This window comes from Populus euphratica, unplaced genomic scaffold, assembly GCF_000495115.2.
Source record: "Populus euphratica unplaced genomic scaffold, PopEup_1.0 scaffold11.1, whole genome shotgun sequence".
Taxonomy (NCBI): Eukaryota; Viridiplantae; Streptophyta; class Magnoliopsida; order Malpighiales; family Salicaceae; genus Populus; species Populus euphratica.
The window spans coordinates 340,870-404,237 of NW_011499878.1; the positions used below are offsets into that span (position 1 = coordinate 340,870).

Here is a 63,368-nt window from a genome sequence, read left to right on the forward strand (position 1 = left end):
ACTATAATTAAAATAAAACACAATTTCAATTGCAATTCAGCAAATTATCAAACAAAATTTTTAGTTGATTTATTGGATTTGTTTCCCTTTTATATCAATATAAAATTTTATTTTTTTAAGTCTAGATTCAATTGGTCTTTTTGATAGAATAAACAATTTTACTAAGGATAAAACAACATTGGATTATGACTCGTATTTGAAAATAGATTAACAAATAAACAATGGTGATAATGGCATTTGAGGTCATTGCTATTGTGGAAGGAGGCTGAGAGGAAGATGGGAACATGGATTTCAAAATCAGCCCAAGAGTTGTGATGAATTCAACGGATGGGACCAAGCCACGTGGATCAACTTTGAGGATGTTTCTAGATTATTCCATTTCGGGTCCTGGATAGATTGGCAGAGGTGTTGCATGGATATTGACTGGGCTTGACTTCCCTTTTTGGGCTTAGTTTAGGCTTTATTCCCTTATACTCCTGGGCCGAGTTCTTTTTGTAACCAGGCCCCATACTGCAATCACAATTATATGGGTTTAGGCCTTCTGGAATGCTTCTAAAAATAAAAATAAAAAAACCTATAAATCCAGTTATCCTCATTTGTAAAGTAAATTTAGTGCCTCCACATAAGTGTCCCTAAGACTAAGATTTTTAGTTTAAATCTAAATGACTGCATTTCCCCTTCTTCTTTTTTTAAAATAATATTAATCTTAAATATTCTCTTCTCCCTGTAAGCTTCAAATTAAACATGCAATTTGCTTCAATTTTTATTAATTATGATATGGGACAAATGTCAACCACATACCAGATAAAGTTCTTGAGCTTTACTATAAAACTGGGCATCTGCCCATATAAAGATCAGGAGGGCTTGATGTCAACCTCACCTTTTCGCTTGTATTTTCCTAAAACATTGTGTTCTGCTTACCCTAAAAGATTCTCACACTAAATTCGTCGCAAGTAAACGGAGTGTCCCAAGCAACTAAGGTACACAATAAGATTTAAACAACGCTTTCCCAGTCTTTTATTAACTATAAACAAAGGTATATATACAAATCTGTATGTGTCTCTTATGCACAAAACTATCATCAAGCTTGCATGCCACACAACAAAAGCTTTCGAGCTTATTTATGGACAATTTTGTGAAAGTTACAAAACAAAGCTGTAATTCCTATATTTCTGGACATTTCACCATGTTCTCCAAGAACTTAATGGCCTTGTACAAGTGTTGGGTAGAATCTTTTATGTTCCTAAGCATTTGGTGACTACGAAGAGAATTTCAAGTTATGCCCCACATTTGACAACCCATCACTCGTGATCTGGACAGTCTGCAAATCACCGAAACTTCTCACTACACTATCGACACTTTCTCCCACAAACTGAATGTTTTATTGTCAACCCCTTATTGTGAGTTCTATTGAGTTTCATATAAGTAGAGATGAAGGAAAAAGGATACGATTCGAACGATCATGTCATTACAAAGTTTGTATTAAAAAAACACCTGAGATAAACTTTTTATATTGAAAAGAATCCATTAACATGTTTATCATATTTTCTCGTTGCTGGAAGCAGTGTAAATAATGATTTTTTTCTTTTATAAATTGATATGAATTAATATGTTATCACTTTATAGGATTTTAAAGGGTGTTTGGTCTCGTGTTTCAACTGAAATTTAAAAAATAAATAAATTTTTTTATTGCAAATTATTCTTTTAGTTTTTTAAATTATTTTACTGTGTTAATATTAAAAATAAATTTTTTAAAATAAAAAATATTATTTTTACCATTCCAAATATTCGGTTAATCTTCTTAGAGCATCTCCAATGGAGAAGCCAAATGGATAGCCAAAAATAAAAAATTAATATTTTGACTTTTCTTTGCTTGTTTTACATACACCAAAGGAGAAGCCAAACAAAATGCTAAAATGCTTTTTTTCTTCCACAAATGTTATTTCTACATATCTCTTTAAATAGCCAAAACCAACAAAGTGGGACCACTAAAAAAATAGACCAATTAAATGTAGACATGTGGAAAAAAAATAACATTAAATATATTAAGAAATAATAAAACACTTATTTTTTTCACTCCAATATAAATGGCTCTTCAAATGGCTTTTTTTCACTGGAATAGATATAATAAGATAAGCTATATTTATACTATTTAAAATGTTATTTTATTAATTTAGCTTTTTAAAATAACATTTTGGATTGTAAATATATCTTGTGATTGCAATGTTTGTGGCCTAAAAAAATCTTGCAATGTAAGGTATTATTAAAGAAAAAAACTGTGATGTAAAGAGATACTCATTTTTATTTTTTTTATGATTCTTTCAAAATTCAAATGTCAATTCGCATTCCGTATTTGCTGACTCTAAGAGAGAGACTAGACGACAAATTAACTTGATGACGATGATAATGCATTAAGCAAATAGGAAAGTGGGCCCTCTACCAGACCTTCGAATCGAAGGTCCATTTCGATTTCCTTGACCAAAAACCTCGGACTCTCTGTTTGTAGCAGAAGCAATGTCTTTATTTTGAGAAACTTCCAAGAAAGAGCGGCTTTGCATACCCTACTAACGCTAATATAAATCCCAGAATTAATTTAATACAATTGAACGAAGGTCAGAGGAGGAGAATGGAGAAAGAAAAAGACAGCAGAAGATATTTCTCGGCAAGTTCTCTGAATCCCTAATTGGAAACTCCAAAAAGACTCCATAAATTCTTTGTTTAATCCTCCTGTTTAATTATTACTAGCTAAGATTGCCTCGGGAGTGTGCATGTACTTAGCCATATCGCAGTAGCTTTTATAAATTAACAATGGGAGTGTGCATGCACTTCGCCATATCGCAGGAGCTCTTAAAAACAAATGGCTTACCCCAATTAAACCAAACCTGATCTTGTTGTCCCCACAAAAAAAAAAAGGCATAAAGTATGATTCTTTCAGGTTAAATATGAGTCAGCTGATCAATTGATAGCTTAAAAAACTATATCTGAACCAAGATTTTCAAAATCATACTCTTCCATTACATTTGACAAAAATAATGTTGCTATATATGGTTCTTAATTCTATTGCCTCATCTTTGTCTTTCCCATCCCTTTTCTCCTCTTCCTTGAAAAGCACTTTGTCCAAGAACTCTATTTTACAAACAAGCTTTGCAAGCTAAGTCGCAGACAGCTGGTCATTTGATAGATTAATTAATGTTTCAATAACTGCCAACGTGACTAATGAGTAATGTTGATATTTTCCTAATCCATTGCTAGGGCATTGAATTGACTATGTTGTTTAGAGCAAGTGGTTGTAAGGAGTCTGTCGTCACCATGGTGTCGACCTTTTTGGAAGTAATTCTTTGCCGACATATAGTGATGAAACTGGAAAAATTCGCGGCAGAAAGATTGGGGTGATTTTTATAGGCTAATAAAACTAAATCTGGGAGATTTGGTGGTCCGCGATCTGTAAGAAAAATACTGAAAGTTAATATAATGTTTGTTCAAGTGATAGAGAGTTGTAGAGAAATTTATTGTTTATGTATTTTCAATTATTCTTGTTCTATTTTGAATTGTTTCATGTGAGTGCATAAGTTAACTCAGGATTTTTAGATGCCTTTAAAGACTATTGACTTATTAGGGATTGAAGTTGTTTTTCATGTACTAAATCACTAGAGTAGATCGAATCTAGAATTAAAGTTGAGCACTAATTGTTATTTTGAAACTCAAAAAACGAGTTAAAGATAGAGTCCAAATCAAACCTAATATTCTTGTGACCCATACACTATCTCGATTTTTGACCCATATATCGAGTTACAAAGATCTAAAAGTTGCAAGATTAGTTTAGTTGGAAAAAAGATTTGATTTTTCACAATTTTTCTTGAAATACAAAAGTTTTAATTTGCATGTTTTATTCTCTAAATTTGACCCTCAATATTAGAAAGGGAAAGAATCCGAGACAAAGAAGGAGACTAACTTCCTATCCTTTGGAGAATAAAGCCATAATATATATACCTCTTTAGGTAATAGCTCACACCATAAATGATCGGAGACAGTACCAAAAAAAAGACGAATAGAACAAAACAGAAAAAGAAAAGGTACCAGTAGACTTCAAGATGTCCAACTTTTCTCATGTTATTCTCCAATCTTGAGTAATGTTCATTGTATCAAGTTGGTTTCTCATTAATTTAGCTATGGAGTAATTTTATATTCTGGGATTTTTTATGTAACCTAGTTATGAATATGTGAATAATTTCTTTGATTGAATTAATCCACTACTTGTTGAGTGTTTCATTTTATACTTAATGCTTGTGTACATTTGGCCAATATTTGCATGATTTGAGATTTAATTTAATACTGAAAAGTGATAACTGTCTCAGCTATTGTTTAAAATACCTTAAGACATCTATAAAATAAAGATATTTATGAAACTTATATAATTTTTATAGGTTTTATGATACTTAATAAATTTTGATAAGTTTGAAGTTTTTCATAGATATATATGAAGTTTGCTTGTTAAAATATTTCATTAATACTCAAGAAAGATTAGTGATTAAATTAATAAAACCTGATTATCAACAATAAAAGCAAATAATTCAATCAAGAAAATTCACATAGAAATAGTTAAGGTAAGTCAAAAATCTTAGGATCTATTAAAATTGAATTCAATACTACTTAATTAATTGATTTTTTTTTGTTTAGTGAACTATCTCATTTGATTTTCAAACAAATCACAATTTAAGAGATTTTGATAGTTATTAGTAATTTTTATAAATCTTCTTGAGATAATGCTCTATTCATCACTTTATTACTTGTTACAATTCGTGCACTTGCGATTTTGACCAATAGAAAGAATAAATATTCTTTAGAATTGAAGGTTTCTTAAGCCTTCTTTACATAAGTCTTGTATCAAACTTATGTCCTTTTAAACTTATATTATCTTGAGAGATGAGTTCTGACATACCTTGAATCTAGAAAGATAAAACTTTGTTTATATAGACTTTCACAAGATAAATATTTTAAGAAATATCTAAAGTATTTACTAAAAATATATCATAATATCTAAGTTATAAGATATTTATGGAGGTGTGTACTTTATATAAAATATATATATATAGTTTTTCAAGCAATCATCAACTAGAAGGATATGGTATATGGTGACATTTATTGATGATTTTTAAAGGTTTGTGTGGGTTTTTTTATGAAAGAAAAATCAAATACACTAAAAAAGTTTAAAAAGTTTAAACAATTAGTTGATGGAGAAGTAGAGAGAAAGATTCACTATTTAAGTGTTAGCAATTAGGAAAAATATAGTTCAGATGAATTTTCTTAGTACCTATAAGAATTTTATATATGTCATTAGTACACTTGTGCAAACACACCACAATAAAATAGAGTGGTTGAGGAGAAATGTTGACATCTTGTAGACATTTATCAGAGCATGTTATATGAAAAGAATGTACCAAAAATATTTTGGGCTGAAACAATGAGAATTGTTGCTTATATAATCAATAGACTCCTTTAAAAGAGGTTAGAGTTTATATTACCTTATCATAAAATGTGGAATATAAAGTCTATGGTTAGTTATTTTTTGGTATTTGTTATATATTTGTCTCTAACTATCTATGCAATAAATTTGACAATAAAGTTGTTAAATGTATATTTATGGGATATAATAGCCAAAGAAAAGGGTGGAAATATTGTTATTTTATGACAAGAAAGTGTTGCACATCACGAGATGCAATATTTCATGATGTCATCTTGATGGTCTTTAAATAAAAGCATGATTATATATTCTAAAGAGTTTGAAGAAAGGCTACAACAACATAATGATAAACAATCTATACAGGTTCAGTCAAGTTTATAAAAACCTAAAGGAGTATACATTGATGTTATTAAAAAGCAAATAGTTGATCAAAATACTTGGCAGATAAGTGTCTATCAATAAAAAGTAGATTGACCTTATACAATAAAAGACTCATCTCCACAAACAAATCTTAAAATATCAACAAGAGTTCATAAGTCAAACTTTAAGTATGTTATTATAGCCTTAATTAAAGAACCAAATGAAAAGGAGCTTGAAACATTTGAAAAAACATCACGTGACTCTGAATGGTTTAAAGCAATGAAAAAAGAGGTCAATGCTTGAGAAAAAAATCAAACATGGTATATCATGTCAAAACCAGTAAATATAAAACCGATATCTTATAAATGAGTTTACAAAATTAGGCGCCAAGAAGATAGATCGATTGAAAGGTATAAAGCTTGTTTGGTGGCTCGCGGGTTCTCATAATAGTTTGGTTTGGACTATTATAAAATATCTAGTCCAGTAGTAAAACTCACAATTGTGCCATTTGTACTTACACTTGCAGTAAACAAGAACTGAAAATTATGACAAATAAATGTAAATAATGCATTTCTTCATAAAAAGTTGGATCAAGAAGTTTACGTGAACCAGTAGGTTTTTGGAATAAAGATAATCATAAGCATGTGTGTAAATTGAGAAAGGCATTATACATATTAAAAAAGGCACCAAGAGTTTGGTATTGTAAGATTGTTGAATTCTTTATTCAATGAAGATATCTAGTAGCACTTATGAATTCTAGCTTGTTTGTAAAAGTCAATGAAGAAAAGGTAGCTATTATACTAATTTATGTGAATGGTTTGATCATAATTGATGACAATGAGTCAAAAATTCTCCAAACAAGGGAGAATTTGTTAATTTGTTTTCAAATGAAAGAATTTAGAGAACTTAAGCATTTTTTTTTGTTGGAAATTGATCTTACACAAAAAAAAAAAATTGTTTCCTAGTTGAATATTCAAGAAATTTTTTATGCTTGATTACAAGTCAGTTCTAACACAAATAAAACCAAACATTAAGATAAGTGTTCATCAAGAGGAAACTTAACAATTTTGCTTGATTCTATTAAAAACTCTTTTCTAGAATCTTGGTTAAAAAATATTATAATTTATAATTTTTTTAAACTTATTTTTTTCAAATTGTATTCAAAAAATCTATTACAATACCAAACACACACTAATAAGCCATATCCAATTGCAATTCTTGCAATAAATCTTTTTTTTTCTAGTTTAATTTATAGAGATATCTCCATCAATGTTAGAAGTGTAGAAATAATTCAGATAAAATAGAAAAATAAGGCTAAAATTCTCAATAATATATTTATTATGAGTGTTTAGGGTTAATTTAAATAAAAAAATTATATATAAGTTAAATTAAAAATACTATTATATTTTTAATAAATAAAATTAAATAAATATTATTTAACAAGAAAGATAAAAGAGGATTGTATAACTAGTGTTTTGACATGGAATATCTCCACATACCGGTCTTGCATATTAATTCTTTATAGTGGGGGTTCTTACAAGCGATTTGCAAGTGTGGTGGAAAATTGCCCCCTCCCCAGTCTCTTTTTTGAATCAGGACTGTGCAAATCCACGAGTTAAAGCCTAAATTTCCCTCTACTTTCCAAGGAAGTGCTCGAAATATTATCCCACCGCCCCTCATATAGTAATTAATATTGGTGGTGAGCAAATCTAGTAAACAAGATTGATATCCAACTTGGAATAGGATTGCGACCATTTGTATTTGTTTACTGCAAATTACTTCTAGAAATCAATTACTTTATATGCAGTCTACACATGCAACTCACTCATTCCTCCGTAGTGGATAAAGATTGAGTTGCCATTTGTGTTTCAACTCGCTTTAAATAATATATATTTTAACATAGTCAGCTCTTCTTCCTCCATTTGATTCGCCAATTATGCCAAATAATTGAAGATACATGCATGGACTTTGCTTAAAGTTAAATCGCACCAGAAGACTGAGAATAGTTAATGCTTCGACGGTTTGGCAAAAAATCAAGTTGCATATAAGTAGAGATGAAGGAAGCAAAACCAGTGAATCAACCAAACCTCCATTCCAAAGAAAATTATGCAAAATTCTCACACTTCTTTCACGTTATATTTGTGGGACATTTTTTTAAATGATGATTTGTTAAAGTATACGGGTTCATGCACCTCCCTCGAAAAAAAGCTCGCAATATATTCCCCTATGGCCCCATCACCAAACAAGTTGCAAGGAATCGACATTACCTCTCATCAAATGCTATTAGACCGATAGATAGTGAAATGGGACACAGAATCACACCTAATTTGTCTTACCCTTTGTGACCACCAAAAACTTTCCTCTTTTTCTGTGTTAACCAAGGGGGTGCATAAATGTATAGCAGATTTTGTAATTTGCTGGTATTCTCTCGGTTGCTATACGAAATTAGGGCACAAAAGATTAACAACTCAGTAGTAATTACACAGATATTTTGTTAATCTGGTTAGTAATTGTTAGACTAATTATGGACAATCTTTGTTTAAAAAAAAAATTAAAGGAGGAGGTTAAAAGCCTTAATAATATTGGTATGGTGGCATGGCTTCGAAAGAACTAGGGCTTATCATTGATATTGGCACCACAAGCAAGTTGTGTGTATTATATTTACAAGTTGTTGTCAATAGACAATAGAACACAAAATTCAAATAATTCTGGTGGTGGATCAAGAGTGACCGCACCATTCTGACGATATATATATATATATATATATATATAGAAACAATTCTACAAATTTAGCCAAGGATTGACGGTTGGTTGTGGTGCCGGCTCCTGACGACCGGCAATCTTGAATCGGACGAGAGTCGTCACAATAGCTCATTTATGCATTTCATGGTCATCAGTGAGGGCTTGAAAAAGAAATGGTGACAGCTGAAAAAAAAATAGATTTTATTGTAAGGGAAGTGACTATATACTATGAATCGTTAGGCACCAAAGATAAGTGAGTGCATGTCTTACAGCTTTGTCAATATACAAATGACTAATTGACTAGTCCAAAGATGTGCAATATAAGGACCACTTTATCACATTCGAGCTCCACGTGACCGTCTATCCCTCTCACGTGATAGGTTTTCCAGCTTTACCTCGTAAAAGGACAGCAACCATCCTATTTTTTTCAGAAGAAAAACATTGACCAATTACCTTGTAAAACCCAGATTTGTGGCGTCACAGCTGCCTAAAGCTAACAAAAATATACAGGTGAATATGTGCACGGAGAAAGCTGGACTTGAATGCCAAGCATGGTTTTCAAAACAAATGATTCTTAAGGGGTCAGAGTGAAAAAATAAATAACATTTAAGGACTAATAATATCGCTTATCTGAAAAAAGCTTAGGGTGCCATGGATGCTATGGCCCCCTCAGAGGTACATTACATGCCGCCCACGATGCCGACTGTAAGAGCTGCCATGATTATTTTAAGAACATTATTTAACTTTTATTTCTTAAAATCATTACCTGCTTTGTTTTTATATTGTATTATTAATTATGTAGTCACATGCTTAAAGTTGTTAATTAACTCGCGTACTTGGAATTAAAAAATAAACAGATAAATCATTGAATTAAAAAATAATTTGACAAAAATATAATTATTATATTTAATATTAATAAAATAATCTATAATTTAAGATATGAACTGAATCAAGTTTTTATTTTTTAAATCTTTTTATATTGATTTGATGGAACTGGGGTAGCATGTTAAACTAGACTCTATACATTAAGATTAAGAATTTTTAAAACAGTAAGTTAATATTATTTTAAATAAAAATTATAAATTTAATTTAATCATGTAACACGCGAATTTACTCGATAAATAAGTAACTTGAGCTTAACCCATATTATCAGTTCTCGAACATGTCTGACAATTAGATATCTCGAGAGGTGTTCATTATTTAATTTTAAAAAATATAGGGTTTTTTTGTTACACACTAAAAAAAAAAAGGTTTGGTATCATTATCGAGGCATGATAGAACGGTTGAAGAAAAAGGAGATTGTGCTTTTTCTGGATGATATTATTTATAATTCATTGATTATTAATACCAGTCCACCCGTTACTGTTATGTTTTAAATACAACAAATCATTTAGCTTTTACTCTTTTTTTGGTTGATCGATAAAATTGATTTATTCATCATAAATCATCAAATTTAATTTGTTCCGAATGATTATTGCATCATTGGGAGAGTTTTGTTCTTTTTTAAAATAAAATTGGGGCTTAACACCCTTGATCCAGCTCCCCATTATATCCCTCAACAGTCCTCCAGCGCCTACAATTCCATCGGATAAACTTCCATCCCACCACACCTTCACGTCTGCTTCTCTTGGCTGTTTTGTCCTCATATTCCGCCGCACGCTGAATTTTTTGGAGCATCCTTGTAGCTGGTCCGAGAGGGCTGGTGTTGTAGTCTTCAGTTCCACCGAACACTCGTTGATTTCTAGGTTTCCAGATATTCCGATTGGCTACACCAAATACCATGTCCCATGGCCATCCTTCCTCTAGATACATTCCCGCTAGACAAGTTATTGATGAGCCACATCATTGAGAGAGAGTTGGGTAAGTTTTGAATAGCTTTTAAAAGGATTTGATCAAATTATTTTGTAAGTAATTCTATTTGATCAAATGTAAAATATAGAGGCGCTGGAAATATGTTTGCTCCATTGGAATTACGAGTAAAGAGGACGACAGGGGTTATATATTTACTTGCGCTGGGTATTAAGGAATACATCGATATAAACGAGAGCTCAGGAAGAAAATATGAACAGGGACGAGACCAAAATCTACCCTCATTATGAACAACAAACTCTCGGTTCCAAGATTTCTGCATAAAAAAGAAGAGAAAAAAAAAATGAAGGAATTAATAACATTTATAGATGGTTCCCCACTTGCTAAATCAAGTAATAACGAGGAATAATTATCTAGTGATAGCCAAGTAACAAAAATTTAAGATTAGGAGGTTTGTTTTTTTTATAATCTCAAGTTCAAGTTTTTAATTGCTTATATGATAGTCACCGAAAACTTATATGGTTGTTAATTTTAGAGCCCGTGGGATTAGTTATGATGTGTACAAACTGACCCGATATTCACATTAATCTAAAAAATAAAAATAAAATAGTAACGAGAAATTAATTTTAACATTTTATATTATTCTCACTTGAACAGTGTATTGATAAGTTTCAGTTTTGTACATATGCTCAAATTAAACTCATAGGATTTTTTTTTCTAGATTTTTTTCTAGCTAGTTAGATTTTAGAATTTTATTTAATTCTAGTATTTTTATGTAAGTTTGTATTTGATTAATGGCCTTGAAGTTTTTTTTTAATCCGTAATTGATTATTCAAAACCTTTTAGCGGAAATTTTTTCCCATAATTTAAAAACTATCAAAGGTTGAAAACACTTTTTTTTTCTCTAGATTTAAAACTAAAACTATAAAAACTCTAACTTTCTGTTATTTATTATTTATCACTAAATTTTCTAGATAAATATATTTTTTAAAGTATTTTTTATATGGAAATATTTTTTATTTTTAAAATTTTCCTTTAATATACATCATGTGTAGTTTCAAAAAGATTTAAAAATTAAACATAATTTTTTAAAATTAAACCCTAAACATTTTCAGCAAAAAAATAAGGTGATGGTCGCCATCAACCCTGTAGCAACCCTTTCTTTTCGGAGGACTTTCAAAATTCAGGCATTTCCATGGAGATTTTTTGTCTTCTTGAAGACCTGGAACGGTTTCAAGCAATCCCACGACAGGGGGCCTGAATCTAGACAACGTTGCTGTCAAACAGCTTCATCTCTGTTAAATGTTTTATGGATTTGATATAATTGTCCCCTCTGCCAGGCTTTTCAAATCAAATTTGCCACAAGAAACCATGACTTTTATTTCTTTCATGTGCACATCATTACATTAAGTGATAACGATTAAAGGTGGAGGTTTGCCTAAAATTACCAGTTGATGTTAAACACGCAAGAACTTAATTTCACATGAATCCTCACCCGTATTAGGGTGACGAACTCTCTTATCACCATCCGTGATTAAGCGGTGCGTGGTTTTATTGATTAAAACTAGTGTGATTTAAATCTGATTATCCCCGAGTTAATTATGAAGGCTCAGAACTCCATTTTCTTCTACTTTTTTTCACTTTGTCTTGGACAGGGGACGAAAGTTGGTTCATGTGGCACCAAAAACCATCAAAAAAGTAGTGTATAATGATTTAGATGCTTTTAACATTCATTGGACAAGACTAAAAAGATGAGACTTCATAGCAAATATATCACTTAGTCGACATAAATATGTAAAAAAACTCCAGCTTTTATTAATTGGTCTTGAATTTGAAACCTTTAAGTTAAATAAATATTCTTCTCGTCACGAGTCAATCCCTTGTAACATCGTCATTTCTTTAAGATCAGTGACTTTGTTGAAAACTAACTAAAAACACACCCAATTTTAATTATTCTTCTCTTTTTCGTGTATTATTCAACTCACTTAAATTCAACATATAAAAATATTGAAAGATTACAGGTTTAGACCTATTATAATTCAATAAAGATTCTAATTAGCTAGTTGAATAAGTGTTCTAAACACCGATTAGTACTTTTTTCATCGACGATTTCTATTCAAACTACGATGTAAGCTAAAATCTAACAATTGTCTTGAATTTTGAACAAACAATCACTGCAGCTTTCAAAACATTACCCAGAACCATTTTCCTCGACTTCTTTTTTATTTTCTTATGCTTGAAATAATACAGAACAGATTAACGAGTTCTTTATACTGAAAATGAAACAGGACTTTGAACTTCTAACTTGGTGTCTACTATTTTGGAGAGAGTATATATCACCATCCAATCCAATGGCATTGCCTCTCGATTTGATCCAAGGTGCGAGGAGCTAGAAAACTACTATTGTTATATACATACTATCATCAGCGCCCAATGGTAAATTCTATTTTGTTATACCGTCCCACACTAGAAAACTAATTAAAAGGTTTTTGAGATTATGACGCATAATTTTCTCAAAAATAATTTTTATTTAAAAATATATTAAATAGATTTTATTTATTTATTTTTAATATCAACAGATTAAATCTATCATAAATCACTAAATAATTATCAGTTTAATGTTTTTCAAATCAAAAACACATATAAAATACACTTCAAAACTGTGTCAACTTGAAGCTCAAAATTCACTAGGCAGTTAAAAACATTTAACAGTAAATGCCAAGCAACACTGTCCAAACCTTCCAGTGACAATCAAAAGCTTGCCACTTTGTATTGAAGTATTGGTGCCACGTGTAAGACATGTGCCAACAAGGCAATGGTGACATCTGCAAGGCATAGACAATTGTGGGACCAATCCCGCCGCCGTACGTCACAAAACGCACGTGCCTTTAAAACAAATAGCCAAGCCTTCCCCATAACAAAGAACAAGAACGCAACCTCAAACCTAGCACAGCATTGCTTGCTTGTAATTAAATAATACCATAAACCTGAGGGCATCCCCTCTTATCGATATCTCTCTTTATCATCGACTGGTGCTCATTCAATCACTTCAATTTTTTAACCTTTTTTTTAATTATTTCTTGTTCAAAACCTTTCCTTCTTTTGGTGGTATATAAAGGGTTAGTTAGCTGATCAAATATTTTCAAGTCGCCACTTAAGAACAAGCAGAACCAAACCCACAGGTCAGAGACCAAAGGTTTGTTGTCCGCTCAAATATCCCAGATGGAACCTTCTTTGTTTTACCATAATCAATACCTAAATTCAGATCTCTCCCCTGAATCTTCTTTTGGTTCTTTAGATTCATTTTCATGGGATGATCTTCTTTTTCAGAGCAGTTCCCTTCCTTTTAACACCAGTGACACAGGGGAGATGGTACTGTTTAATGATTTAGGCGCCGATGGTGCCAAGGAGTCCTCGGAATCTAATTCCTCGAGTGGAATTAAGGAAGAGGAAGTGACTTCAAATGCCAAAGAAGAGGAGCCAAAGAAAGAGAAATCCTACAGAGGGGTTAGGAGGCGGCCATGGGGTAAATATGCTGCAGAGATAAGGGATTCTACAAGAAATGGCGTCCGGGTTTGGCTAGGAACCTTTGATAGTGCAGAGGCGGCTGCTTTGGCTTATGATCAAGCAGCATTTTCCATGCGGGGTTCGATGGCTGTACTAAATTTCTCTGTGGAGATGGTGAGAGAATCACTTGAAGACATGAAGTACAGATGTGAAGATGGGTGTTCGCCTGTGGTGGCACTTAAGAGGAGACACTCAGTGAGAAGAAAATCAACAAGTAGGAAAAGTAAAGTGAATCAAGTAGCTAATACTAGACAACAAAATGTGGTGGTTTTGGAGGATTTGGGAGCTGACTACCTTGAAGAGCTTCTGAATTCATGTGAGAGCTCTAGTTCCTGGTGAATTCAGACTGCTTTCATCTCCTTAATTCCTTTATTTATCCATTACTTTTTTTCTTTTTGCGGGCCTTCGATCTTGTTTTCTTTTTCCTTGTCATCCCTCGGATGAGGAGAGGGGTAATGTCGTAGCAAGAGTTTCTTTCCTTTCTTGTTGTCCATCCTGTTTCTACACTCTCTGTAAAGTTTCTTTTTCATTTATTAGAGGATAAATTGAGTCTTGTATCAACTACTTAATCTACTCGAGATTTCTAATGCGAGCAAGACCCTCTCTGTAAAGTGGAAATTGATGGAATGTTGAAAAACAAAAACAGCACAAGACAGTTGCTTTATCTTCTGTTCCTCGGTTTGCAGAAAAACGACTCCAAAATTAGCATATAAAAAATCCCATTCCTTTTTACGACCCATCTTGTTCCTTTCTAGATTTTAAGCTACAAGTGGATTCAAGCTAGCCATTTATCTAAAATGGACGGTTTACAGCAACTCTTTTCTCACTTGGTTGTTATTTAGCATAAAAAAATTAATTTTTTTAAAATATTTTTAAAATATAAAAATAAACATGCTATTAACTATCTGTCAAAATCAAAGATCTGATGTTGCATAAAATCAAAGATCTGATGTTGCATAAAATCAAAGATCTGATGTTGTATATATATAGAGGCTTGTCACTAAATTAGTAAAACTATGTAAAGGGTTTTCTTTTTTTGCACCCATTAATTGTTCACTTCCAGCACCTAAATGAAACAATGCGGCCTCCACCCTCCCTGTTTTGGTAGCCAGGTAAACAAGATATGGCGTCATATGCACAAGCAAGTAGTGTCTCTCTGTGTTGCTCTTGTTCTTTTCCCCCACCCCCTTTGGACTGAACGTTGCTTGTCTCTTTCATGTAATTTTTCTTTGCTTATAGCTTTGAATGTGGGAGTCGTTATACCCTGTTCGTCACAAGTGAAAATGAAAAACAAAATAATCTCGAACAATCGAACAAGTTAAGGACTGTTGCCTTATCTAGTCAGTACATTTCCAAAAAAAACCTTTCAAGTAAGAATATATATATAAAAACTTTTCAAGGTGGCCCGTATTTCTTTAAGCTAGTTTTTTTATGTAAAAAAACAATATTGAAATGCTGTAAATATATTTAAAAAAGGAAAAACATTCATGAATTGACAAAGAAATTTTTTGAGAAAAAAAATAATGGTTACAATTAGATTGATCAAATTAAAAAAAATAAATAAACAAAAATATTTTAAAAAATAGATAAATCTAAATAAAGTTGCTAGAATTCACAAGAAAGGAGGTTGTTTGCATTTATTTATAAAAATATCACTACTTACTTAGTCCATGTGTTATTTTTTATAATTATATTCAATTATTGATATCTTAAAAAAATTTTATTGAACTCTGATTAACTTAAAATTTTAATTTAAGATAGAATAATACATTAGGAGATCAGCATGATCTAATTACCATATTAAAAGATATGCTCAATAATGTAAAAGTGGATAATAAATAATTTAACACTAAAAATTTAAATTTTTATATATTATTTTATTTATTCAAATCATTAAGATTTTCAAACTAATTGATTAAAAACTTTAATACTAATCATAATTAAAAAAAAATCTCTTTTCAGATTTCCTCCCCTGATCATATATGAAACTTATACAAACATCAATATTATTTGAGTTTAAAGTCACACATTAATTTTTTTGGAGTTCCCTTCCATCTTTTCTCTAATTATTTCACTTTAAAATTATAAAAATCCTTCACTTCAAATAATTATTTTACATGATCAGAAAATTTGCATGATTTATTACTAATTAATATTTTACATACTGATTTTATTATTTTATTTCATCTAAAAATTTTATTTAAATTACTAAAAGCTTTTTTCCTCATCTATAACAATTTACATTAATAATTATTATTTTTTAATTGAAATATATTATTTTTAGCACTAATTTACTAGTTTTATACAAGAGGTTTATAATAATTTAGTTATTTTATTATGCAATAAAAATATGTCCCTTATAAATTTGTATCCTAAGAAAAAGATTGAATTACCTAAATATTTTTGTGAGGCAGGGGCGAAACAATAAATTAACTGTGCAAGTCAACAGTAAAATGTGGGTGTGATTTAACTTATCCCTTTAAACTTTTTTTTCTTTTATTTTTAATTTAATTATTTGCATAATTATTTTGATGGAGATTGGTATCTTATACCCTACAACAAGGAACCGCCGTCTGGCTAGTGTGGCCCCGGGGTCCGGTAAGGTGCCATTAATAAATTGACGAAGAAAATACGGGAAAAGTGATGACCCCAGGCTTCATCATATGTACGGACATGTATATTAAATATTAATTATTAGGAGAAATAAACAAATAAAATGTAGATATTGTATGTTGATTTTTCTTGTGTCGGGACATCAACCCCCGAGCATCGACCCCATCCTAAACAGTTGCCGAGCGTACTAATCACATGTTTCCGGGGCCCAAATTGTCTAGACGAGCAAACAAATAAATAATATGCTTATACGCTCCTATGTATATGGTAAATTAACTAGATGAAAGTTGATGTCCCTGCTATATATATATATATATATATATATATATAGAAGTGCATGCATGGAGCCATATGCCTCGAAGAAAAGCATTTGGTCCCCGAATAAGAAGACTAAAAACCATAAGAAAAAAGAAGTGCATGCATAGAGCCATATGCCTCGAAGAAAAGCATTTGGTCCCCGAATAAGAAGACTAAAAACCATAAGAAAAAAATTAGATAAATCTATTTCATCATCCAAGATCATTATTCGATTAATAAAACTTTGGTAAATTATTAAATTTGTCCAGTACTTTTTCGTTTGATAAGCACAACCATAATTATATAATAAAAAAAATAAGAAATAATGAAATTACTGATTTAATAATTTCTCTTAATCCGCTACTAGTTTTCACTATCATAATTAATAGTTCAAGTAATTAAAAAACTGTCTCCAACTAATGATTGGGTCCACATTACAATTGCAAAAGGCAATTTCAATCTGTATTTTTTTGTTTTTGTTGTTTTTCATTCTCTGAATGCAGACTCAATAATTTAATCTTTCTTTGTTGAGTGTTTATACATGGGCAGATATTATTCAGATGGTAGCAAGCCAAAATAGGTCAGCCTAGAAGAAATTGCAGTATCCTGCAACATATGAAGGATGGATCATTCTTTCTTCAACAATCCAAATCAAGAATTCTCAACATCACCTCCCTTCGGCCTTCTGGATCCATCATGGGATAAGCTTCCTTTTAACCTTCACGATTTCTCTCCATTCAACTCAGATGACTCTGAAGGGAATCAAGAGACTCTTCCGTCTGACGTTCCACTCACCGAAGCCAAAGCATCTACCCATAGTATTGCTTCGGATGTTCCACCAAACATAGCCAAAAATGATTTACCGCAGCTTAGTTCCTCGAAAGAGATCAGGGAACAGGAAGCCACTCCAAAAGCCAAAAAAAACATTCCGACAAGGAAAAAGACTTACCGAGGGGTCCGAAATCGGCCCTGGGGAACATATGCGGCAGAAATAAGAGATTCCACGAGGAACGGAGCGCGAGTTTGGCTTGGCACATTTGATACTGGTGAAGCAGCTGCTCTAGCTTATGACCAAGCAGCATTATCATTACAGGGCTCTAAGGCTGTCCTCAATTTTCCGATTGAGCAAGTGAGAAAATCACTCGAGGAGTTAAAGTGTGGTTTCACAGACTGGTGCTCACCGGCTGAGGCACTGAAGAAGACTCATTCCAAAAGAAAGCCAATGAGTGGTAAAAGGAAAGGGAAAGGGTTAGCAACAAAAGAAGTGTTGGTGTTGGAGGATCTAGGAGCTGATTATTTGGAAACACTTTTAAGCTCTTGTGAGAGAGGTATTCCCAAGTGAATTTGTATCTCCGTCAGCTAGCTCTAGCCCTCGCCACCGCTGTCTTTTCATTTCCGATTTGATTCTGTACATTTTGCCCTTTCGATGTGTCCCTTCTTTTTAATAAGAAAGAGAAGAAAATAGTGTGAAAAAACTGGCTGAATTTTATTATTATTATTATTTGCATGATTCTGCTTCTCAGAAATAAATCCAAAATAAAATTTAATTAATTTTTCTGCCCATATATTATATATTCATGTAGCAAAAGTATTTTTTTAAAAGGCAACTTATTAGATACGTAATTCCCTCTCCAAATACCGCATTAAGATTCCTTTTTCATTACATCCATGAACAACCGAGAAAAACTTCATGTTCTTCTGCCGCAATTAGAATATAAATAATATAAATAAAATAAAACGATAATCAAAGCATGAAGTTACCTCCAAACGCTATGCGAAAAATGGTTAGATAGAAAACGCAAGATTTGACAACAGATTTGCCTGTAAATTTGCACGAAAAAGAAGGTTAGAGATCAGTGGGAATGAGGTTGACAACATATTTACTAGTAAATTCTATCCAGATCAGAGCGACAACTCTCCACCGTCCAAATCCCAAGTGTATAAATTAATTAATCATATGATAGTGATGCTCACTTTATTGACATCTCAAATAATCTTTCATACTTACAAAAGAATAAAGTTGATACTAAAGGAAATTATTTTTAAATTAAAAATAAAAATGCTAAACATTAAGAAAAATAATAATAATGACTTAATAAAGATTATGATTGTGAGTCGTTGGATCGATAGTGTGAGATTAAATGGTGAATTTCATTATTTTAATAATTTATGTATATTCTTGAAGTCTTTTCTGATTATTTTTAACTAATATTTAGCACTATTCTCTTAGAAAACAGGATAATTAATAGAATTGTAAGAGATATCCCATATAAAATGAACCACGCGCATAGCCATATATTCTTAATTAGCCTGTAATGATAATTAAAAACTACGACCTCTTTGTGAATCATTGTTTAGACATTTAATTAACCACAATAAGAAGAAAAAAGAAATTACAAACTCCTCGTGGACAAGTCAAAGCACAACGCCGCTATCATTATTGCAGGAAAAGAAAAATAAATAAGGAAAAATATTAATATTCATCAAACCCTAGTCTCTCTCTGATCTCTAAACATCTACTCTCTAAAAATACATTTTTTGGATCCCGTCAGTAAAAATAAGACTAGTTTCCTGACCTCCCCTCTTTATTGTCATTTTTTTTTCTTTTTTAATAATTTCATATCTAGTTGCTAGATGTGATGTCTTCGGGAGCCCATATTAATCAATAATTATGAATCTATATTAATATGTTTTTAATTTCATAGTCTTGTTTGGTTTTTTTCCCGGAGTCAGTATTTTTTATATTTCAACCAGTAAAGCAAATTAAACGCTGATATAAATTAATTTTTCCCCCAAAAACCAACAATTCTCCAAGCTACCAGTAACAACATGAGAATTTGAGTGAAAAGAAGAGTTTCTTTTTTTAGATCTTAGCATAACAAAGAAAGAAAACAACAGAGTCCGAAAAATTCTTTAAAAATAAAATACTTTAAGGATGGTGTAAACCTGTCCGTGAGTTAAATTACAGAGGTTAATGTTATGGGAATTATGAATTTTGTTTATTTTCTCCGTTTTCTTTTTTTACTGTGTTAAACCGAGAAAGAAACTCTGAAAAGGGCGTAAAGTCCAATCATTGGTCAATATAACGGCAAACACCAACTTCAGGAGAAGTCAAAAGATTAATCATAGATTTCCGTACAATTGTCAGGAAAATTAAGAAGAAAAAAAGAGCTCATGGATACAAGGGAATCTTTTCTCCTCGATAATTCAAGCTTTATCGACGTCTGCAAATTTGGCTTTGAGTAGTCGCCATGGATTTGTCGTATAGTGTATCTCTCGACCACTGTTAGATAATATTTTCCAATCAATCACCTTCGCATTAATAAATCTTTGCTGCACAACTTCTTCGCAAGTGGATTCAATAAATTAAGAATTCCAGAACCCGAAATGGCAGATGATTATTAAAAAACAAAAACAAAATAGAGAGAGAAGGAAGCTTTTATCAGATATGTTGGTTCCATCGTTGTTCCTGTAGTACCCGTATATGAACCCTCTGTTAATTTCTACCACTGCAGACGCCGACGAAGAAATACAGAGCACTTTCACTTCCTCTCTTGTTTTCACAGCCAAAAATTAAAAATTACAAGATTGTAGAGTTTCACGCAGGGATGGTGATTTAATCAGAGCCTCTGATGGATATAGATACCAATTTTTTGAATACTTATTTTTTTCAATAAATAATAGATGTAATATAAATATTGTCAATACAAAACTAACTATAATATAACGTGATATATATATATATATATATATATATATTTTATTAAATAATATTAGATAATAGATACTCAAAATCCAATTAATAATTTATAAATTTTTTTACTTAGTAAGTAATAAATAGAGTATCAATATAAAAAGATTTGATTTAAGTATTCATGTCATTCCTAGTTTTAGTTCTATAAAGAATAATATAAATTAGTTTTCATAAACTTATCTAAAAATTTAAGTTTTTTTATTAAATTAATTTTTTAATATAATATTAAAGTTTTAATGATTATAAGTTCAAATCTTACTGTTTTCATTTATTTGATAAAAATAAAGTATAATATAATATAGGATTGTGTAAATTTTAAGGCTAATTTTTTTTATTTGAAAAAGTATATTAAAAAATAATATAAATTATATTTTAATATTTTATTTACCCGTTTAAATTATTGAGTTGAATTTTTTTTTTTCAATGAGTGTCATTAATGTTTGGATGATAGATGGGATTCAATGTCATTAATGTTTGGATGATAAATGGAATTGGTAAAACCTGGTAAGGAATTGAGTGAGTTTAACATGATACTTGAAAGGCAGCTTCAACTATTATCCATGTATTCCTTTGTATGGATGGTCAAACATGACCATTTTATAAAGGAGGTAGCAAATTCATGACCACTAAACGGGAGATCTTGAGATAAAAATACACGCACCATATAGAAAACTAAGATATAAAATATATAAGAATTCATATGTCATTGAATTTATAAAATCATAATTGTTTCAGTCAGTTATAATCAGTTACAAGCATATAAAAATTAATTTAAATAAAAATATATATGATACATTTATTAAATTTAGAACACTGGTGATGAGGAAAGCTATGATGGGAATCAAAACTTTATATTAATGCTACAATATCACTTGTTAGATATAAAGATTTATCATGGTATATATAACTAATAGTTTATAACATCATGATTTCTTTGGTCAATTACTTAATATATGAAGGTTGATTTACTTAATATATCAGTGGAAGTCAAGACAAGAGTTAAAAATATTTATCATGAAAAATTAAAGTTTTTATTTGATAATTAGAGAAAATCAAGAAACCAGAAGGTTAATATTGATTTCAGATATTCAAGTAAAAAATTAATTATATTTTAGTAAAAGATTACATCATTCTTGCAATATCCTTCCATACAAAATGTTGTATGTACTATGTGTGTTTCGTCTAGATTTTATATTTTTAATTGCTTTTAATTACTCCACTTGTTTTTATCCTATTGTTATAAGACATGGATATTGATCATTTTAAAAGGAAACTAGTAAGAAATAATGTTTATCCCTGGAAAATAAAAGTTATAAGAACATGTATTAGAACCATATAAATAATGGAAAAAAAAAGGTTTTTAACTTGTATTGATAATGCAAGTAGTGTTTTGGACCCAACTATTAGCTTCATGGGTTTTAAACTCTTAATAGAATTTGATACTTTTATTTTTATTTATTTTTTATATTATAATTTTTTAACCTATTTAATTTTTTCACTACATGAGAATATCACTATAAACAAATATTCATATTTTTACAATAAAAAAAATCAATACACATCAAATTTAAACACACGAGTAACAAAAATATTTATTTGGAGTTGGAAATTGACCTTCAGGTGGGAAAACACCAGTATTCCTGTGGGACCAGGTGGAGCGCATGAACAGACACGCAGGCCGGCTAATTGCTGGATTTGAAACGCGAGTGCATCTCACGCTCATCTCAAATAGAACCTGCAAAACAGAGATGAAAAGAAAATCAAAGCAGGAGCCTTTCTTCTTTTCTTCTAAGAGACCCGACATTGTCTTGATGTAGACTTTGAAGCTTCTATGTATCAGCCGCGTGTTGGTGATGACAACGACTGGAGGGAGGATAGAAACAACTACTTTCTATCGATTAGAATTTGTTGTGTTATTTTATTTTATTTTTATATGAAATGATAGAATAATATAAAAAATAAATAATTTTTATATATTTTTTAACCAATAAAAAACTAACATATAAAATGAAATATATAAAATATTTTGTTATAAATATACGATTCAATTAATAAAAACCAACAAATAAAATAAAGTTACATGGCATTAAGAAGAGATATGATAGTCTCAATCAATCCCTATAAATAAAAAGTCTTTCCCTTTATTAAAAAAATGAGGGAAATAATTCTTCGAGATAAAAGAAAATTTTCAACTCAAGCTCTTTGAATTTTTTTTTTTTAAATATCCCCACTGAAAATTAAAAAAAAAATCAACAAAGTTTCCCTTAAATCCAAAACATTTCAAGTTATCAACATCAATCTATATCACTTTAATCAAGATTTCCATCTTTTAATTTATATCTAAATAAATTATATCCCTAACAATATTTATTGAAAATATTCAAAGACAACATATTATTGATTCAATTCAATATAGTTCATCAAATCTAATGCACAAATACGATATAATATCAAATAAATTAAAAACAATGAAATTTAAGATTAAATTACTTAGCATCATCTAATGCATCAATCTAGTGCTTCACAAGGAAATTTTGATAAATTAAGTACAAGACACAAAATATGAAAATTTTATTTCTTACATTCATAATGCAAAAGGTGATAAATTACATATAAAATGTAAAGTCTTTCATTCCTACATAATCATAACACAAAAAGAAATAATACTAAGCTCCCTAATATTTGCATCTCAAAAAAGACCCTAAGAAACATATATATAGAACAACATGTATTCTTACATCAATATATCATTTATAGAAATATTAATATTATTTAAATAAAATTATAATAGCCAATTAATTAAATTCTCTGAACGTTTATTTAATCTAACCCCTTTTAATTAAGAGACTGATTTCTAAGACCATTCATTAGAGATTGTACCATTTTATGTTACTAACCATAATTCATCACCTAAATATTAATTTAACTCTAATAACATAATTAAACACAAACATCTAAATCAACACACTAATTCATCAAAACTAGTCATTTGCAAAATGTTTCATACCAAAATTACTCATCAATTCATCAAAATACACGCATTCAAACTTAAAACAACATAACTTACCACCTAAAATTCAAGAAAAATAAAAGTATTGAGATGGGTTTTCTCTTTTTCTTCCTCCTCCCTTATTTTTATCGCCCCTTAGTCCTTTCTTATCACCAACAAAAACCCAAATCTTAGCCTAGAACTCTTTTTACTCTCCCAGATCACTTCAATTTAACCCTTTTTAGTGTTTATTTTAATGGATTTTGGTAAGAATTTTCAGAAAACCCTTCCCTCTATCTTTATGTTTATGGCCTGCCACTTAAGAGAAAGAATGGCTTCTCCAACAAGCCTTCTTCTATTTATATCTTAATAAATTTTTAAAATTTTCACTATGTTTCTCAACAGTATTTTTTATATGTTTCTAAATAAAATTTCCAGATTCCAATACATATTTTTGACAAATTTTACATGGATTATTTCAAATTTTATTTAATTACACCCTGTTACTTTTAATTCTATATAAATCACTTTCATTAAATATTTATTTGTGTTATTGTATTTTTTTATTTTCAAGTATTCTTTTTGTTTATGATTCGTACATAACATTTCACTTCATGGTCTGAAGAGTATTATCACTCACATAATAGTCAGGAGTTTATATAAAAATATCATTACTCATTTGTTTTGTTTATTTATTTCGTTTTTATTTAAATTTTTTTCCCAAGTAAATTTTCATTAACTTCGAAATTCCATTCAATGGAGGCTGAATTGCTATTAATTAGACGAGAATTTGGGCAGTGTTGTGGTAGCCATGGATTTGGAGATGGCGGTTCCAATGGTGTTTTCTTCTTCTGGCGAATGAAAGGGTTGGAAGGCTGTTGGTGTGGCTGGGATATGGTATGGTGGTTTGTGAGGGAAGACTAGTGGTATTTTATAGGTGGCTGGTTTAATTAAAAGAGAATTATGGTGGCGGTTTTTTGGTCTTGGCAGTGTATGCTGAATGCCTCTGTTCTTGGTGGAGGGTCTCTGGTTTTTTTTTTTTTTTTTTCCTGTGTTGTTGTGCATTGATGGAGATCCAAGGCTCTGATTACGAGAATAGATATCGGAACTTAATTTAGGGAATTGATTGCAGATTTGGGCTCTAATTCAGAAGCCAAATTTGTGGGATTTGAGAGCTAGAATTGGAAGGTTGAAATTTGGTTTTAATTGCTGGGATTGTTGCTGTAATACATGATTTGAATGGGTTATGAAGACAAAGACAAATCTTTTTATGATTTTGAAGATGTGTTGACACACAAAAGTTAAATAAAAATAAAGAAAATAATAAAATGATTAAAATAGCTAAAATAATTGAAAAGATAATTTTTTTCCAATATTTATGATATTTTATTCAAAATAATAAGGATAAAATATTATATTACAACAATTTATATAAAAAAATCTAACATAATTCATTAGACTTATTAATAAACAAATTTTGTTTTTGTTGATCCCCCCCCACCCAAAATACATCGCATAAATAACTACTAAGATATCATTAATTACACAAAACATCAACGTTACATATATCAATTAAATGGGTTGGTGGGCCAATATTTCAATACGTTAGTGCACTAAGTACAGCTGAGGTATGAACTTGAATTATATATGTGGTGGTGGATTTGAATGAAGATCGGCCGTTCATTCAAGATGGAAAATCCTACGTCCATCATCCACGTGTGGTACTATGATTGCCTCTTATCCTCTAAGCATGTGAAGCTATCCTTATCGATCTGCCCACGGTATCCATGTATTAATTTATTTTTAAGAACAAATATCATAAATTACGTGTTCCTCTTTGCGGAATGCTAGCTGTTGCCGAACGTCAAGCTAGCCCCGTTAGCCTTGTATTTTATTAGTTTTAACAATTTCAATCCCTCATATTCCTAATATTTAATAACAATTAATGTATAACATCAACAATAATCAACAAGGGATTAAAATCTTAAAAAATATTATTAATATGTATTTTTTATAAGATCTTGAAACAATTAGAGTTTTATTTACTTATCTAAATTTATTAAATATTTTTTTTAAGAATGAGGCTTTCTCGAATTAAAAAAAACATTAATAATAATTAGATCTAGATGAAAAAATATTCCTTGATTTTAATTTAATAAAATATCTATAAATAAAAAAAATAAGAGAATAGATTAAATTAAGATAAGAGTATTTTCAGGTGTAGTCAAATATAGATTAATGATGCTGTTGTGGAAGCACTAACATATAGCAACACTACACGACCTAGCTCTTGAACTTCAAATTTGGTGCCTTTGTCCTTTTCAAAGCTACAACATTAGCCAGCCTAAACGGACCCATACGAAATCCATCCACAAATCCATTGGGCTGATGATGTTTTCAAACAGCTTTTGTTACTTTCTGAAAACCATTTTTGTGGTGCTTATTATTTGCTTAATTTGATTCTCAAAAGGAGAGAAACAGTGGAGGTGGTGAGAAAGTTAGTGGAGGTGGTGAGAAAGTTGACAGAGAAAGAGGTAGATTTTTGTGCAGTTTATTGTTCTTTAGACACCTTGATCACGACACTAACACACAAGTAATCATCGAGTCTTCACCCTTTCCGGCTCTCCCCGTCGAAAACTCTAGTTTTCTTGAAGTTTGTCAACGACGATAAGCTCGCCATTATGCCACTAAATTCGTATTACAGTGACTTATTTACTGCGAGGGTATCATAATTGTTTTAACTCAATTTTAGGTTTTTTAAGATGAGAAGTTAAATTAAAAAAAATAAAGTTTGGAAGTTAATTTGATCAAGATTAAAGAAATTAATAAGTCTAGGGATGTAATTAATTATTAGATCGGGTTAATTAATGCAATCAGGGGCTTAATTGGAGAACTATCAAAGTTCATGAATCAATTAGGATAAAAAATGCAAGGAATAAAAGTCCAGGGATCGAATTGAATAGACATTAAGGTCTAAGGGTTTAATTGATTTAATCAAGGGTGAGATTGCAAGAATTAGAAGTTTAAAGAGTTAATTAAAGACTAAATTAAAAAAAATTCAAAACCAAGAACCATTCCGTAAGGCACGCAGCAATTCAAGAGTCTGATCACAAAATTCCAAGGGTGTAATTGAAAAGGTTATTAATGACAAGGACAATTTTGAGCTTAATTGAAAGTTTTTGGAAGTTCGTGGGCTAAATTGAAAAATAACTTTAATTTGACGACATGTCACTGTTCACCCAAATATCGTTTATTCTTTTCTTCGTTCTGAACTAGAGAAGTTGTCTGAAAGGCCATTTATAGAGCGTACTTTCAAGCTGATTTTTCCACTAGATTTTTCTCGAATCATAGTCTAGATTATATTTTTTAAATTTTATTGTATATTTAAAATTGTGATAATTTCATATAAAATAAATTAAAATAAATTATGAAATTTAAAAATATTAAAGTATGAAATTTAAAAAAAATAAATTGAAAGAAAAAAAATAAGAGGCAATTTTTAAAAAAAAAAAGAAAGGAAAGGGAAAAAAACCCAGCTACTTCATTGTTGATACTGGGTTACCAAAGTTCGTTTAGTTTTTAGTTAATTGGTCCAATACTTATATTTGAAAAACCCAGGCAGCCTCTCTTTTCTGCTTCTTGTTCTTCTCTGTTCTACGTTTAAATGACAAATTAGACGTAAATGTTAATTAAAGAAACATGGGGGCAGGGGATATTGAAGTTCAAATTATGTTTCCATTAACTATATCTAAAATGGATTAGCCTTTTACTGTAGATTAGAAAATATATTTTATAATGTAAAGGTTGAGCTATCCGCTTTTTTTTTAAAATACCTTTTGTTTTTTTTTGTTTTTTTATTTTAATGATTTTTTTATTTAATTTAGTTTGTTAATGTTAAATTTTTTATTTAGTTATCGGACTTTCATTACATGGATCTCAGATTTGACGGCCTAACCTGATTTGACTAGTTAATTTGCAATTTTTTTCTTGTTTTTTTCTTTTTAATTAATTTTTTTTTGTTTAGTTTAATTTATTAATGTTAAAATTATTTCTATTTAGTTATCTAACTTTCATAATATGTATCTCGAGTTTGATGGATTAACCTGGTTTGACGGGTTAACCTCGTTAATTTTGGATTAACCCATCAATTTTTTTTTCTATTTAACTATCAAACTTTTTATGATGTGAATTCCAGATTTGACAGGTTCACTTGATTTAAAGGGTTAATCTAGTTAATTCAGATTTTTTTTAATTAATCTATTTAATTATTATATTTTTATGACACCACTTTACAACCAAACTCACTTCAAGACTCTTAGATCTAGTGTTACAGCTAGATTTTTGTAAACATGAGTTATATAAATTTAATATTATTATTAATATTATAAATATTATTCTTGAATTAGGTGTTGCAGATAGATCAAGATTCTTGAATATATTTTTATATAAAAACTTCATACTTTTAAATTTTAATTTTTTTTATATTTTTTGTATAAAAAAATTAACCCATAAAATATATTTTTATTTTTTTTAAAATCTTTTATTGTAAACGACGAATTGATAGTCCAAGCGGCGATCTGTCTGGAAGATGTATTTTCAACTTCCATGCTCATTGCCAGAGATTTTTAGTGGTATTATTATTATTATTATTATTAAATTTTTGAAAAAAATTGAAGATTTCTCGAAGGTTGTGTTAACAAATGTTGCCTTAATCGATAGCTGATCTTATGATTTACTACTAGCCCTAGCTCTAGGATCGTATCCGATCAGCTTCACTTAGAAAAGCTAAGGCAAACATAAAAGAACAACAATAAAAGTTTATATTGAGAATTAAAATCTTGGATTTTTTTTTAATATTTTATGTAGTTTGTGTTTCTTTTCTTATTTATATAATAAAGTTCCAGGTGCGCGCGGAAGGTAATTAGTAATGCAAAAAAAATCTTAATTCCATTGTCTAATTAAGTAAATATCGAATACTAATTTGGAAGATTAGAATTAAGATAAAATCATAGACAAAGCTAAAGCAAACATAAAAGAATAACAATAAACAATCCTAATTTGTTATCCCATACATATCAACAAAATTAATATTATGTTTTAACAAAATCCACCTAATATGATACAATTTAGCAGTCAAAAGATTTTTATTTTGTTTTAGCAAAATCCTAATAGAATTATAATTTTTATTAAATTGTGCGATTTTTAAAAAAAAAAACTTTCTTAATCAGCGATAGTTTACCAAAACTTTTTTCAGCGATGAAAGACACCAGGACGAGCTTAATTACAATATAACTGCATCATCTTATTCATTTCATATACACATGATCAGAAACTGTATGTCCAAAGAATCTTTGCGTCTACTTATTTCATGCTACAGCTGTCCCTAATCCCACTCCATATATAGAGTTGCTTGACTCGGTTTGAGAGACTAAAATGGAAGAAAATAAAAGGGCTACGATTACACAGACAAGATACCCCAACCTGGGATGTTTCTATATCATGTAGCATAATTGAGAAATAATATGCCATGGAATGTGCCAATTACTGCCAACGAAATATTTGAGGTTTGGAAGATATAGTGAAACCGCTAAGATTTTGCAGGAGAGATAGTAGGATATGACCGAGTTATAAGAGCGAGGCTGGAGGGAACGGTTGGTATATTCTTGGAATTTCAGGGAGATTATTTTAGTACTTAAATCCAGAAAAAAATCCTCACCTGGCCTAGACCTCGTCTCCGCCTCCCTCGCCCGACATCTCTACCTCTTCTCTAGTACTATCTGATCAAGAAAGGAAGCAGGTTCAGGTCAGGAAACTGATCTTCGTTGTGCATGTCTTTCTTTCTTTTAATGTTCCTGTTTAATGCTCTTGCAAACTTCATTTGTTGGAGATGACTTTTAAATTAGCAGCATACAATATAAATTAACGATGCATTTTTGCGTTCTTGTGTTTTTCTTTGTTTAAAATTTTGATATAGCTATGATACTGAAGAAGCCGCGGCTTTTCCATTTCATCATTTCTTGAAAATATATATTGATCGCCATCTTTTTGTTTGATTGATTCTTTCTTTTTGGGTTTAGGATCAACAGTTTTTCCTTTTGTATGATTCTTTTCCGGGTTCGGAATATAGAATTAATGACTGTTACCTGTTAATATTTACATCAAGACTAGATTGCCCTATAGGAGTTGGCGACTTTTCTTCGAATGCATTATGTCGAGGGTGCATCTTAAGATTGCAGGGGTAGCGTAACTAGTCTGTGTTGCATGCAAGCTAGCCCGAGCATACATCTATTAACGTCAAAAAACAAAGAAGGTTGCCCTATAGGAGTTGGCGACATTCATGTTTGTCATCTGGCTAATTTGGGTGTTTTGTTCAAGCATTTTGCATGATGTGTAAAGAGTGCATGTTCTTATATATATGTTGGTGTTGTTCAAAAACCATGCATGCAGATATATTAGCGGAGAAGGGTGTGTTAGTGAGCATTGCAAGAAATGGCCAAGGAACAGCTGGAGGTGCTTAACGCACTAGATGTGGCAAAAACACAATGGTACCATTTCACTGCTATCATTATTGCTGGAATGGGTTTCTTCACCGATGCATATGATCTGTTCTGCATATCCCTTGTCACAAAATTGCTTGGCCGCATATACTACCATGTCGAAGGTGCAGCGAAGCCTGGATCATTGCCCCCCAACGTATCAGCAGCTGTTAATGGTGTGGCACTCGTTGGAACTCTAGCCGGCCAGCTCTTCTTTGGCTGGCTTGGTGACAAATTGGGAAGGAAGAGGGTCTATGGCCTGACTCTGATGCTCATGGTCTTATGTTCTGTTTGTTCAGGCCTTTCTTTAGGCCACGATGCCAAGGCTGTCATGTCAACCCTTTGCTTCTTCAGATTCTGGCTTGGTTTTGGCATTGGTGGTGACTACCCGCTTTCTGCAACCATCATGTCTGAGTATGCTAGCAAGAAAACTCGTGGTGCCTTCATTGCAGCGGTATTTGCCATGCAGGGCTTCGGGATTTTAGCTGGCGGGATATTTGCTATAATTATGTCATCTGTATTCGAAGCCAAGTACAGTGCTCCTGCTTATCAAGTTGATCCAATCGCTTCAACCATCCCTCAAGCCGACTATCTATGGAGAATCATTGTAATGGTCGGAGCACTACCAGCAGCACTGACCTACTATTGGCGTATGAAGATGCCCGAAACTGCTCGGTACACGGCCCTTGTTGCCAAGAATGCCAAGCAGGCAGCATCTGACATGTCGAAGGTTTTGCAAGTTGACATTGAAGCAGAGACCCAGAAGATTGAGAAGCTTGATGGGCAACCAGCCAGCTCTTTTGGTTTGTTCTCGTCGAAGTTTCTTCGTCGCCACGGGCTTCACTTGTTGGGAACAGCAAGCACGTGGTTCTTGCTTGACATTGCATTCTACAGCCAAAATCTTTTCCAAAAGGATATCTTTAGCGCAATTGGATGGATTCCTCCGGCAAAAACTATGAATGCAGTTCAAGAGGTTTATAGAATTGCAAGGGCACAAACACTGATTGCTTTATGCAGTACTGTCCCAGGCTACTGGTTCACGGTGGCTTTTATTGATAAAATCGGAAGGTTTGCCATCCAACTGATGGGTTTCTTCTTCATGACAGTGTTTATGTTTGCGATTGCAATTCCTTACAAACACTGGACCCACAGTGAGAATAGAATTGGATTCGTGGTCATGTACTCATTTACCTTCTTCTTTGCAAACTTCGGACCCAATGCCACCACATTTGTTGTGCCAGCCGAGATATTCCCAGCAAGGTTGAGGTCTACCTGCCACGGAATATCAGCAGCATCAGGGAAGCTTGGGGCTATAGTTGGTGCGTTTGGTTTCTTATATTTGGCTCAGAATCAGGACAAGGCCAAGGCCGATGCGGGATACCCTGCAGGTATTGGAGTGCGCAATTCGCTTATTGTACTGGGTGTGGTCAACCTCTTGGGTCTGCTGTTTACTTTCTTGGTGCCAGAATCGAAGGGGAAATCTCTAGAGGAGATGTCCGGTGAAAATGAGGTTGAGGAGCAGTAACGGTGGTCTGACGCACACATGGAAAATAACCGTATCAATTTTATTTTTTTTGGTTAGTAGTTCATTCTCGTATTTTTGCAAATCGAATTCGATTTGCTTCATGTTTGTCTGCGACAGCTTCTAGCGCTGAACATCGTCGGTTAGCCATCAAATTTCCTTCTTTTCCGTTGTAGCAGTGTCCTGTGTCCCTGCATATAAATTTCTGAATTTTTTCTAGTACTTTCCTTGCTTGCTTGTAGCAAATTACGGGGCTGCCTCCAACACTACAATTTTCTCACCTCTCGGCGACAGCAGGGAAAAACGAGGGCAAGGAAACAAGAGTATCTAATAGAAGAAATTTAAAGGATACAAATATGTAGGATTGCCAAGTATCCACCAACTTACATTAAGGAGACAAGAGGGCTTTAAGGAAACTGAATTTAATTTCCACAATAATAGCACAGAGCTTCTATCAGTATTTCCCAATGCTAGTTATTTAAGTAACAGGTAGTTTATCTTGTTCACACAAGGATCCTGTGCATAGCTTAAGGGAACAAGAGGGTTTTAATCCGTAAGTTGGCAAGAGCTCCACAACTTTGTTTTCCATGGAAGAAACCATTAATGTCAGAGACTCTTTAATTTGCACGTTCTCTGATCACCTCAAGATCCATCTCTGTAGGGTCAGTAGCCTGAATCTCATAGTGAATACCATCCAGCTCCCTTCTAAATCTGTCTTTAGATGTGGCATAGAGCATCTTTGCACGGATTCGAGAGGTTGAAGGAGACCTGGTCAAACGGTTATACATTGAATAACTGAAAGTTAGAAGCCTTCAATTATTCTGCAGAGTTGATGAAGCCACCAAAATGAGCATAAACATAGTCAAAAAATCTGCACAAACATAGTTAAAGAAACAAGGAGCAGTGCATTCCCTTGCAAATGCAATAGCAGTGCTCTTGCCCATAAGACAATATATAGAAGTAGATGGGAGACCTCCAGGTTATTTTCATAACAAAGGTTTATCAGTCGTTGGCATGAAACTGGGGCACAACATTTCTTTGGCATACAAGAACACAGGCAAGGAATCAACGCATATTTCAGAAAATTCAAAATCCAGATAACAAATTCTATACTTGCAGTGAGGTTTTCAAAGGCCTATTATAAACAAGTAAAATGATACAATGAGACAAAAAGAAAAAAAAAATTGAAAAGCAATCAAGAGCATAGTATAGTAAAATGGTATTGAATATCAATCCATGCTCTTCAGTGAAATTATCTCTGAGGTAGAACCCCCTCACTCACTTAATGAGATCCTCATCAGACATCAAATTACCGGGTTTAACTAGAAAGGGTGGACTGCAGAGCACAGTTAAATCAGGCTTCTAGTAGCTTTTGAAGCTAAATATCTATTCCCTGTATACTGGGGCAAAAATTCCAACCTGACTTTCATTGTAAACACCAAAAGAAGATGTGCAAACATCTTATCTAGATAGATTTACAAATTACAAGCATACATACAAATCTTATGAGTATAGTAAAATGGTATTGAATATCCATTCATGCTCTTCAGTGAAATTATCTATGAGGTTAGAACCCCCTCACTTACTTAATGAGATCCTCATCAGACATCAAATTACCTGGTTTAATTAGAAAGGGTGGACTGCAGAGCACAGTTAAATCAGGCTTCTAGTAGCTTTTGAAGCTAAATATCTATTCCCTGTATACTGGGGCAAAAATTCCAACCTGACTTTCATTGTGAACACCAAAAGAAGATGTGCAAACATCTTATCTAGATAGATTTACAAATTAAAAGTATATATATACAAATCTTATGCATATGAATGAGTGCAATTGTTAATGTGGACAAATTACAGAAAAACAATGTGCAAATCTGAAGTTACCTTCGCAGTTTTATGTAAGTATTATCATAATCTTAACACTTACAACTTCAGAGATCTTTCTAACTAACAATAAACAGTGGAGGGCTAAACATACGAAGGCAAGACGACTTTCCCTGTGTTACATTGCAAGAATGGATGCTCGTAATTGAACTATTTATGTGCCGATAAATTGCTCATGGAGAAGGGGGGGGGGAAATGCATGTGCTAGTGCAAAAGTGCTTATATTGAAATGTTCAAGGATTCCAAATGCGCCGAATCATTCAATAAGAAACGGAATCAAATCCCATATGTAGTATGCCATCAGACTTGGAAATTTTATGATTGCAACTAGTCAACAATCAAGTAGGAAACTCATCCAAATAACATAGCAAAATATCTTTTGAGGATAAAAGTTAGTAAAACATAACACACGTGTAAAGAATGGCATGGATTTATTATGTCTCAAACAATTTTCAGAAGATCTTGTTAATCCAAATTAAGAATGTCTTATATAATTTTCCAATCCAATCAACCAAATCGAAATTAAGCAAATCAAAGGCAGAAGCTCACCATGCAATGAAGAAGATCTTGCTCTTTTGACAATTCTCAGACGTCACAAAGTCAAAGTCATAAACAGCGTATCGACAGTCGTTCTCAGGCAAAGATGCAGTGAAATCTTCATAGCTCTCAGCTGGCCCACCAGTCTTCTCCACCACAACCTCCTTCTTCTTTTCATCAATTTTGAAGATCACATACCGATGGACCTTCTTCCTCTGAAGTTCCACGAATGCTATTTTGCTGTGATCAGCAACACCCATGCCGGATGATGCATTGGGCTATAAATTTACAGTGGATTAATAAAAACAATAACTTGTCAAATCAAAACACAACTTGAAAGTATAAAAATTCATTCTTTGAAGAATGATAGGAAATGGGTTCAACCCAACAACAATTTAGCTCTTTTTTATCCCTAAAGATCAAATCTTTATTAACAAGAGAGAGGAAAGGGAGCAACTTTTGGCATAAAAATATCCCTAGTTAACATAGATGAGCAAAACCAAGCATCCACAGACAGTCAAAGCAATCTCATGTTAGAAAGAGAAAACAAGCCCTTGTAGATATAAACAGATAAGGAGATGGGGCTTACCCGACTTGCTCCCCTGAAAGACATGGCAGCTTACAAAGAGCTGTGAGAATTGTAGCAGTGTGAAGATCAGCAACAAACAGCACAAGCTGCTTTAATTACAAGAACTATATAAAAAAAAAAGGTTTCCACTAGTGGTGGCCAAGTTTTCGACGGAAAGGCAGGAAAAAAAATAGAAAAAGAATAAATACACAAGACTCAAAAGGGGAGAGAGAGAGAGAGAAATCCTTGAGTGATACTGTAATGGTGAAAAAGAAAAGAAATAGAAAACGGAAATTTAGTGGGGGGCGTTTGGAAGGATGATAATAGTCGTTTTTAAAGTATTTTTTATTTTAAAATATATTAAAATAAATTTAAATTTTTAAAAATATGTTAGTTTAAAATAAAAATAATTTTTAAAATTTTTCAATGCACTTTTCAATGCCAAACACTCAATAAAAATTCTGCAGTGTAGGGTTGTCGCTTGTGGGGTAGTGAATTGTAACGTGAAAAGAATAGTTATATGAGTTAATTCGGTGGTTGAACCATTTAGAGATTTGAGTCCGATGGAATGTTTCGGGTTAACTTGAATCTTTTTATAAAAAAAACAAACTTTAAATAATGCTGTTTTTTTTAAAAAAAATCACCGACCAGTCCATCTTAGATCAATGAGTCACTTTATTATTATGGCATGTGAAAGATTCGTCTGTTTGGTATTATAATGTGAAATATTTTTTATTTAAAAATATATTAAAATATATATTTTTATTTTTAACATGACATATTAAAATTATAAAAATTATTTTAATATCTTTTCAAATAAAATATATTTTTAAATTTTGTAAAAAATAAAAATCATTATCAATCACTCGAGAAACATGAGCAGGGGAGCGTACGGGTTTTTCACCTACAATTTCCTGTTGCGAGAGGGAAAAAGTAGAGGACATAGGTATTGTTAGGTTTCGATTGGTATTACAGCGTGACAGTAACTTTTTTTTTTAATAATTTTTTATTTTAAATTAGTTTTTAATATTTTAAAATTAATTTGATATGTTAATATTAAAAATAAATTAAAAATAATAAAAATATTTTAAATAATAAATATTTTAACAAATATTCTTCTATATTCTCATTGTAGGTGTTTGATCTTTGCGAGTGTGGCTGTGTATTTTTTTAATATATTTATATTTTAAAGTTATCTTAACATTTCGAAGACATCCTAATTTTAGTGTTTGATAGAAAAAAAATTAGATTTGCCTGGTTTAGATTTATAAATATAGATAAACCAACCATGACTAAAATTAATTTATCTAGAATTATAAATTTATTATTTTGGATCACCATCACAAAAGCTTCCTCGAAAATATACACATTCTTTTCATCCTCGGATGTTCCACGTGGCATACAGATGCGAGGCCTTAAGGGTGTGATGCGACCCCACACGGCTTGGAACGGGAGAGCTTTGTTTGTTGGGGTGAGGGGTCGTCTTCATTAATAGTCGACTAATTGAATTGCTGAGTTATTTTGATAGTTTTTAAGAAATGAAATGAAATTTCCGAGGAGACCTAAAGTCAAGTTTAGGACAGCTGTCCAGTCCTATCATTTTAAACAAGGGAAGATTGCATGTCTATTATTTGGCATGAAATTTCATACCACAATGAGTGGTTGTTTCTTGCTTAGAAAACTACTTGTTTTTTTATAAAAAAATTTTATATATAAATATTAAAAATAAAAATAAAATATTTTAATTTATTTTTAATTAATTAAAAACTATCCATCATGTGCTTGAAAATGCTGTAACTTTTATTTGTTGTATGTATTTTATATAAAAATTATTGAAAAATAATATAAATTATGTTTTGAGATTCGACGTAATAGTTTAAATTATTGGGTTGAGATTATTTTTTAATATAATTTTATAGTTTTGATAACCAAGTGATCATAAATTCAAATCTCTTCATCTTTATTTATTTAATAAAAATTAAGTATAAAATAATGTGTGATTGTACAAGTTTCAAGTCCAAAAAACTATTGAGTTGCAATAATTTTTTGATAAAAATATATTAAATTGATATTTTTTAGTATTTTTTAATAGTTTTGATATACTAATATTTAAAAAAGCAATATATTTTTTAAAAAAAAAACACATAACAAAGGCACAACTTCACATTATATCAATGCAAATAATACTTATTTTATTAAAAATAAATATGCGTGGCTTTTCTGTTTGTATAGCTTGGAAATAACCCTGAAAGGAAGAAGTGATCACTCTCAACATTTAAAAAAGAAAAAAGAAAAAGCAGAGAACTTATGAATGAAAAATCAAAGGATAAGAAAAGGCAGGTGAGCCCAGCAGAGACAGACAAGCTGACCAAACACTACAAAAGGACGGTGCGTTGCATCAACGCTACTACCTCTAACTTTCGGCCTTCACAATATTGAACAACGAATCTTGTATCATCACCGGGCCCCACTCCCCCGCCAAGTGCGCTCTCGACAATCACCCACTTGTTTTTTTTTCCCACTTTGAATCTTAATAAATCTTGTTAATAGTTAATTAGGTATATTTATTTTTTAGATTTAAACTTTTAAATTGATATTTAAAAGAATTTCTTATATCCACGTAAACATACTATATTTATATATTAAAATAGATGCTTAATATAATCTTGAACATCAAACTTTAGCTCTCATTTATACATAAATTGTCATAAAAACACACTTGTTATCGTAAAAAAAAGACATTTTTTAATTATTAATAATTGTTATACTAATCAAAACTATCCAGTTTTAAACACATAAATTAATTAGGTTTAATTTATTTTTTAAAAAATAATATTATTTTAAAAAAATGAACTTATTCAAAATAAATCTTGAATTAACAGTGCATCCAAATTAATGTATTTTTAAAGGGTATTTTTCTCTGAGAATCTAAACTTTGATAATTTGAGATGCACATGCACATACCATCCGAGCTCCCCGCACGTGCATGTGTATGTCCCTCCCTTACGTGTATCAACGTGATCTGCTCGCCGCGTCCTGCTGAACCTTTTCTAATATTATAATTTATTTATTTGTATTTTCTACAAGGTCAGGCTCAATATCAAGCCCAGATTATTCGATATCCAGACTGGGGCCCATTAATCCAAACCCGATGATACTGCCGTTATTTTATTAATTTAAAAAACAAAAACACGTGTCAGCTATCAGGTTCTTAATTTTTCTTTTCTTTTTATGTTTGTCCAATTTTTCGTTTAGGGTTTTTCCAACCCTGTAAACTTTGATCTCTAAATTGTTCAAAATTCTCGCGCGCAAAATGGATGCCGAAGGTAACCCGCTGATTTCACAATGGCCTTTGTTGAATCGGTGTTTGACTTTCTGTTGCGATGTGATTAAAGTTGATGTATTTATTTTATTGTTTATAATTAGGGCTAAGAGGGTCTTCAAATCCAGCTGCAATGCTTGCTAATCTTTTAAGCAAAAGAGCCAAGCTGCATGATGAGCTTCGTATTATCGAAAAACAGGTTCTTTATTCCTTAATTTTACTATTAATTTGAATAATACTCTTAAATTTGGTGCTGCCATACTGTTTTTCTTTCTGGGTTCTGCAGCATTGCCCAAAGTTTCGACTCTTTAAGCAACAAGTTGAATTTTTTGGCAGAAATTTTCTCTGGTTCTGTTTTTTTATGCTTGAGTTGGTCAGGTGGAACTAGGTTTATATCATTTTTGTTTTGATTATAACAAGGAAGCATGTTCTTGATTCAGGTATATGATTTGGAGACAAGTTATTTGCAGGATCCGGGGCAGTGTGGCAATGTATTGAAAGGTTTCGAAGGGTTTCTATCTTCATCTAAGAACACTGCACTGTATGGAGTGGATATTATGATTTTCATTATTTCCTCCGCTTTAATACAAATAGTTTTTCCACCCTTGTCTCTATTTGTGAAGTTCCTATTTTGATTTTTTGTTCCTCCTTGTATGTTGATATTTGAAGTCATGCATACAAAAATTCATGTGACATAGATACTTGTAATTTGCAGAAATTTGATTGGTGCCCTTGGTTATAGGTCATGAAAATACTTGTTGCTACAATAACTGATAGCACAAAAAAATGACACAGAGGGTGGACACGAGCAATTATTAGCTTCCTAGTTATAATGAACGAGTGCGAAGAAAGCAAACAGATTTATCTTAGTGTTAATGAAAGCCATATGACTGAGGTATAGGTAATGATGGATCACAGCTTTTTCCTGTGAGGTTGATTATGTGTAATAGGGAAGCTTTGACATGTGAACCTATTATAGACAAACGAGAATAGATGCTTTACATTGTCTGGTCCCTTCTATACAGTAACATTCATAAAAAAGTGGAAGATAAAAACACAGCAACACGCATATATATAAATGCCTCCTTTGGGTTTTGAAAGGGATTTGGAAATATTACCTGTTTGAGATGTGGAGTCACTGGAGGCTTGTTGGGACACTTTTTATAATACTAGGAGTAATTCTAGTTATTTGGATATAGTGTTAACCCAATGTTGAACTGTGTTTGTTTGTACCCGATGCCTCTGACCCAGGATATGGTGGGATTCTTTGTATGCCTCTGACCCAGGATATGGTGGGATTCTTACACAAGGTCAAGATAACAAAGAACAAGTATTCCAGTACACATTCGTCCACTAGAATAATTGCTAGAAAAATTACTCTACTATTAAAATACAAGATAACAAAGAACAAATATTCCAGTACACATTCGTCCACTAGAATGATTGCTAGAAAAATTACTCTACTATTAAAAAGGAGATCCTTTCAATGGTTCTTTGTATTATAAAATTTCAAAGTAATTTATTAAATCAAAAATTTCTTTTACGTATTGACTGCAAATTTGCAAAAGAAGTTTTACAAAAAAAATCCAAAATCTTGTTTCAAAACAGATTTTTGCTCAATGGATATATATATGCGTGTTGCTGTGTTTTTATCTTCCACTTTTTTATGAATGTATGCATATACATTTTGGATTTGGATTCGGGTGGATCACCATGCATATTATGTAATTGACTTCAAGCTTATAATCGCAGCTTAAAGCGGTCTAGGAAGTTCCAGCCTGAAGATAGGCTCTTCTCATTGTCTTCAGTCACCTCACCAGCAGTATGTGTTATAAGTCTTAAATGCTTAGTAATGGCAGCACTTCCAATTTTTTTTTATTTTCTTTCTCTTAACAATATTTTTCTTTCTGTCCTTATAAAGGAGTTTCCAGGGATGCTCAATGTATATGCTAGGAAAAAAAAAAGGAAAAGGAAAGAAATGGAAACCAAGACAAACTGAAAATAGTCATTTATAATGAACCTAATTGCTTGAGAGATGGTTCTAACTTAGGAATTTCTCTTTTGAAAGATACGGTGTTTTGCTAAAGCCGTGCCAAAAGGTGTATGAAATGCCTTGTAATTCGGGTGATGAGAATTCTGAAACATGTGATTGGTGCTTTTCACCTCACATTGAGTTCTCTGAATGTAAAAGGGATCTATTAAAAACTGACATGAAGTATCCACAAAAGGTTGTTTTTTCTTGAAAAAAGCTTCAGACTAAAGCACAAAAAAATTGTCTGTCAGCATCTGAACTCATTAACAACTGGAAAAAAAGACCAGATGGTTTACACATGACAACCATGCCTTCATGAATTTTTGGAGTTTTATTAGTCCTGGTGTATATACCTGTATGACAAGGCTGCTATGACCCTGATGCTAGGGCGTGCTTGGGTTTGAGTTTTCTGGAAAGGTTACGGTGCAGCCATTTGGAATTCAAGCCATAATAGCTTGGAGATCGTATGGCAAGGCATTCTGCTTTCCTTAAGAGTACCTCTACTATATGGAAAACTTGTTGAAGAAAATATTACTGCTCCTGAGTTGTTCATTAGGCATGACTAAATAGAAATGGGATCATGGAGTCTGAAAGTTGCATGTCATTTTGAATTTTATTTTGCTTTTACACAATCCTGTCTATGGTATATGTACCTGGTTTTTGAGATGCTGCCTGGTTTGGTGATAAAGCTCCATTGGAATCACTGCTGGATCATTTAGGCTTGAGACGTTCTTTTTGTTGACCTTTCAACATATCAAACAGCTTCTGATATTTCTCCCCAGACATAGGCCCGTTAGGAATTTGCTCTATATGTCACTCATATTTCCCTTCCACTTTACGTTTTTCAGGCTGAAGAACAAGCAGCTGGACGAGATGGTGAGCCATATAAAGAAATGGCACAACTTTGCTTCCTTTTTTTTAAAAAAAGAAAAACTAATGCTCCATCCTGTTTATCACAGAAGGGCGGTCAGAATATGGTGTAGGTCGATCCAAGGGTGGAGGCATATATGCAAACGGACAGTGAGTACTACTTAGATCAGTCTGAACCTTATGTTATAACTATAATCTATGGTTTATGAATTATTGGGATGACTTGTTAAATTTAAATGATGACATTGAGAATTTAGAATGTGACAATATATAGCTTCACCTGATTTATTTTTCAGAGGAAAGCCAAAGAAGGGAAGAGGTGCATCAAGAGATACTAAAAGAACAAGGCCTTCAGCTGATCCAGATTTTGACTACGATGATGATGCAGATTTGACATTGTGAAAAGTTGTTGCGTAAGATTATATGCCAGTTGGCCATTGCATGGTCTCTCGATCCTAGATGAGAATTCTCCACAGAACCTCGCATCCGTTGAGTAGTTCAAGGCTTCAAGCAGACAAACCTACTTGTACTGTAATGCTTTGTTACAAATGATCTACATCCTAAAGCTGAATTAACAAACCCACTTGCTCTATAATGCGTTGTTACATTGTCTAAATCCCAGAGATGAATTCCCTGTGTACATGCTACCAACTGTTGTTTTCGTCAAAGAAAAGAACAAACTTTTTCATTGTATCTTTGCAGCATAGTTGATAACTTGATATGTTAATGATATGATTAAATTACAGAACCTGAATTCAAGTGCTCCTTTTAAAGACGAATGACATTCTCTTGTAAAAGCTGAAGAAACTAGAGGTCCATGATTGTCTGCTTGAAAGTTGAAATTCAGTTCGATGCTGTTAAAATGAAATGGGTGTGTCCCTCTTGAATATCTGCTAAAACTCTAGTTTGTTTTTGAAGTATAATTTTTTATAAATTGATTTAAAAATAAAAAGGGGATCAAATCAGATACCCGCTATTGAAGAAATTCCGCCCTGATTCGATCCGACTGGGTTGAAAACGAAGATACAAAGTAAATTTTACATGAAGAAGATTTGGCTCGGCGTATTCGATCTCGTCCTCGCTTTTCTTTATTGATTATAACCACGGGCTCTTTACTTTATGTCGATGTCCTCTCCTAGGGTTCCTTCCCTCACTTGTTACTAGCAGCTCTTCCTTTATACCTAAGATAAACCTATTCTTTTTCAAAGCAAACACTCAAGAGTCGAAAGAATTCACAATAGAAAACAAAGTCAGAATAGTTGAATAGCTGCCCAAAAGCTAGCCACCTAGAAAAGAGATCGAGCGAGCAAAATCCAACTCCAGCCAGATTCATTGTCATCACTAGTTCAATACAAATGGACCAAATTGATGAAATGCGAGTGTAAAACATAAATATGAGGGTAAGTTTGATGAAATATTTTGTTAAGGGGTCATTTGTCGAATTATCATGAGCACATGGGCTAAATTGGGGGATAGCAGCTCGTCTCTATTTATGTCGGCGTTCAATTGATTTAATTATATTTTATTTCCTAGAATGAAGTCCTTTTTCCGATATTTTCAAACTCTAATTTCCTTTCTCTTTTATGCATTCTTACAAACATTTGGAGTGCGTGGTTGTTTCATTTCTGGAAAATAGTTTGATCCTTCTATTCCGTGTAACCGTAAGCCATGTGGACCAAATTAAATCCTGGGCTTCTTTAATTTTGATAAAAGAAGCCAATAATTATAATAAAGTTTGCAGCTTGGGGAGTTTAAGTTCAGCTTGTGACATTTGTATGCAAACAACAGGTTAATGAAGTTGATGATGCAGGACCAGTGTATCACAGAGTCGTTGAATCTTTCTCGAACAAGTTTTTTCCTTCAGGATATCAATGCAAGTTAGTTGGTATTGGCAGTGCGAACTTGGCAACTGTATACTCACAACCGGGCAGCTTTATTGTTATATATGGCTTATGAAAAAAAAAAAAAAGCCTAGTGTGAATGAGGGATATCTTAGATGCACGTGATTTCGTGCGCTGCAACACTTTTCTATTGTACACGTTTGTTGTGTTATTGAAGAAATACGAGCCATCCCTGTTAATACATTGAATCCACAGAGGACGGCAATGGCTGTGGGTGATTTTGTCAAGGTTTGTTTTACAGTTCGGCATGCCCTGCTTTTGCTTTTTTATTTCCACCTGACTAATCTCGTCTACTTTCATCTAACTCAGACAGGGAAAATACGAAGCCCTGCAGATCTTAGATATCGTGAAGATCTCTTGTTCCCGGGAGGATTTGTAGAAGATGCTGGCAATGTAAAAGTTGGACAGGCTTTGTACAGAGTGGTGAAGCCTTCAAAACTTAATGAATTGAAAGAATTATTTCCTGAGGAGAAGTTTATTCCAAGTCCTGGAAATAAATGGATTGATTTAGTATTGGATCAAAACGCCACTGGTGAAGATGCACTGAAGGGATGGCTGGTTGCTGCATATGCTTTGAAGAAGTTTTCCCATGAGTTTAGTGCTTACGGCTTGTGAAGATGAATGGTGTATTCAATCCATTTTTATCCAAGCTGCAGGCCAAAGGGTGGCATACAGATCGTTTTATTGATGGAACAGGAAGCTGGTTTTCATGGTAGCATTTTATAGTTTTGGGTAATATTTCAATCCCTCGAGATACGAAGAATCTCTGTTAAGAGTATAACTGAGTAGGCAGCCAGTTAAAAACACTTTTTGCCTTCTTGCCTTTACGACTTTGCATCTGTGCTTGTTTAGGAGGGGAGCAAATTCTTTTTCCCCTTGAAGCTTTTTCTTCATTTATTTTTCCTGTCGAGCCTTCATAACCTCATTAGCGAAAGGGTCCTAGTGAAGTTGAGATTGAAGGACAGAAGTGAGTTCAATCTCCAACTATATTCAAAGAGTTATCAAATATTGTTGGACTGGAACACCGACACAGGAAATATATTTGAATAAAATATGGAGTTTAATAATCCATCAATTGAAAACAACACGACTTCATTTTCTAGCCATTATCTTTTGCAGGAATTCAAAGCGTAAGTGCGATTAGACGTAATAGCAGCCATCTGATGATGCATCCCCCTGCAACTTTAAGTTCACAAGGGGAGGAACTGTAATAATAAATGAGCAGCAGCCAGTATAAAATCAGCAAGATTCTTCGTGAATGGAACTTGACTGCGAATGAACTATTAAGGGGCTGCTCGAGGTCCTCGTGTAATTCAAGTTTTATAATTTTAATTTTTTAATTAGTTTTTTTATATTTTTAAATCGTTTCTATATGATGATATAAAAATAATTTTTTAAAAATAAAAAATATTATTTTCATCAATTTTTAATAAAAAAAAATCACTATGACAAAACTATTTTATAAGATGAGAATCTCCGCCTCTTCATCTCTATTATAATGTGAGCACTGCCTAACATTTATTAAACGATAATGATAATCAAGTTCATAAGATTTAATTTCAGTTCAGAAACTCATACTTTTATGAATTATTTTATATTTTTTCCCTTAAAAACTCAAAATATTTTGAATGACCTGGCTCCTAATTTCAATCTGCCGTCCAAAACGCTCGAGTATTCTAATTCCTCCCTCGTCTTGACAAGTGGGGATATACAAATTTCTTTGAAAACTAATGCTATCTACCACATAATGCCTTCTTTCCCCTTTTCAGATTTGTAAAACAAACAAAGCATATCTGGCAAATTTTCCATGTGTACATCTTTGATTGAAGACTCTAATTTCTTGCAAAGAGGCGAAGTGGGCGATGAAGAAGAGTCTGCATGGTTGACTTGATGCTATGATACAGGAAGGAGCAAGTGTGTAAACTGCCTACCCCATTCCCATTAGACCACGGCAGTATAACTAGTAATCATTATCAGTGTCACCATGCACAAGTCATCGTCTTGCACAATGAATTGGGCCACTGCACGCATTCAAGTCCAATTTTTCTGGAAAAATTACACCTTGGTAAGAATTCTTATACAATTACAGGCGTTGAAAAAGTTGAAAAAACATCTGGAAAATAATATAGATTGAAAACAAAACTGTTTCTGAACTGCAGTTTTGTATATAATTGTTGTTGAAAATAATGGTTGTTTTAAGAATTCATATCCCATTTAAATTCATCAACATGCATAAAAAGTTGAAAAAACCCATTTGTTTTTAAACTTTTCTATTTTCTAAATATCTTTTCAACCTGTATTATTCTCCCAAGATTTTTGCCAAACTGTCTTAGAGTTGTAAAATACACATCAAAGTCAGCCTAAAATGATCATTGAGAACCAACCTGAAGCTCGATGATCTTCGAGTCTTTTTACATCCGCTGCTAAGTGGATTTCTTATACCCTAACATTGACAGCTGCTTGCAACCTTTACATATCGTAATAGAAGTTTCGTTACTTTTGATAACCCCTCATGTCGTCAATTTACACAATTCCATTCGAAATGTTCTTCTCCGGAAAGTGACACAGACACACAGCCCAGGTATACAAGACCACTCGAAAACATGAGCAGCCCGGTAACTTCCTCAGATGAAGAGTCAATCCCTTTACCAGGTTCGTGGTGTGTGTGTGTGTGTGTGTGTGTACGCACCGATCCTCATCAAACGACTATTCCCACCCTGTTGTGTGTGTGTGTGTGTGTGTGTGTACGCACCGATCCTTATCAAACGACTATTCCCACCCTGTTTGTAACTTGGAAGAACGAAATAACAAAGTGCTTGTTCCTGTTTTTGACTTGAAATGTAGTTTGCTATTTTCGATGTGATTGATAGTATAGTTGAACAAAACAAATTTAAAAAAATGAAATTTTATTTTGTTTTAAATTAATATTTTTTTGAATTTTTAAATTGTTTTGATGTAAAAAATAATTATTTTAATATATTTTTTAAAAAATAAATTAAAATGCAATTTTTATAATGTATACCAATTCTACTTTTACAATTTTGCATAAACGATATTATGTTGTCGTATTTAAAGTTGTTAAAAATATATTTTTAATATGGTATAAAAAATATAAAATTAAATTAAATTATAAAAATAAATTATAAAATTATAAGAAATTTTAAAATACATTAAAAAATAAAAATTTATATTTTAAATAAAAATTTATATAGTTCAAGTATATTAAAATACATGTAGCATGGTACAAATATTTATATTAATTAAAAAAATAAAAAATAAAAATTGATAAACTCAAATAGGAAAAATAAATAAAGAAATGCTCACAACAAATGTTATTAACTCAAAACTAAATAGGTGAGCATCATCAAATTATATAAAATTATCATAAATAATGATTTTTTTAACATAAATAGAAACAATGATTGATTGAAATGATTGATTGAAAGTAGTTTTTTTTTTTTTTTGCAGTTATTTAAAGATATTTTCAAACCAAAAGCAATTATACGTCGTAGATTTAATTAAAGATAAAAATCAAAGGATCCATCTAATGTTGAAAGGGTTTTTTGCCTATGCTTACGATTAAATGTTATTCTTAAGGATTTTGACAAATCAAATTGTTCAAGTAATTTTCTTTCTGATAAGTTTATATAAAATAATTTTTTTTTCAAATAGTTCCAAGCATATTTTTATATCTTCATAAAATATTCATAATACATCTAAGAAAACAAATTCAGATTTGAATAAAAAAAATTAAATAAGTTTCTCGACGGCAATGCCTATCTCCTTCTGTCTCGAGAGGCCCAAGTTCTATGATCAATGTAGAGGTTGTCGAAACGCCAAATGTCATGAAAATGGTAGTCACTCTAATTCAGCATTTACGTCTTTGATCTTTCGATTTGGGGAAGGGGAAGGAAAAGTGGGGGAGTGCTGACTCAGCACTCAGCAACTGTTTTAATTTTTATGTAAAATCGTCAAATTGATCTGTTTTAAGCGATTTTAATGAGTTGTACTGATTTTACATGAGTTTTACAGGTTTTAATTGATTTTATTAATTTTTAAATTTTTATTCTGATTTAATATGTTTTTATGTTTTGATTTGTAAAATTATATAATTTTATGAGTTAAAATATATTTTTGATAACCTTGGTCACATTATTATAAACTCAGATAGTGTAAAATCTAATCAATTAAACTTTTAAAAATAAAAACTAATGATAATAATAATAATAATTACATTCACTATTACAAAATGTCATTTTAGTAGTAATTATTGTTCAATAGCTATACCGGCACTTTGCAAATAATTATTTTTATTATACAATATTATATATTTAATTAGCGACATTTATAATTTTAAAAGACAATTATATTAATTTCAGCAGTAATAATGACAGATTCTTCCTGATATTAGAACTAAAAACATTTTTCCAAGTGTCATTGAGAAATTTGAACGAGTTTGTAATTGTAGGATAAAAAGGGCGTAATACTAGAGCCTTTTTACTAATTAATTTGCAGATCTAAGATTTCAATTAGGAGGGTTTGTTGATAATTAATCGGGAGGATTATGTGAATTTTTGCAACATGAAAATCCATTAATTTTAGAAAATAGTTGCTATTGGGTTTAAAGTAAATATGCTTGGAGAACTAATACAATAACATCAAGATTCTTAGATAATAAAATAAAAGAATATTCTTATAACATTGAGAGAGAACTTGTTTAGTTTTGTATAAAATTAAAATAAAATTATCTCTAAACAATCAAATTACTTGTATTTATAAAATTAAAATAACATTATCTCTAAACAATCAAATTACTTGTATTATAATGTTAAATGATCAAAGCAGAAGGAATTACTCCAACCAAAACCATGACTTTTAAATAAAAGAAAATGAATGAATCAACTTCAAATTCAACCATGACTTTTAAATGAAAGAAAATGAATGAATCAACTTCAAATTCAAACATCAAATCAACATGCTAATCATGTATCTTAAGCATTTGGTTCACACTTCAAGTTAGAAAATATATCCTTTTCAAACTTTCATTCTTTACACTTTGATTCTCAAACTTTAATTTTTATTTATTTTAATCCCAAGCTCTTTTAATATAATAATCTAACATTTGAATTCAAACTTTCTTATACCTAACTTTCAATTTTGTGAAGTTGATAAATGTTTTTTTAAGATTCTTCGTGCAACACACATATGTGACTTTTGAGAGTGATTTAGTAATAGTTTTTTTTTTTTTTTTTGCTTATCATGTTTTTATGGTCATTTTATAAAAACTAATTTTATTTCATTCTTGAAAGATAAAATTTTAATAATAAAAAAAAAACCCCCATGGACTTTAGTTTTTTTGTTGTTGTTGTTCTAAGACTCTCTATTGGTTTTAAACTTAGAGGTGAGTTCTGAATATGTTGTCATACATATACATATTTTTCTTGAGATTTATCTTTGGACTCAATGTATTTTGCTCTCTCGACCCAAAAAAAATCGATGTAATTGTAAATTAATTATTAAGATGCAAGATCTTCATTTTTATATCTATGCGTAGTACCTTTTTTTCCAATGCATTTCTGAATTTATTGGAAACAAATTGTTGCCACAGCCAGACCGACGTTCTAACGTAAAATTAAGCATAAAACTAAAATACATTGGGTTTTCATTGTAGTTATTTTTGTTGCATATTCTCTTAGAAGTGGATTAAAATAATTGATTTTTATATAAAAAAATTAATTTGATCTTTGAATTTTTTTTCTTTGTAATTGAGCCATTTTGAGTCCAAATTTACATCCAATTGCCTTTTTTTTTCAAGGCAAGGGCTGAGTTGAAAGTCAGAAGACCAAAATGACAGATCATATAAGTGGTGACTTTGAATTTCATACAAAAATTTTACTTTAGTGCCCCTATTTTTTTGATTTATAGGTGATTTGACCCCTTTAGTTTTCAGAAATTAAATTTTAGTACCAAAGTTCATTCCTCTCATTTTTCAATCAATTTTTGTTATAGGAGAGAGAAGCTAGCCATATTCTACCTTAGAGAGAGAAAGTTATCGTTTATACCTTTTTCGATCACCAAAATAGTTGAAATTAGTGTTAATGAGTTATTTACAGTGAGAAAAGTCTTATAGTGGTTGTTTTAAGCCTCAATTTTACCTAAAAAACATATCTAAGTTAAGAAAGAGAAAATTTATTCAATTTAATTTCTTGATTTGAGATGTTTTCTGAGTAAGATGCTAAATTGGTCTCTACATGTTGTAGGACTGGTTTTTAGCTCTAAATGGGTTGAAAAATAGGTTTGGTAGGTTGAAAACCTTGACTTTGTAACCACCACGGTGGTGGCTAAAATCTGAGTTGAGAGATGATGCATCGTTTAACTTAACAGGTGACACATCATCTTGTATTTTAAAAGAAAGAAATCTTGTTATCCACCTCTTTTAATGAGGAAAAAAAAAGAGCAGGTCTAAATGTGTGAGACTGGCCTGTTCCTTCAAGAGGCTAGTGTATTGGGCTTTTTTTTACTTTTTATTTAGATATAAAAAAAAAATTAACCTAGTTAATTCCACGATCCAAATTGCAAGTTTCACAAATTAAACAACAATATCTATATTTTTTTTGTTTAATGCACTTTTAGTACCTTATCAATGATCTATTTTATTAATTAACTTAAAATTAAAAAAATATCATTTCATCTTTCGTTATCAACAAATTGTTTTTTCTATCTTAGTCCCACATGTCTATCATGTTTTTTTTTTTTAAAAAAAAAGTATTTCATTAGAAAATATCACATTCTATTTATTTTCATGTAAATCTATTAAATAAAAAATAATATATGGCATAGATAATTTATGGAATCCGACAACGTGTATGACTTGCATTAAAAGTTTGGTTAGTTGGCTCAAGCTTATTTGGGATTTTTTTTGCTAATTTTATCTTTCAACATTAAATTAATTCAAGATTTAGATTCTTAGTTTGTTTTTTTCAAAATTTTACCCATAGCTTTTACATATCAACCCGGAATGACTTATATTGCACCAATGTGTTTCATTCTCAATGTTAAAAATATCATTTAATATGCAACTGATTTTAAATTCATGGATAAAATTTATTTATTTATTTAAAAGACACATTACCAATATCTAGATTTTTTTTTGTCTGGTTATTTTTTTGTGTAGAGCAGGTTGATAGGCTAGCCTAGGTGTCATTTTGGTATCAATGAGTTTCATTTTATAAAGACAATTTGACCTAGGTGTTTTTTTTCTTCTCCTTACTTGAGGAAGTAGATCTAATAGTGAGAATCATTTTGTCTAGACTTACGTGTTTAGGTTGTTTTTTTTAATGCCTAAACCCATACGGCTAGGCTGGCTCCTTTTTTCTTTCAATTTTATATTTTGTTTTTATAAAATTGATAAAACAAATCATTAAATCCAGTTGAGTATATTATTCGGGTAGCAATTTTAAGGGTTGATTCCTAACATCTAGAGTATTATTTGTGTTTTTTTTTTGTTTAATGCTTTCCCTATTCCTATTTTTTTTTAAAAAAATACAATTTTATTTTTTGTTATTGATGATTTTTTTTAACACAAACATAAAAGAATTCAATTTCATCTTTTGTTGTCAACTATCCACCTTTACTAACTCGGTCATACATGCCAATCATGTTTTTTTTTCTTACTTTGAAAAAAAATTTATATGGCTTTACACGAAAAATTATCATGCATTTTATTGTCATGTAATTAAATAAAAAATAATCTATGAGATAACAAAAAATATTGAATTCAGTGATGTGCATAACTTTCATCATGATTTTGTTTGGTTGACTTAAGTTCACTCGGTTTTTTAATTAAATATTGTTTTTCATCGATTTTATCTTTTAAACATTGAGTTAATTCAAGATTAAGTTTTTAAATTTTTTTAAAGATTATCTCTGCAAGTTTTACATACTAATCTAGATTACCTAAGATGGATCAAATGTTTTTCCATCTTAATATTTATACTAATCTAGATTGCTTATGGATCAAATGTTTTTCCATCTTAATATTATATCAAAATTTCATTTAATTTATAATTAAAATCAATTTTGTTTAGGAAACACATTACCAATCCTTTTTTTGGGGGGGGCTCGTAAGAGATTTTACTAGAATTTGGAGCGTTGCGTGGATAATAGGCTAGTTAATAGTTTTTCATCTTTTCTGTTTCTTGAAAAAGAGTCAAGGAAGATCATCTTGTGGTGTAATCTTGGATCATCCATCGACAGGAAGCAGTCCATAAGAATCTTGTTTACCATATGCCAACAGGGTTTTGTCACCCCAAACCGGTAAGTTAATGCATGATTCCAACGACATGGTGACCAGTTAAGAAATCGGAATTCATCGAAAAACAAAAACAAAGCAATGCTTCATCTCTAGCGCTCATGGACATGAAATGCCGAGCTGTGTCGGTTGTGAGAGAAACCTTAAAGCCACGCAACTAGCTCTCAAATTTATGTTAAAGTGTCTTTTCGGAGGAGCCAAAATCTGTTGTCGGTGAGTCATGGATTACGGATTTGACTGGCCTTTTATTTTTTTGCATTAAACTTTACTTCTACTCTAGCCAATAGCTTGTAGGGCCAGTTATATGGAAGAGCTTTGACACAAAAACTAGAAGGTTGTTTTTGTTTAAAGTTTTTTTTAATTAATATGAATATTTTAATTAATTTTGCATTTATTCATTAGTTTTACCAGTTTTAAAATTAATAATTATATAAATTTTTAGTAATTTTAAGATTTATACCACTTGAATAAGTGATTTTTATGTAATATTTTTATATTTAAAATTGATTTTTTAATGTTAGAAATAAAAAAAGAATGTTAAGAAAATAAATATTCAAAAAAGAGAAAAAAGAGTGCAGATATTGGTTCCGGTGGCGGCCTGAAAGAGCACAAGTTGGTCTTAAATACATTTAACATGAAAAAGGGTCTTCACCAATAAAAAAACAACTGTATCCTTGCTGAAACAAGGTAATAAAGTAATTACAAGGCGACTCTTATTCTCCAAAAGTCAAATAAAATTAAGATTCTTTTGCAACCAAATTGTCATAAAAGACAAAAACGCAAAAGTTAAATGAAGAAAAGTCAAAGCAAGGGAATTTTTATCTAATTTCTTGAAAAAGTGCAATTTTCATGAGCGCGGGTTGCATATAAATAAGTTCAAGAAGAAATTTAAACAAGTTAAACGAGTTTTTTAAACAAAAATATATCTATAATTTTTTATTTGAATGTTAGATAAATTAGGATTTAATAACAATTGCTTGTAATTAGTTGAGGTAGTTTCATGCTCATATTAGATTGTTCAAGAATTTATTTATTTATTTATTTTTGAAATATTTTTTCTAATTAGGTTTTATAATTTTAATTTGATTTGATTTTAACTAGTTTAGGTGAATTTATTTTCTATTTAAAAAAACTTAGCTTATTTTTAGAACATATTTAGCATATGATCATTCAAAAATTTTCAGTTCAGAGTTTATAATTTAATACTGTAAATTTAGGAATTGAGAAATCTTAGATTTCTATTCTTCGTTGTACGCTCATCAGCATGCTCCAATTACCAAAAACAAAAAAAAGAATAAAAAGGGAAAATAAATTTAGAAAGCAACACCTAATTTTCTAGTTTAGTGCAAGTAACACTCCTTTTCTTCTTGTTTTTTTTTGTACTCAGGACAAACTATTTTAATAATTGATTTTTTAGTTAATAACGAATATTAAAACAAAAAACTAGTGTGGTCTTTTATTGTTTATTTTTATCATATTTATTTATGATGAATTATATCATAAAACAAAAAACAATTCCGATGGAACTGTAAATCTGACCTACAAAAAACAAGGACGGCCACTCAACCCTTGCAAGAGGTGAAAATTCCCCCCTCTCCTCTCGACAACACGATTAAATCTTCTTTTTGTTTTTTTAGCATTGATCATATTTTTTAGATCTGATTAATTAGAAAACTAATGTCGAACAAGATTGGAGTTATCATGTTATCAAGTTAATCAACGGTCATTGATCAACCTGAAAAGTTTAGGTATATTACATTAAAAATGATTTAACATATTAAGTGCATGTTTTATATTGTAATGGATAGTGTTTTTTTAATTATTTAAAAATATATCAAAATAATTTTTTTATATTTTTTACAATTGATATTAGCACTTTAAAATAATAAAAAAACACAAAAAAACATTAATTTAATATTTTTTTAAAAACAAATATACTTTTGAAAAACACACAAAAACAAAGACAAAAGTTACTGCACTCCCAAAAAACATTAACTCTTATCATGTTTCAATCTTTACGTAACTTCTAACCTTAATTTCAATTCAAAAAATAAATAATAATTTAGAAAATTAAAAGTTTGAATTAACAAATATGACTCAAATATATATAATACAAACCAGGATAAAGTCTCAAGTGAAAGAACAACATCCACAATCCATAGTTTTAGAAGTGGTTGAATAAACCCATGGAGTTGTGGATATCGACGAAGAAAAAGTCACTCGGTTGAGTTTTAAACTAAATCATACAAGTCACCAAAAACTCAATCAAACCAAACAGATCTTGCCTAGTTAAAATCTTTACCGTTTCAACTAACCACCCATTAATAAAACTATGTTCCTGGTTATAAGTTAACCAAGCCTGTGACCCTTGGAGAGAGGAAAACCTAAACTTAAAACGTCATTTTGTCCGAGAGAACAGAACAGGCTACTTTTTAACCTTTGTAATGACAACATTTTAAAAAAAAATTGGATCCTATTGTCCACAAAATTGTTCTAAGCAGGTTTTATTAGCTTTCAAGCTATTACTTTCTCGTGAACGTGGACAGAAAAACTCACGTCTACAGATGTACTCTTATGTCTGTTTACTTGCAGCTTTAGGCGTTTGCGGTGTAAAAAATATATCAAATTATATATTTTTATGATGTAGTTTACTAAACAATTAAATTTGAAAAATAGTTTTTGAAAAATAATTTTTATAATTGTGTTTTGTAAAACTCTGTTTATTTTCACATTTTAAAAATAATTTATTTTTTTACTTCAAATTAATATTTTTTTATTTTTAGATTATTTTAATGTATTGATATTAAAAATAATATTTTAAAAATAAAAAATAATTTAATACATTTCTATATAAAAAATACTTTAAAAAACAACTATAACTACATAATTACCAAATATTTTCTATATATATTTTATTATATATAAAACTCAACTATAATTTAAGTAACTAAACGTAACAGCGCACTTTTTAAAAACTTATTCAAAGCACACAAAAACTAACTTAAAAACAGCCAGACTCTTTTAAAAACTCCAACTTGGAGAAATCGTTAATGGAGTTCAGGTAATGGTCATAATTAATTAATCAATTTAAACAAGGCGTCCACACAAAAATATATAATATTCAGCCACACACATAATCCGAATCCTAAGTACACGCTTTGGTGATTTATATACGGAGGAGTCAGCAGGAAACTGCATGCTTTTATGTCATACCATTAGGTGATTTTTATTGACCAGCTGACGTCTGTTTTTTACCTTTCTTCCATCAATTTGATATATTAAAATTCAATATCTCTTTGATTTAAATATTCTTACATGGATCATCCATCATTGAACTAGTAATTAACATGAGATTTATTAAAGATAAATCTAATTATTATTTGAGTCAGAATTTTAAAATACCCAGTAAGCGTTTTCTGCTTTTAAATTGATATACGGTATTATTTATATTAAACTCTTTTGAAACTCGAGATATAAAGCAAGATATTCTGGACAAATCACAATCATCACTCCTTTTTTTTTTTTTTTTAATCTTAAAAAATGATCCCTTGACAAATTGTTCAGAGCTTTTCTTTTGAAAATAATTCCTCGCGTGTGCTTGGAAAAGCAATTAATGGCTGGCATTGAATTATTGGGAGGGTGCTTTTTAAAGTTGGTTTGAAATATATTAAAAAAATATTTTTTATTTTTAAAAAATTATTATATTAAAATGATCTAAAATGTATAAAAAATTATTTTTTAAAAAATTTATATATTTTTTGGGGTAAATTTTAATTTTCCTTTAGAAGTTTCAATCAACTACCAAATATATTATAAATTTTAATTTTATTCCCAAAATTTATCAAGTATCTTAATATTATTCAAAACATATATTTTTTTTAAATAAAACAAAAAATAACTAATTAAATAATTATCTTAGTAAAATATAAGTAATAAAAAAAGACATTTTAATCAACACTACCTACCAATTCTTTAATAATACAAGAATAAAATTGATTTAAAAGTAAATATGATAAAAACAATTTTTTTTATCATCACTATCAGTCTAGTACTCTCATATAGTCTTACCCACATATCATATTTACTTGCTATACATAATTCTTTGATAGGATTTATTATAAAGTCTAGAAACAAAATTCTAAAAAAAATAAAGAAATTTTAAAATTGAATTGCTTTCATGGAATTATACTTTCGAGGACATGACAAGTTCAGTTTTTAATCCTTTCTAGATATTGACGAGGTGTCTTGCCCTTTAATTTGGTTATCTGTTTTATATGTTTGAGATAAGAGCGAAGATTGTTTTTGATTTTTTTTTAAATATATTAAAATAATATGTTTTTTATTTTAAAAGATTTATTTTTAATATAGTACATCAAAATAATTTTAAAATATAAAATAAAGGATTGGGGAGTAGATTCATCTGAATCTTGGATTTTTATTCATCTATAGTGTTATTAGTAAAGAGAAAGATGATATTATATGATAGAATTTTGAGATATTTTTTAGAAACTAACTCCCTCGAGTTTTAATTATTTGTTTTACTAAAAAAGGCTTTTTTTTTCATTGATATTCTATTTTTTTTTGTTGTTTTAATTTATTTTCTTAGTTTGTGTCTTTTTATCGAGATAAAAACTTGACACTAGATCTCTTGAAGGAAAGTGTGTGTGAGTGCTGATTGAGATATAAATTATCAATAGAACATCATTTATCATCACATATGCAAATAGTAAGAGTTGTCTAACTCAAGATTGTCGATTCTGGTTTGATTTCTACTTTATTCTATTTTATTTTATTTTTTACAATTAGAATGGAATATTGTTTTGATTGGTATTCCGTTTTCTATACAAATAACATAGGGCGCGATGACCTCTCAAATCTCCATGTTATTTGTATTCATGTGGAGTGATTTTGCACCAAACAAAAAGGATTTTTACTTGTTAGAAAAAATCTAAAATATCTCCTCGTATTAAGCAAATATTAAAATTAAAATTAAAATTAATTTTATTTTATTAAACTGGGTTTTACCTCTTCATAAATTTAAAGTGTCCATGCATGGATTTTAAAAAAATTATTTATACAATAATTTAAATAAAATTTTAAGATATAATTTATATTATTATCTAATATATTCTTTTAACACGTAAAAAAAATTAAATTTAAAATTTATATAGATTTATACTATAATGTATTTAATTTTTATCAAATAAATAAAATAATAAAATTTAAATTTATAATTACTTGATTATCAAAATTCTAATACCAAAATAATTTATATTAATATCTAAGACTCATGTTTATTTTGTAAAAAATAAAAAAAATATTTTATCATTTAAATCGTTTTACTTTCATATATAATTCCTTCCAAGGAATCCATCCAAGAATACCTATCCAAAACCCCAAAGTCTCGACTGTTGAAACTTCAACAATAAGACGAGCTCAACTTCACAACAAGCTGCTTGCACTTGAATATAGCCACCGAGTTCACACTACCCGTTTGATGCAAATGACCACGTTTGCATTTGACCAGTCTGGTAATCAAGCGCTGCACCCCACCTGAGAGTGATGAGCGAGGGTGAGAGATTTCCTAGAAATTGCAGGCGGATTTGCCTTTTGAAAAAAGATGGATGGGGTGTGCTTTGGACTCTTTCGTCTGTAGTTTAGCTTTGGACTCATTCCTCTGTAGTATATTATATATGCCCGCATGCTTTTGTCATGCTATATATAGTCTAGTTGCTCGTTGCCTCGCTTCATATTTTATGCATTTAGGCTCTTTCGTTTCTTTATAGAGAGCCAGCTATTCTTTTCTTTCTTTTAACCAGCTCTGAGATATAAAAATGGTGAGAGCTCCATGCTGTGAGAAAATGGGATTGAAGAGAGGTCCCTGGACTGCTGAAGAGGATCGGATTCTCATCAATCACATTCAGCTTTATGGCCATGGCAATTGGCGTGCACTTCCTAAACAAGCTGGTAATTTATACACATATCTACCATGGATCACTTTCCAACAAAGATTGCCTTGTAGAAGCATACTCTCTCTATCATATATCTCTCTTTAGAACTTGATTCTAAAGTGAATCCTGAACATTTGCGTGGATAATTGAGTCAAACTGATCATTTGAGATTTTTGGCAACAAGCTGGTAATTTATGTTGGTTTTGAATCATTTCTTTCTTACCCACTTTTCAGGTCTGCTGAGATGTGGAAAGAGCTGCAGGCTCCGATGGATAAATTACTTGAGGCCCGACATCAAACGAGGAAATTTCAGCAGGGAAGAAGAGGATACCATCATCAAATTGCATGAGATGTTAGGCAATAGGTATGCAGTTTTAATTAGCATTTTCAGTCAAACTAGTGTCAAAACGCTAGCATTTTCATTTACATGGAAGAACTAATTATTAATCTTCAAGAACTTCTGCTTCCCCGATTGGTACTTGATAATCAGTGCTTCATAGGGAGATGGCATGTAGCCTATAGGCTAGGCAGAAAACCTTTTTTTTTTTTTTTTTTTTTATTTCTGGTGATCCAAGGACTTGTCATTGTAGCCGCCCCCCACATCGTCCTAACAGAAAAAAGCCGAAGAAGAAGAAATCAACTTGTCCTTGTAAAGTGTCCTCCTCTCATGTGATTGATTAACATGTGAATATTTTTTTCATGATTGCATCAGAAACATGTGGGGACTGAACAGATTCCTGGAAATCACGTACCAGCATAGACTAATAAGAAATCCCACGTTTTTCAAGTTGAAGCACTCTCAAACAAGATTGGCACACTTTGGTTATTGCACATATAATCATTCATGTGACATGAAACATGCCAAAAGGGCTTTTAGCATTTAGTGCATATCTTGACATGGATCGATCTTCCTTCCTTTTTTTTCCAGATGGTCGGCAATTGCAGCAAGATTACCGGGACGCACAGACAACGAAATTAAAAATGTGTGGCACACCCACTTGAAAAAAAGACTTAAGCAAAACCATGTCGCCCCAGAAATTAATGGAAGATCTGTTGATGTTTCTAGATTCAATCACGAATTAAAGACTGGTCCAGAAATAGTGAGTTCATCAAACGTTGTTGCAGCAGGATGTGATCAAAGCCAGGAACATAGACCAATTTCACCACAACAATGTTCAAGTGATGTCTCTTCGGTGACCACAGTTGATACCAGTAAAAACTTGTGCACGAAGGTTGCAGAGTCGGATGATTTTCTTGAAATGGATGAGAGTTTTTGGTCAGAAGTACTGTCTGCTGATAATTCAAGCATGATGAGTGATTATTCTGCCATTAGCACTGAGCCGCAACTTCAATTTCCATTTTCTCCACTGATGATTGATGATGAACAAGTCCAAGCCACTAATTCAAATATGTATGATGGCATGGACTTTTGGCACAACCTCTTCACAAGAGCTGGGGAATTACCAGAATTACCAGAAATTTGAACAATTGTAACCTGCTACTATATTTTTCCAATTTTTTTTAGATAGATTGGCAGGTAGGTATGGATTGTAGTTTTCCAATTTGTTGACTGCTTAGAAGGAAGACAAAAATATTGTAATAAAATAAAAAAAATTAATAAATATGAAAAAAAAAACACAAATAAGCAATCTTTTCCAAGCAAAGAACACTGGAAGAGTAAGATATATACGTGCAATAATCTTGACGGGTTCGAAATTGAGGACTAAAATTTCTGGCAAAAAAATAAAATAATCCCGCTGTACAAATCGAGAAAAATGAAGCATTGTGAAAAATGCTCTTTTTGGAGAGCAAGGAATATCTCACAGCTATAGTTGCTGGGCCTATGATGAGATGGATCGGAAAAAATTTATCCGGTCAGATTTCAAGTTATTACCTTAATTTAGGTTGATTTTTTTTATTAAAGCAATAATGTTTTGTTTATATATATATATATATATATATATATATATACTGATCTGGTCAAGTTTGAATGAGTTTAAATAGATTTGATCAAAATGAATAAGTTTATCTAATTAATATTTTATTTGATTTAATCAAAAAACAGATTTTAATCATGCTTTCGGATTAAAATTTCTCATATTAGTTGTGAAATTAAACCAGATTTAATAATTATAATTACCACCGTGATTATGCTATGCATGCACAAAGGATCTATCATAAGAACATTTCAATTCTATTAGGTGAAATTAAACTTAATTCTCGAATTATTTTCACAATCACCTGTCTATTTATTTTATTCTTGTTTCACCAATATACACATGTTAGTACTTATTGGACATTAATATCACTTCATTAAGTATCTATTGAAGATTATAATAATGATTGAATTTAAAATGTTTTTTATATAGAAATACATTAATATAATTTTTTTATTTTTGTAAAATTATTTTTGAAATCAACACGTTAAAATAATTTAAAAATATATAAAAAAATTTAACAACAAAAAATAATTTTTTTAATTTTAAAAATATAATTTTGACTATATTTCCAAACAAATTATAAAAATTTAATAATCAAAATTAAACTTGAATGAATTTAAAAAGTAAAAAACACTCAAATCAATTTAAGGCTCGTATACAGATGCATAGATTACGAGAAGATTGTAATAAATTCCATTACTCTTTTCAACTCTTTTAAAAAAAAAAGCAACAAAATTATTTCATCTCACGAATGAATCTATATTTAATTTTAGATTCCTTGAATTGTTGGGATTCCCAACTGAATTCCAAATTCCTCGAATCATTGTAATTCCCAACAAAATTAACTTTTATTGTGAGCATATATATATATATATATATATATGATTTTCGTGGGCATTGGATTTCTTCAACGAAGGGCTCTCAAATCCTATCTTATGATGACTGTGTCGAAAACATCAATCTTCGAAAAGGGCTCCTTCTCGAACCGAGTAGAAAAGGTGGAAACAAAAACTTCAGCGGTTCGTGGACCGACCTTGGACCAAATCATTTTAATAGTCACCGTCTGTACCCAAAAATTCATCGAATTCTGTGAAATACTCTCTTTATGTGTGGACAGCACTGCCACCGAACTGTGCAAGGCTTGATTTGAAGGGTGGGTCCAGCATTGTATTTTATAAATATTTTATATTTTTTGTCATATTAATATTAAAAATAAATTTTAAAAATAAAAAAATATTATTTTAATATATTTTTAAATAAAAATCATTTCCAAAAACAATTATTAATATACCCTAAATATACACTAAATTATTTTCATTAAACTGGTGTTTAAGATGAAATTAAGATTTAATTCTCTTGATTTGTATTCCAAATTAAGTGTTAAAAAAATCAGTTTACAATTAATCAATATTAACTAATCAGTTTCAAATTTATTTATCTAATTAAAACTTATTTATTTTTTAAAAAAATTAAAATAATATCATTTTAATTTTTTTAATTGATTTGATTAACTGTACGTAATCCAATTTAATTCCGTGATCAGACTTAGTAAGTATACGGTGAGCATGTAAATCAAGCCATAGATCTCATATCGGAAATGAAGTTATTGCAAATACATCCTCTCTTTTTCTGGTTTAGTAGCGTCACCTTTTTCTTTTTCTTTTTTTTTTATATAACCATAAGCACAGCCTCGTTCATTGCTTCCAAAACCAGGCACAATGCTAACAGCATGATAGGGAAATGAAGACAGACCTTGCTGGCTATATGCATCCATTCATTGAATTTGATAGGCTTAGCACGTTTTTTTAATGCTTCCCTCTTCCTTGCTGAAGCATAGGCACACCTTTTTCTCAAAATAGATGAAAAGGAAAACGTGCAGGAATTCCTTATCTCCATGAGATTTATATCTCCTAGTCAAATATTAGGAATGCTTTTGTTTTTGTGTGTTTTTTTAATTTTTTTAAAAAATTTTTAAGTTTTTTGTTTTAAATTAATTTTTTATAATATTGAATCATTTTGACATATTGATATTAAAAATATTTTTTTAAAAAAAATTACATATTATTTTAATATATTTACAATAAAAAACACTTTGAAAAATAATGATATTACAGTAATAATCATTACCTAAAACTTCTCATTTTTATAATTTTATATATATATTTCTCTTCTATAGTATTACTGTCAAGGGCATCATTTTGAAACCTGGACAGCTTTTGTGCTTAATAATATTTCAAAAGTTTATTAAAATTCCTATGTTTTCACCCTTGGGACAACCCAAGTTAAATTCGCCAAAAAAATTAATATCATTATTGGGTTAATTATTCTAAATAAATCAGGTTCCACAAAATAAAAAATACTTCGGATATTTACTTTATTGATTCCTAGATGGAGAGAAGAAAGAAGTAATTAATCATCCCCTTAAAAAAAGTAATGTAAGACTAGATTTCGTGGTTAACAAGCCCAATGGGCCATTTTGGCCCAAACGTAGCCCACATTTTCCTTTGTATCCATCTAGAGTTACTGGTGGTTCAAGATTGGATTTCCGAACCATAAAGGGCTAAGAATGTGAGCCCGAACCGCCTTAACAGAGGTGAGCTGTACAGAACGCCATCGATGGCCGTGCCAGTGGCTGCTTCCCAATTTGCAGAGGAGAAGAAGAGAAACCTGTATAAAATCTCTGCAACTTCATTATGTCTCATAATGGCAACGTCAAGGATTGGAGTTCAAGCATCTCAACATCCATGCTGCGATGGTATTTTGAGATAGGGCAAGATTTTCACAAGAAAGCTGCTCCCTCCCAAGCTGAGTTGTTATATAAAAATCATAAGGTCATATACGTAGGAGAAATTAAAGACATGAAAGGAGGAGGATGCTGCCATGGAGAAGTAAGGCACGACGGCTTGTGAAGAGGAAATTCTACGAGAACTTCTAATATACAAGAACTGATGCAATTCATATATAATAGAAGATTGGAATACATTTTTGCAGTTCATTTTAACTTTTTTTTTTTTTTTAAGGTGATTATATATTTTCATTCAATTCTTGAATCCATCTATATATAGTAAACTTAAAGTTTATCGATTCCATTAAAAATTAAAATATTTTAAAGCTTTATTATTGAAAAAAAGTTTATTAATTTTGATAATTTAAAGTGAAATATTCTCAATAAAATTTAAATAAAAATAAAAATACTGAAAAACTAAATGTTAAGATAGTTAAATTTATAATTTAAAATTACTTTATAATGAAACGAGAGAGTGTATTATTTGTTGCAAAGAAAAATATAGGAATAAGAAGAATTGAGAGAAAAAAAGAGAATTACTTGTTAGATCATGAATTAAATATTACGAATTGATTTATTGATAAATTTAAATATTTTAATTTTATAAAAATAATATGTCATTATATTTTTTAGTTTTTTTTATTTATTATTTTTTTACTATAATTCTTTCAATATATATCAAAAAAATATTTTTAGTAATATTTATCAATAAAAACAATAAGAGTATATTCAAATAGAAAAATTCACTGCAATCTACCAAAACAAAAATTTCTATCATTATTTCCAATTGTATTTGGTAGTGTTCACGGTTCAATTCAAAATGCTTATGCTTATAAACTTAACAATGAACAAATCAAGTCACTGTACAAACAAGCATAAACTGGAGAAAGGATTCATCGTTATACTTCATCCAGGTTCGCCTGTACAATTTTCGCATAAAACAGTGAAAAGATCGGATTTTAGATGTTTTCCTGTAATCGCCTGTACGTTTTCCTGTAAGAAAAAACCTCCAACCAGGCCCAGAGATACACTCTACGATTTTAGATTTGTCCAATGGCTGCAAACACGTTTCCCTGCTCACCCAGGAATTTCAACGCGCTACTATTTTCATGTGAAATAATTTTTTTGATGAAATTTTAAAATATAATTTGTATTATTTTTAATATATTTTTGAACTATTTTGAATTTAAAATTTACATATTTTTATATTATTTTATATTTAATTTTAATCAAATAAATAAAGATGTTGAAATTAAAATTTATAATTATTTAATTATTAAAACTACTATTACATTGAAGAACTATTTCATTTTAAAAAATTAAAAAATTAAATAAAATATTAAAATATAATTTATATTATTTTTTAATACTTTCACCACCTTTCCGACCACCGCGTTAACAGTCGGAAAAGAGTACAGGGATCTCGGAGAGCCTTCTAATTTATCAGACATTCCATACAGACAGACATTTTCAACCTTCACTATTTCTAACAACTACAAACAAAAGAAATCCAAATATTATTAAGACAAGTTGCTCAATTATATGAGCTACCATCGCTATAAATCACAATCAATCGTTTCCTGAATCTCCATCTCTGCCCGGAATGTCAAAATGAACCGC

The 63,368-nt window shown here is 30.8% G+C and overlaps 8 protein-coding genes across 8 annotated transcripts in view; 6 read left to right on the top strand and 2 right to left on the bottom strand.

Moving 5' to 3' along the window:
* The first annotated feature begins 13,316 nt into the window (after window positions 1-13,316).
* LOC105128707 (ethylene-responsive transcription factor 1B-like) lies at window positions 13,317-14,608 on the top strand. The gene has a single exon (XM_011030493.1). The coding sequence runs from the start codon at window positions 13,595-13,597 to the stop codon at window positions 14,276-14,278; it is 684 nt and encodes a 227-aa protein (XP_011028795.1). The 5' UTR covers window positions 13,317-13,594; the 3' UTR covers window positions 14,279-14,608.
* A 2,565-nt stretch (window positions 14,609-17,173) lies between these two features.
* On the top strand, window positions 17,174-18,344 carry LOC105128708 (ethylene-responsive transcription factor 1B-like). Its single transcript, XM_011030494.1, has one exon. The coding sequence runs from the start codon at window positions 17,472-17,474 to the stop codon at window positions 18,189-18,191; it is 720 nt and encodes a 239-aa protein (XP_011028796.1). The 5' UTR covers window positions 17,174-17,471; the 3' UTR covers window positions 18,192-18,344.
* Window positions 18,345-29,348: 11,004 nt separating this feature from the next.
* On the top strand, window positions 29,349-31,858 carry LOC105128711 (inorganic phosphate transporter 1-4). The gene is made up of 2 exons (XM_011030496.1): window positions 29,349-29,395; window positions 30,040-31,858. Exon 2 carries the CDS (start codon window positions 30,082-30,084, stop codon window positions 31,651-31,653), a length of 1,572 nt encoding a protein of 523 aa, XP_011028798.1. The 5' UTR covers window positions 29,349-29,395; window positions 30,040-30,081; the 3' UTR covers window positions 31,654-31,858.
* A 100-nt stretch (window positions 31,859-31,958) lies between these two features.
* Window positions 31,959-34,870, bottom strand: LOC105128709 (actin-depolymerizing factor). The gene is made up of 3 exons (XM_011030495.1): window positions 34,658-34,870; window positions 34,081-34,346; window positions 31,959-32,418 (listed from the first exon to the last, which is right to left on the bottom strand). Exons 1-3 carry the CDS (start codon window positions 34,679-34,681, stop codon window positions 32,268-32,270), a joined length of 441 nt encoding a protein of 146 aa, XP_011028797.1. The 5' UTR covers window positions 34,682-34,870; the 3' UTR covers window positions 31,959-32,267.
* A 2,968-nt stretch (window positions 34,871-37,838) lies between these two features.
* On the top strand, window positions 37,839-41,614 carry LOC105128712 (chromatin modification-related protein MEAF6-like). The gene is made up of 7 exons (XM_011030497.1): window positions 37,839-37,962; window positions 38,063-38,157; window positions 38,399-38,499; window positions 39,711-39,780; window positions 40,839-40,866; window positions 40,950-41,010; window positions 41,157-41,614. The coding sequence occupies exons 1-7, from the start codon at window positions 37,950-37,952 to the stop codon at window positions 41,260-41,262; spliced, it is 474 nt and encodes a 157-aa protein (XP_011028799.1). The 5' UTR covers window positions 37,839-37,949; the 3' UTR covers window positions 41,263-41,614.
* Window positions 41,615-41,839: 225 nt separating this feature from the next.
* On the top strand, window positions 41,840-43,843 carry LOC105128713 (protein root UVB sensitive 2, chloroplastic-like). The gene is made up of 4 exons (XM_011030498.1): window positions 41,840-42,260; window positions 42,649-42,989; window positions 43,071-43,348; window positions 43,683-43,843. The coding sequence occupies exons 2-4, from the start codon at window positions 42,966-42,968 to the stop codon at window positions 43,702-43,704; spliced, it is 324 nt and encodes a 107-aa protein (XP_011028800.1). The 5' UTR covers window positions 41,840-42,260; window positions 42,649-42,965; the 3' UTR covers window positions 43,705-43,843.
* A 12,963-nt stretch (window positions 43,844-56,806) lies between these two features.
* Window positions 56,807-58,679, top strand: LOC105128714 (myb-related protein Myb4-like). Its single transcript, XM_011030500.1, has 3 exons — window positions 56,807-57,039; window positions 57,258-57,387; window positions 57,952-58,679. Exons 1-3 carry the CDS (start codon window positions 56,907-56,909, stop codon window positions 58,505-58,507), a joined length of 819 nt encoding a protein of 272 aa, XP_011028802.1. The 5' UTR covers window positions 56,807-56,906; the 3' UTR covers window positions 58,508-58,679.
* A 4,480-nt stretch (window positions 58,680-63,159) lies between these two features.
* LOC105128715 (uncharacterized) overlaps window positions 63,160-63,368 on the bottom strand; it is an 876-nt gene continuing 667 nt past the window's right edge. The window contains exon 2 of the mRNA XM_011030501.1: window positions 63,160-63,368. Within this exon, the coding sequence (XP_011028803.1) occupies window positions 63,305-63,368 (64 nt within the window). The 3' untranslated portion in view covers window positions 63,160-63,304.

What these genes read in the sequence shown, in the direction of transcription:
- LOC105128707 (XM_011030493.1), top strand. Translation starts at nt 13,595, where the DNA reads ATGGAACCTTCTTTGTTTTACCATAATCAATACCTAAATTCAGATCTC.
- LOC105128708 (XM_011030494.1), top strand. Translation starts at nt 17,472, where the DNA reads ATGGATCATTCTTTCTTCAACAATCCAAATCAAGAATTCTCAACATCA.
- LOC105128711 (XM_011030496.1), top strand. Translation starts at nt 30,082, where the DNA reads ATGGCCAAGGAACAGCTGGAGGTGCTTAACGCACTAGATGTGGCAAAA.
- LOC105128709 (XM_011030495.1), bottom strand. Translation starts at nt 34,681, where the DNA reads ATGTCTTTCAGGGGAGCAAGTCGG. An exon ending in CTTTCAGGGGAGCAAGTCGG is followed by an intron (nt 34,347 to 34,657) that starts GTAAGCCCCATC and finishes GTAAATTTATAG; the next exon opens with CCCAATGCATCATCCGGCAT. An exon ending in AAGATCTTCTTCATTGCATG is followed by an intron (nt 32,419 to 34,080) that starts GTGAGCTTCTGC and finishes CCGTTTGACCAG; the next exon opens with GTCTCCTTCAACCTCTCGAA.
- LOC105128712 (XM_011030497.1), top strand. An exon ending in TTCGTATTATCGAAAAACAG is followed by an intron (nt 38,158 to 38,398) that starts GTTCTTTATTCC and finishes TTCTTGATTCAG; the next exon opens with GTATATGATTTGGAGACAAG. An exon ending in GGCATATATGCAAACGGACA is followed by an intron (nt 41,011 to 41,156) that starts GTGAGTACTACT and finishes TTTATTTTTCAG; the next exon opens with AGGAAAGCCAAAGAAGGGAA.
- LOC105128713 (XM_011030498.1), top strand. Translation starts at nt 42,966, where the DNA reads ATGGCTGTGGGTGATTTTGTCAAG. An exon ending in CTGTGGGTGATTTTGTCAAG is followed by an intron (nt 42,990 to 43,070) that starts GTTTGTTTTACA and finishes CATCTAACTCAG; the next exon opens with ACAGGGAAAATACGAAGCCC. An exon ending in TATGCTTTGAAGAAGTTTTC is followed by an intron (nt 43,349 to 43,682) that starts CCATGAGTTTAG and finishes AGCCTTCATAAC; the next exon opens with CTCATTAGCGAAAGGGTCCT.
- LOC105128714 (XM_011030500.1), top strand. Translation starts at nt 56,907, where the DNA reads ATGGTGAGAGCTCCATGCTGTGAGAAAATGGGATTGAAGAGAGGTCCC. An exon ending in TGCACTTCCTAAACAAGCTG is followed by an intron (nt 57,040 to 57,257) that starts GTAATTTATACA and finishes CCCACTTTTCAG; the next exon opens with GTCTGCTGAGATGTGGAAAG. An exon ending in CATGAGATGTTAGGCAATAG is followed by an intron (nt 57,388 to 57,951) that starts GTATGCAGTTTT and finishes TTTTTTTTCCAG; the next exon opens with ATGGTCGGCAATTGCAGCAA.